This window comes from Chiloscyllium punctatum, chromosome 45, assembly GCF_047496795.1.
Source record: "Chiloscyllium punctatum isolate Juve2018m chromosome 45, sChiPun1.3, whole genome shotgun sequence".
NCBI lineage: Eukaryota > Metazoa > Chordata > Chondrichthyes > Orectolobiformes > Hemiscylliidae > Chiloscyllium > Chiloscyllium punctatum.
In genome coordinates, this window is record NC_092783.1 from 23,189,385 (window position 1) to 23,261,473 (window position 72,089).

General features: G+C 43.1%; 2 protein-coding genes across 2 annotated transcripts in view; both read left to right on the top strand.

Moving 5' to 3' along the window:
• Positions 1-29,341: 29,341 nt before the first annotated feature.
• Positions 29,342-34,644, top strand: LOC140467226 (uncharacterized methyltransferase YdaC-like). The gene is made up of 2 exons (XM_072563449.1): positions 29,342-29,819; positions 33,802-34,644. Exons 1-2 carry the CDS (start codon positions 29,384-29,386, stop codon positions 33,999-34,001), a joined length of 636 nt encoding a protein of 211 aa, XP_072419550.1. The 5' UTR covers positions 29,342-29,383; the 3' UTR covers positions 34,002-34,644.
• Positions 34,645-72,071: 37,427 nt separating this feature from the next.
• Positions 72,072-72,089, top strand: part of LOC140467090 (uncharacterized methyltransferase YdaC-like) — a 3,163-nt gene continuing 3,145 nt past the window's right edge. The window contains exon 1 of the mRNA XM_072563155.1: positions 72,072-72,089. This exon is cut by the window's right edge and continues 450 nt beyond it. The gene's annotated coding sequence lies outside the window, so the exon portion shown is untranslated.

Sequence of the window (72,089 nt, forward strand, 5' to 3'; positions counted from 1 at the left end):
GTTGTCTGAGCGTGGGTGTTGGTTTGTGTGCTGTTATGAGTCCTAGTGGTCGCAGTAGTCTGGCTGTCAGTTCGGAAATGCTCCTGATGTATGGTAGTGTGGCTAGTCCTTTGGGTTGCGGCATGTCCTCGTTCCGTTGTCTCTCCCTTAGGCATCTGTTGATGAAATTGCGAGGGTATCCGTTTTTGGCTAATACTTTGTATAGGTGTTCCTCTTCCTCTTTTTGTAGTTCTGGTGTGCTGCAGTGTGTTGTGGCCCTTTTGAATAGTGTCCTGATGCAACTTCGTTTGTGTGTGTTGGGGCGGTTGCTTTCATAGTTTAGGACTTGGTCTGTGTGTGTGGCTTTCCTGTAAACCTTTGTGGTGAATTCTCCGTTCGGTGTTCTCTGTACCATCACGTCTAGGAATGGGAGTTGGTTGTCCTTTTCTTCCTCTCTAGTGAATCGGATTCCTGTGAGTGTGGCGTTGATGATCTGGTGTGTGTTCTCTATTTCTGTGTTTTTAATTATTACAAAGGTGTCATCCACATATCTGACCCAGACTTTGGGTTGAATTTGTGGTAAGACTGTTTGTTCTAACCTTTGCATTACTGCTTCTGCTATGAGTCCAGAGATCGGTGAGCCCATGGGTGTTCCGTTGATTTGTTCGTATATTTGGTTGTTGAATGTGAAGTGTGTTGTGAGGCATAAGTCCAGTAGTTTAAGTATGCCGTCTTTGTTGATAGGTTCAACGTCCTGTTGTCTGTTATGTCTGTCCAGCAGGTTGGCGATTGTTTCTTTGGCTAGTGTTTTGTCGATGGAGGTGAACAGTGCCGTTACATCGAATGAGATCATAGTTTCTTCCTTGTCTATGTGTATATTTCTGATGATGTCCAAGAATTCCTGTGTCGATTGTATAGATTGTCTGGATCTGCTGATCAGGTGTTTCAGTTTCATATGCTCCACTTGCCACATTTTCAATGATAAATCCAGTTGCCTCTTTGAAATCCAGTTGGGCCTCAGCTGGTTTTTGCATGGTTACATCATTAATCCAACATCCCAAACGGCATCTCAGCATCTCATTAAGGGTGAAAACAAAGTCACGTGCCTCTGCCAGTTGTCTTATCCTTGTCAAAAACCCCGATGCAGGTTCCCCGGTTCTCTAATTGCTGAGTAAAACCAATACCATTTCAGAATTAGAAGAGGCTTGTCGTGTAATATTCCTTAATTAAATCCATCAATACTTGAAAGGTTTTAGTATCTGGTGCCTCAAGGAAAGTTAGAACATAGAACATTGCAACGCAGTACAGGCCCTTCAGCCCTCGATCTTGCATCACTCTGTGAAATCAAAGTTAGGCTCCTAATAACTGAAAAAGCTGGTGTCAGGAGAATTACACGTTGCGTTTCACCTGCCCCAATGTCTTTTTGCGCAGAAAAAATAAAGCATTCTTTCCACAAACTGGGCACAGTCTTTTACAGCAGAGTTGAATGAGTAAAGTTTCCCAAATAACAACGTGATGCGAGAAATGATTACCCCAATTCAAAAACGACTACACAAAAGGATTTAATCAGGACCATGCTCTTCTCTCATTGCCACTGAAATAATTCCACAGAGGCTGGTAGCCTGTCACTAAGTCACCCTTAATTTCCACGTGGACACTCCTTGACTTTGATCCAACTTCCTCAGTGCCAGCTCGCAGAGTGAACAGGATATCTGACACTCCAGGTAAAAACAATGACTGCAGATGCTGGAAACCAGATTCTGGATTAGTGGTGCTGGAAGAGCACAGCAGTTCAGGCAGCATCCGAGGAGCAGTAAAATCAACGTTTCGGGCAAGAGCCCTTCATCTGATAAAGGGCTTTTGCCCGAAACGTTGATTTTACTGCTCCTCAGATGCTGCCTGAACTGCTGTGCTCTTCCAGCACCACTAATCCAGTTTCTAACACTCCAGTTTATATCTGTCAGCCAGAGATCCCTGATTGTATGATTAAGAATCACAGTCAAGTAACTCATATTCCTTGAGGTCCACCTGGCTGAATTCATTGCAATCAATACAAGGGCAACATTCATTTGAACGAATGACCGAAAGGATAGGCCAACCAAAATGTAAATATGAACAACCTATAGTTCCTCTCTAATTGGTAAAAAAAATTTAAAATAACAGGGAGAAAATAAACTTTGAGCCTAAACTTGTAGGTCATATCAAAACAGAGAGCAATAGCTTCTTTAAATATATAAAAGCAACGAGAAAAGCCAAAGTGAACACAGACCGCTAAGAGAGTGAAGTAAGAGCAATAATAATGGGGAATCAGGAAATGGCAGAGGAGTTGAATAAATATACAAGTTTTCACATTAGAAGACAGTGTTGGAATTCCAAAATGTCTAAATAATTGAGGAGCGAAAGGAAGAGAAGAAACCATTATAATAACTATCCTTGGAGAAAACGTGCCTGGGTCTGATGGGATACATCCCAGGATATGAAAAGAAAAAGCTACAGAGTTAGTGAATAAATTGTTCGTGATTTTCCAGGAGCCCTTAGGTTCTGGGGAAATCCCAGAGGATTGGAAAATTGCCAGTTAAACACTTTTACTTCCAAATGGAAAGAGACCAAAAAGGGTAACAGTTGGACAGTTAGCTTAAAGTCTGTTATTGGGCGAACATTAAAGGCATTAAAACATATATTATGAAGGATGTAACAGAGCTTTTTGAAATACATATATGATCAAGCAGCATCAGCATGGCTTCACAAGGGGAAAACAGACCTGATAAATTTACTGAAATTCTTTGAGGAGGTAACAAAAGGGTAGATAAAAGGGAAACAGTGGATATAATGTACTTGTATTTGGATTTGGTATACATTAATACTGTGATGATACTGTCAACATAAGAGGTTATCTTCCCTGTTTTGTGTTTGAAGAGTGGTTGGAAGGTTGAGGCACTGAAGTGGCTACTGAAGATGACTTGAGTAAACAGTTTGTGAGGTCTTGTGTTCTTTTGCAGCCAGAATGAGGGTGGCCAGCTCTCACAGATCCAGATGTCTGAGTTGTGGTTTGTCCAGTAACCTCAGAAGCTCTTGGGGTCTGAAAAACATTGGAGGCTTCAGTGAATGTCTCCTGGCTGCTACACTCACTGAATCTTCTCGATACTTTGTCCCTCCTGGATTGGAGAACTGCATGTGAGAATCTGTGTCTGGCTTTCCTTTTAGCAAAGGGGTGGATTTATGGAATGTTACTATATTGAAACAGTTAATTAATAATGGTTACTGTATCTATTTTTCTGTTAAGTTTCCAATCTATTTTATTCTAAATTCTTCTTCCTTTGGTTGTATTTTATCTACAGTGTTTAAATAGATTGTGTTTTGCTTAACGTCCAGTAGCTTGACCAGTCATATTGCATCTGGGACACTTCAGATTTGCTTTGAAAATAAGAAAAAGTTAGGGTCTGGTCTACCTTCTTAATATATTTTTGAGGGAGTCGGATCTGGTTCATAACAATACTTAGTAAAATAAAAGCCCGTGGTATTGGACATATAATATTATAATGAATAGAGGATTTGCTAACGAACAGAATACAGAGAGTTGCGTTAATGGGAGCATTTTCAGGAATAAAGCTTGTATCTCATGGCCACAGGGGTCAGTGCCGAGGCCACATTTATTCACAATATTAAATTGGATGAGAAAAGTGAATGCACTATGGCCAAGTTTGCAGATGACACAAACTCTTGTGCGAATCCAAGTGGTGAAGGTGACACAAAGACTCTGCAGAGTGGGATTAAGAGTGACAAAAGCTTGGCAGATGGAATGTAATGTGGGGGAATGTGAGGTTATTGACTATGGCAAGAAAAATGAATATAATTTAAGTGAAGAAAGACTGCAGAAAGCGACAGAACACAGATATGGGAATCCTGCCCATGAACCACAAGAAGCCAGCGTCCAAGTTCAGTGACAATAGGAAAGGCAATTAGAATGTTGTCCTTTATTTCAAAGTAGAAAATCTGAAACTATATGAGACATTAAAGTCATAGAGATGTATAGAAGAGAATCAGAGCCTTTGGTCCAACCTGACCATGCTGACCAACTATCCTAAATTAATCTAGTCCCATTTGCCAGCACTTGGCCCATTTCCCTCTAAACCCTTCCTATTCATATACCCAATCAGATGCCTTTTAAATGTTGTAATTTGACCACTTTCTCTGGCAGCTCAATTCCATTATACACCGTCTTTAGCTTGAAAATGTTCCCCACTTAGGTCCCTTTTAAATCTTTAACTTATCACCTTAAAACTGTGCTGTCTAGTTTTGGAGTCCCTTCCCCTAGGAAAAAAAGATCTTGACTTATCTCCCAATCTGTGCTTCGCATGATTTTATAAACCTCTAGAAGGTCACCCCTCAGCCTCTGATGTTCCAGGGAAAATGGCCAGAGCGTATTCAGCTTCTCCCTGTAGCTCAAACCCTCCAACCCTGGCAACATCCTTGTCAATCTTTTCTGGACCTTTTCAAGTTTCACTCGTGACAGGCAATAAATACTGGCCAGCCAGGGATGCCCGTGTCCCACAGATGAATTGAAAAAAGGAATGATTTCTTCATCCCATTTTCTGTGTGCATAGATTTGAGCTAGAAGAATGTAAGATGATGGATTTTGAGTATGGTTTGAGGCATTTTCATTTAGAGTTGTAGGAGCAAATTACAGCTGATGCTGGAATCAGTTCTGAAAACAAAAAATGCTGGAGATCCCAGTAAGTTAGTAAGCATCTATAGGGAGCCAGCAAGCTAACATTTCAAGTCTAGATGACTGATGAAGAAGTAGCTTGCTCTCTCTCCGTGGATGCTGTGATCTCCAGCACTTTATGTTTTCATTTAGATGTTGTTGACAACGAAAGTTTGCACAACAAAGAAACTGCTAAAATGTACCATTTAAACATTATCTAATACACTTCTGTGGCTTTCTGGTGCAAATTCCAATTTGTCCAAACATTCATAGTCTGCCCCATATTAAGCCTGCCTCATCATTAACCTGAATCTTCCTTTAAATTAACGCCGAGGTTTTAGTCCTTGTCTTTAGAACCTTCCATCGCTTCAATTCACTCAAATTCTCCAACCTCCTGCCGATTTAATGAGTGCCCAACTTGCTTTAGTCTCTGAATTGCAAATCTACGTTAATGGCTAGGACTTTGCTGTGAGGACCTGGACAGAGCTTTAGCACTGATATTAACTTTTAAGCTTACCAGCTCATCAATGATTTGGAGATGCTGGCGTTGGACTAGGGTGTACAAAGTTAAAAATTGCACAACACTAGGCTATAGTCCAACAGGTTTAATTGGAAGCACACTAGCTTTCGGAGCGAATCAACCACACCACCCCGTGGCCCAACATTTCAACTCCCCCTCCCACTCTGCCGAGGACATGGAGGTCCTGGGCCTCCTTCACCGCTGCTCCCTCACCACCAGACGCCTGGAGGAAGAACGCCTCATCTTCCGCCTCGGAACACTTCAACACCAGGGCATCAATGTGGACTTCAACAGTTTCCTCATTTCCCCTTCCCCCACCTCACCCTCGTTCTAGACTTCCAGCTCAGCACTGTCCCCATGACTTGTCCGGACTTGTCCTACCTGCCTATCTCCTTTTCCACCTATCCACTCCACCCTCTCCTCCCTCACCTATCACCTTCACCCCAACCCCTCCCACCCATTGTACTCTATGCTACTTTCTCCCCACCCCCACCCTCCTCTAGCTTATCTCTCCACGCTTCAGGCTCACTGCCTTTATTCCTGATGAAGGGCTTTTGCCCGAAACGTCGATTTTGAAGCTCCTTGGATGCTGCCTGAACTGCTGTGCTCTTCCTGCACCACTAATCCAGAATCTGGTTTCCAGCATCTGCAGTCATTGTTTTTACCTCGTTGATTTTTAACTTAGCTCATCAATGGTGAGGAGAGCAGGCTTAAAGAATGACACATTATGGTCATAATTGTCATTTAGTTGGTTACCCATCTGCTGAAGTGACCTGCTTATATCCACAATATCATCAGCATTATCTGAGAGAAAATAAAGCAGTTAGAATACAGAAAATGATGGTAAATTCCCACAAAAATCCCCATTCCTTGTCAATTCCTACAAATCATTTCACTCGGGAGCTCGTAACATGTCATGTGTTGCGTTTTCTAACTTCTAGTCTGTTGTGACCATTTGAAGAGGGAGGGTGAACATCCAGTCTTCGTGGTGCACATTGATATCAAATACATAGGTTACAAAAAAGGAATGAGGTCCTAAAAGCAAAATAAAGGGAATGAGGAAATAAGCTGAAAAATAAGGATTTGAAAGGTGGTGATTTCAGGATTACAACCAGTCCCTTGTGCTAGTCAGAGTAATAATAGCAGAGTTTACTGAATGAATTAGTGTCTAAAAAGATGATGAGGGGGAGAGTTTCAGATTCCTGGGACGTTGTGGTTTCTGAGGGAAACTGGAAGAAACTGGACTGGTTACTCCTGGGCGGGACCATGACGAAGGCCTTTCAAGGAAGTACTTGCTCAATTAGTTGGGTTTAGGAGGGATCAAACTAAATTGGCAGGAGCATGGGAACCTATGCAAGTGTCAGAGGAAGGGAAATCAAAGACAATAACAAAAGATAGAAAGGGGAATACAAGAAGTGATAGGCAGAAGAATCGAAAGCCAGAATCAAAAAAGACCACAGTAAAAAGAAGTGGGAACGATGCAGAAAGTTAAAAAGACAAACCTTCAGGCTTTGTGCCTGAATGCACAGAGCATTTGAAATAAAGTGGATGAATAAATCACACAAACAGATGTAAAAGGCCATGATATAGTTGGGATTATGGGAGGCAGGGTAACCAGGGATGGGACCTGAACATCCAGGAGTATTCAGTATTTAGGAGGGACTGACATAAAGGAAAAGGCAGTGGGGTTGGATTACTGGTAAAAGAGGATATAAACACAATATTGAAAGATACTAACTTAATCTGTGTGGACAAAATTGAGAAATACCTAGGGGCAAAAAAACATGAGTAGTACTGAGAGGCCCAAATTGTAGTGGGAATATGAGGCATGGCATTAAACAAGAAATCAGAAAAACATTCAGGAAAGGAAAATCTGTAATTATGGATGCAAATCAATACCGTCGAGGAAGAATTCCTGCAGTGTGTATGGGATGGTTTTCTGGACCAATACGTGAAAGAACCAACTGGAAAACAGGCCAGCTTAGACTGGATGTTAATCACTGTTAAAGGTACAATTGGTAATATCATTGTGAGAGACTCCTTGAGGATATGTAACCATAATATGATTAAATCTTTCATGAGGATGGAGAGTGAACATAGCACATTACAAAGCAGTGCAGGCCTTTCAGCTCTTGATGTTGCGCCGACCTGCAAAAATAATCTGATACTCATCGAACCTGCACTGTTCCATTATTACCCATATGTATGTCCAATGCCCATTTAAAAGCCTTTAGTGTCGGCGAGTCTACTACTGATGCAGGCAGGCCGTTCCATGCAGCTACTACTCTCTGAGTAAAGAAACTACCCCTAATATCTGTCCTAAATCTATCACCCCTCAATTTAATGCTATGTCCACTCACTTTAGCCTTCACCATCCGAGGAAAAAGGCTCTCACTGTCCGCCCCAACTAATCCTCTGATTATCTTATACATTTCGATTAAGTCATGTCCCAACCTTCTTCTCTTCAACAAAAACAGCCTCAGTTGCCTCAGTCTTTCCTCATAAGATCTTCCTTCCATACCAGGCAACATCTTAGTAAATGTCTTCTGAAAATTTCCAAATCTTCCACATCCTTCCTATAATGCAGTGACGAGAACTGTGCAGCCATACCAGTATCTTGTACAGCTGAAGCATGACCTTGTGCCTCTAAACCCATTCCCCCTATCAATAAACGCCAACACACCAAATGCCTTCTGAACAACCCTATCAACCTGGGTGGCAACTTTCAGGGATTTATGCACCAGGACACCGAGATCTCTCTGTTCATCTACATTGCCAAGACTTTTACCATTAGCCCGGGACTCTGCATTCCTGTTAGTTCTTCCAAAGTGAATACCTCACACTTTTCCACATTAAACTCCATTTGCCACTTCTCAGCCCAGCTTTGCATGTTACCTATGTCCCTCTGTAACCCACAACCTCTTTCAACACTATCCACAACTCTGCCTACCATAGTGTCATCTACAAATTTTCAAACACATCCTTCTACGCCCACCTCCAGATCATTTATAAAAAACAAACAGTAATGGCCCCAAAACAGATCCTCAAGAACTCAATAAGGTTCGTGAGGCACGACCTACCCTTCACGAAACCGTGTTGACTATCCCTAATCAAATTATTCCTTTCCAGATGATTATAAATTTTATCTTTTATACCGTTTTCCAACACCTTTCCAAAGTAAGGTTCACTGGCCTATAATTACCACGGTTGTCCCTACTCCCCTTCTTAAACAAAGGAACTATCCTCCAGTCTTCTGGCACTACACCTGTCAACAATGATGACTTAAAGATCGAAGCCAAAGGCTCTTCAATCTCCTCCCTGGCTTCCCAGAGAATTTGAGGATGAAATTAATCCGGCCCAGGGGGCTTATCTATTTTCAGATCTTCCAAAATTACTAAAACCTCTTTGTTATCAACCTCAATCCCATCTAATCCTGTAGTCTGTATCTCCGTATTCTCACGAACATTTCCCTTTCCAAATATGATGAAAAGTATTCATTAAGCACTTCCTCTATGTTGTCAGATTCCACACACAACTTCCCAGTCCTGTCTTTGATTGGCCCGAATCTTACTCAAATCATTCTTTTATTCCTGATATACCTATAGAAGGCCTTAGGGTTTTCCTTCATCCTATCAGCCAACAACTTCTCATGTCCCCTCCTGGCTCTTCTTAGCTCTCTCTTTAGGTCTTTGTGGCCAACTTATCATCCTCAAGCTCCCTCAGTGAGCTTTCACGCCTCATCCTCACGTAAGCCTTCTTCTTTCTCTTGGCAAGAGCTTCAACTTCTTTCGTAAGCCATGGCTCCCTCTCTCGATAATTACCTTCCTGCCTGACAAGTATATACTTATCAAAGACCCGCAGTAGCTGTTATACAGTCATAGAGATGCACAGCACGGAAACAGACCCTTTGGTCCAACTCATCCATACCGACCAGATATCCCAAACTAATCTAGTCCCACCTACCAGCACCCTGCTCATATCCCTCCAAACCCTTTCTATTCATATACCCATCCAGATGCCTTTTTAATGCTGGGCTGAATATCTCTCATTAAGATGAATGTTCTTCCTCGTTTGCTATATCCCGTGCGTATGCTCCCTAAAATGTTTCCCAGGTCAACGCTACGGAAGCATTTGAGATGGTTTGGTTCCTTTGTCTGGTATTGTGGGCAGCCCCTCATCAAACTTACTAAATTGCAGTTGCCTCAAGGAGGGGGAGGAGTTGATCTCCCAGACATCAGGAGGTATCAATTGAGTTCCCTGCTGTCCTTTGTCTGTGATTGGGTAAGTAACAATCCAAACTCAATATGGCTGGATATTGAGGCCTCCCAGGCAAAGTGCTCTCTTATTAACCTGTTGTTCATGGATACGATGAGGACAGTTATGGATCACTGCTGGAACTGCATTGTCATTAGTACGGTCTAGGCTTGGAGGGTGATGTGTCAGAGTGAGGGTTCTTTATCCAAGACTTTGCCACTTAAGCCAGGGCTCTAACAAGGGATGATGGACTCAGGGTTCAAACTATGGGCAGTGAGAGGAGTTTCTAGTTTGGGAGACTTGTTTGAGGGGGAGGTTATAATGTCTTTTGAGCAACTGAGCCGCAAATACGGGTTACCCAGCAGAGATCTTTTCCGTTTTTTTCAGGTTAGGGATTTCATCCAGAAGAAGACTACGCTTCTCATAAGTCCTATAAGGCCGATACAGAGAGGTTGTTGCTACGTTCCACAAGCACCCTTTCAGTTAGTGCCCTCTATCGCCTACTGGATGGCAGGGCCTGGCAGGATATTAACCGGTTATGTGAGGTCTGGGAGCAAGAGCTAGGAATGGAGATCTCTTCTGAAACATGGGAGAACATATGAGAGAATATTCGAAAGATCTCAATCTGTAATAGGACATGTGCTGTGCAGTTAAAAGTTCTGCGCAGGGCTCATTTGGCACCAGACCATCTGGCGAAGTTTAAAAAAGGGGCATCTTCAGTGTGCCCCAAATGTAAAATAAGTGTAGGTACTCATACCCATTGCTCTGCACTTGCCACAGGCTCTGTGTTTATTGGAGCGCCGTGGAGGGAGAGATCGGGAGGGTATTGAGGACTGAAGTCAAAGAAGACCCAATATCTCTCCTCTTAGGTCTACCAAATTTACCATCTTTAGATGGGCATGGGAAGAAACTGTTTAATATTCTTGCATACTGTGCACAGAAGAATATTCTGATGAACTGGGTGCCTGAGAACTCACCAGGCTTGCTGGGATGGTAGAAATTTAATTATGGAGCCCATTCCCTTGGACCTTATCACAAACATGGTGTATCACACACAGACCATTTTTATAAGATATGGCAGCCCTACTTGAGTTATTTGGGGACAGATTTGTCAATTATCTTAACTGGGGCGTTTGTTTAACCAGGATGGTTAGATTTGTCAAGCCCTGGGCCCTCGAGGGGGTCTCCTGAGTTAAGACAGGTATATATACAATGCTCTCGTTCCTTTGTTTGGGAGCTTTGTGTCGAGCATAGCTGTTCTGTATTTTGTGGGCTTTTTGGTTTTTTTTGCTTTTCTTTCTTTATTTTGGTGTTGCTTTGCACAGTGTTAGGGGTTGTTTTGTATTAGAGAGTAGGTAGACAGTAATTGTATTGTAATTTGTGATTTTTTCTTTTTATTATATTGATAGTTGTTATTGATTGTATTTTTCAATAATTTATTATGTTTGTAAAGTTAAAAAAAAATTTGCAAATAAATATATTTACAAAAAAAAGGAAAGCATAGTAAATGTCTTCTTCACTATCCTAACTGCATGCGAATGTACTTTGAAGGAGCTATGAACCTGCACTCCAAGGTCTCTTTGTTCAGGAACATACTCTAGGACCTCACCATTAAGTGTATAAGTCCTGCTAAGATTTGCTTTCCCAAAATGCAGCACCTTGCATTTATCTAAATTAAACTCCATCTGCCATTCCTCAGCCCATTGGTCCATCTGATCAAGATCTCGTAATCTGAGGTAACCTTCTTCGCTGTACACTACACCTCCAATTTTGGTGTCATCTGTAAACTTTCTAACTCTACCTCCAATGCTCCGATCGAAATCATTTATATAAATGATGAAAAGTAGTGGACCCAGTACTGATCTTTGTGGCACACCACTGGTCACAGGGCCTCCAGTTTGAAAAACAGCCCTCCGCTACCACCCTCTGTCTTCTACCTTTGAGCCAGTTGTGTATCCAAGTGGCTATTTCTCCCTGTATTCCATGAGATCTAACATTGCTGAGCAGTCTCCCATGGGGTACCTTGTCGAATGCCTTACTGAAGTCCATATAGATCACATCTACCGCTCTGCCCTCATCAATCCTCTTTGTTACTTCTTCAAAAAACTCTATCAATTTTGTGAAATATGATTTCCCATACACAAAGCCATGTTGGCTATCTCTAATCAGTCCTTGCCTTTCCAAACACATGTACATCCTGTCCCTCAGGATTCCCTGCAACAAGTTGCCCACCACTGATGTTAGGCTCAATGGTCTATAGTTCCCTGGCTAGGCCTTACCACTTTTCTTAAATAGTGGCACCACATTAGCCAACCTCCAGTCTTCCAGCAGCTGACCTGTGACTATCAATGATGCAAATATCTCAGCAAGAGGCCGAGCAATCACTTCCCTAGCTTCCCACAGAGTTCCCGGGTACAGCTGATCAGATCGTGGGGATTTATCCACTTTTATTCATTTCAAGACATCCAGCACTTCCTCCTCTGTAATATTTCCCGACATTCTATATCTTCCATGTCCTTTGAAACTTGTTTCATATCTCCCCCATCTCCTGCAGCTGTACACAAAGGCTGCCCTGCTGGTCTTTGAGGGGCCCTATTCTTTCCCTAGTTATCCTTGTCTCCTTAATTTATTTGTAAAAAACCTTTGGATTCTCCTTAACCCTATTTGCCAAAGCTATCTCATGTCCCCTTTTTGCCCTTCTGATTTCCCTCTTAAGTATACTCCGAAGCTCCACATTTCAAGAGTGTCCACCCCCTGCAGTTTCCTTCCCCATCCTAAATCTTGCCTAATCACATCATAATTGCCTTTTCCCCAGTTATACCTTTTTCCCTGTAGTATATACCTATCCCTGCCCATTGCCTATGTAAACATAACCGAATTATGGTCACTATCGCCAAAGTGCTCACCTACTTTCAAGTCTAACACCTGGCTGGGTTCATTCCCCAGTAACATATCCAATATGGCATCTCCCCTTGTTGGTCTGTCTACATACTGTGTGAAAAACCCCTCCTGCACACATGGAACTACTTGAACTATAGTATTCCCAGTCAATATTGGCGAAGTTGAAGTCCCCCATAACAACTACACTGTTACTCTCATTCCTATCGAGAATCATCTTTGCTATCCTTTCCTCTACATCCCTGGAACAATTTGGAGGCCTGGAAAAACTCTCAACAGGTGACCTCTACTTTCCTGTTTCTAACCTCAGCCCAAACTTCCTCAGTGGATGAGTTCTCAAACGTTCTCTCAGCTGCTGTAATATTACCCTTGAACAACAATGCCACAGCACCCACCTCTTTTACCATCACCTTGGTTCTTACTGAAACATCTAAATCCCAGAATCTGCAACAACCATTCCTGTCCCTCCTCTAGCCATGTCTCTGAGAAGGCCACAGCATCAAAATCCCAGCTACCATCCCATGCTGCAAGTTCATCCACCTTATTCTGGATCCTCCAGGCATAGACGTACACACATTTCAAACCAACATTTGGATTGCTGGTGCCCTCTCACGACCTTGTAAACCTATCCCTGACCTCACTACCCTCAACCTCCTGTATACTGGAGATAATTAGTTCTGAGACTCGTGTCCTGAATCTTCATAAGGGAAGCTACGATGGTATAGTGGGTATGAGTTGGCTATGATGGTTTGGGAAATGTTCCTGAAAGGAACGACAGTGGATAGGCAGTGGCAAACACTCAGGAGTGAATGGGTGATAAACAACAAATGTTTAATCCGGTCTAGAACATAGAACATAGAACATAGAACAATACAGCACAGAACAGGCCCTTCGGCCCACGATGTTGTGCCGAACTTCTAACCTAGATTAAGCACCCATCCATGTACCTATCCAAATGCCGCTTAAAGGTCGCCAATGATTCTGACTCTACCACTCCCACGGGCAGTGCATTCCATGCCCCCACCACTCTCTGGGTAAAGAACCCACCCCTGACATCTCCCCTATACCTTCCACCCTTCACCTTAAATTTATGTCCCCTTGTAACACTCTGTTGTACCCGGGGAAAAAGTTTCTGACTGTCTACTCTATCTATTCCTCTGATCATCTTATAAACCTCTATCAAGTCACCCCTCATCCTTCGCCGTTCCAACGAGAAAAGGCCGAGAACTCTCAACCTATCCTCGTACGACCTACTCTCCATTCCAGGCAACATCCTGGTAAATCTTCTCTGCACCCTCTCCAAAGCTTCCACATCTTTCCTAAAGTGAGGCAACCAGAACTGCACACAGTACTCCAACTGTGGCCTAACCAAAGTCCTGTACAGCTGCAACATCACTTCACGACTCTTGAATTCAATCCCTCTGCTAATGAACGATAATACTCCATAGGCCTTCTTACAAACTCTATCCACCTGAGTGGCAACCTTCAAAGATCTATGTACATAGACCCTAAGATCCCTCTGTTCCTCCACCTGACTAAGAACCCTACCATTAACCCTGTATTCCGCATTCTTATTTGTTCTTCCAAAATGGACAACCTCACACTTGGCAGGGTTGAACTCCATCTGCCACTCCTCAGCCCAGCTCTGCATCATATCTAAGTCCCTCTGCAGCCGACAACAGCCCTCCTCACTGTCCACAACTCCACCTATCTTCGTATCGTCTGGCGCAAGAGTGCAAAGAGAGCAGTCATAAAATCATGGTTTACAAGGAAACTTAGAGATATGAAAAAGAGATACAAATTGGAATGGAAAAACAGTCAACCTGAGGATTGGGAATGGTTTACAAGCAAAGGAGGGCCAAGGGATTGAGTAAGAAGGAGAGAGGATGAGAGTAAGCTTGCAGAGAATGTAAGAACTGACTGTAAATGTGAATTAGATCAGTATTTGAAAAGAAACAGGTTGGTGAAAACTAATGTCAGTCCCTTACAACCAGAAAGAGGGTAATTTAGAATGGGGAAAAAGAAGTGGCTGACAAACTACAATCATAGTTTGTTTCTGTCTTCACAAAGGAGGGTATGAATAATGTACCAGAAATGATTGCAAACATAGGGACTTTTGCTAATGTAACCCCATTGTTTAAAAAGGGAGGTTGAGAGAAAACAGGGAATTATAGACCAGTGAGCCTGATGTTGTGAGCAGGAAGATGCGAGAGTCTATTTACAGGATTTTATAGCAGAGCACTTAGAAAACAATTTTAGAACCAGACACAGTCAGTATGGATTTATAGAAGGGAAGCCATGCTTGGCAAACTACTGGAATTCTTCAAGGATGTAACGAGTAGGAGGTGATTAGGGGGAGCCAGTGGATGTGTTTTATTTTGACTTTCAGAACAAGTCCCACATAAGAGATTAATGTGTAAAAGTAAGCACATGGGATTGGGGTAGTGGTTTGAGATGGATAGAAAATCAGATTTTCTCAGGGATTTCTGTTTCACAGGTCACGAATCAGTAAAGTACCTTTATGAGAGCTATTCTCTGGGCAGTCTGCAGATGCTGGTGGCTTGGTAGTTCTCCTATCACCTGTTCCCCTGTCTTATACCCCCAATAGCATTGGATTGTATCATTGGTTTTTAAGATTGTCAATATAGTAAACTCAAACTTGATTGGAGTTTGGAATTTTTCAGGGTATAATTTAAACTGATTGGCCTAATTTGAATCTGAACCTGGAATCATACAATACCCTGATATTTAAATTCCCATGTCTGGTCCATTTGAAAACACGCAAGAGAACAGAAGAAAATGTCCTTTTTGCTGAGCTAGTCACAACCAGTTGGACGTTATGAGGTGGGCTCAGTTATGGAAACATTTAGCTTCAAAAAAAGGATAGGTTTCAATTGCTGCTGATTCTAATATTTAATGAAAAATTCCAAAGACACGAGAACTGAATGCAGCAATTCAAACTAATACAGTTGATGCATCATTTCTGTACCTCACAAATACTCTGGGATCACAGAAACACTGTAAAGTTAAAAGCTTCAATAACTCCTGGTAATGTCCCTGTCTCATAATTTAAAAAGCAGATCAAAATTACAGCTAGTCCCAGTCTCAGGGATTTAATTATCCAGTTATTTCCAACCTGAACAACCAATGGCGACAGGTAATGTGTCTATTTAATTCAAGCCATATTAATATTTCTTTATTGAAGAGTGAAGATGATACAGTCATCAGTATTCAAAATCAATGCAAATATTTAACAACATTCATCGAGGATATAACCCACTCACAAGCAATTGGCAGAGCTATGAGGAAAGTGCACCACATAGAAGGAACACCGTGCACATGCAACACTGCAAAGAAACAACAGGTCATTTAGCTTCACAACCTCATTCCATCATTTAGTGATATCTTCGCAAATCTAAATACTCCTCTTTGTCCCAAATACTGGAACAGGAAGGGTTTAGAGAGTTATGGGCCAAATGATGACAAATGGTACCAGATTAATTTAGGCTATCTGATCGATATGAATGAGTTGGACTGTAGGGTCTGTTTCTCTGCTGTACATTTCTATGATTCTACCTTAATTCTTTTGGCTCACCGAAACTATCAATCCCTGCTTTAACACTGCTGTCATTTCCCCACGCAGAGAGGGATACTTTCAGTCTGCAGGCTCCTGATGTTTCTTCTACATTTGCTGACATTAGCTTAACTTTTTAACTTAGGATCAGAGAATCCCTACAGTATGGAAACAGGCCATTTGGCCCGACAGGTTCACACTGACCCTCCGAAGAGTATTCCACCCAGGCCCATTCCCCTATTCTACGTTTATCCCTGACTAATGCACCTAACCTACAGGCAATCCTACAGGCAACTCTGAACACTACAGGCAATCGAGTATGGCCAATTCACCTAACCTGCACATTGACTCATAGAGATGTACAGCATGGAAACAGACCCTTCGGTCCAACCTGCCCATGCTGACCAGATATCCCAACCCAAACTAGTCCCACCTGCCAGCACCCGGCCCATATCCCTCCAAACCCTTCCTGTACATATACCCATCCAAATGCGGAGGAAACCCACGCAGACTTGGGGAGAATATGAAAACTCCAGACAGACAATCATTCTAGGCTGGAATCAAACTCGGGTCCCTGGCGCTGTGAACATGTTGCATCTCAACCAATCAGAAGGCTGTTATCAGGTATAATTTCCTGAATTTAAACATGTAGCAACTTCCAGGGCACCTAGTGCAGACCTCTAAGATGTGGTCATGATGATCATAGATGACGTGGAACCTTTCCTTACTTTAATAAACTCACCTGCATTACAATATCATGCTCAACAATATGTAACATTTAATTTTCAAATTGCAAAAATCTCTTGTATTTCACTGTTTCAGTGTCTAACTTTCATTTCAGTTTATCGTTTCCAAGAAGTGAAAAATATGTGGTTGCTTATAGTATCTGTTGGACAATAATGCACTGCAATGTTTTTCATTGTGGGTATTTAGGTCAAAGTTCTTTGTCATCATAACTCCTGTAACGGCACTCAAGTTAGGCAGATGTGTTTTTTTTAAACTAACTAATTGTACTAGAATAATCTTTGAAGGGATAGGTGTCCCTTCGCTTCCAGTAGACATCATTATAAGATGCAATGCTAATTTTTATGTAATTAGCTGCCTCCAATTGATACCTCAATACACAAATGGATCATGACTGTTACAGATGCAGTTTTTACAAGATCACATTGTTTCATTATGTCTTCCTGTGATGAAATCAATGCTGCAGCCTCACAAATTTATTAAAATAGGAAAAGGTTCCAAAGCCAAATCATAATGCAGATGAATTTATTAGAATAGGAAAAGGTTCCACATCATCTATGATTGTCACAACTACATCTTAGAGGTCTGCGCTAGGTACCCTGGAAGTTGCCTGTATCATGGATAACACCTTGGCTCTTGTTTATTTTCAAGGGCTGGAAAGTCCATTCCACACAAGAATAGCTGCTGGGAGATGGTAGCAGTCCTCTCTGAACATGGCTGATGGTTGTGGGAAATAGAACTCATTCACTTCAATAATTTCAGTCCGAGACAAGATCTGAAGCAACAGTGTTGTTTATTATACGTTTGCAATTGTGGTGCCTAAAATAGACACGCAGAGTTTAGCAACTACATATCTTAGATAGGATTCGTTTCTCTTTCCCTCCTCCCACTACTCTAAACCCAGCACCCTTTACTATTGTTTATCTCTTCCTTATCCAGCCTTGTGCATAACAAAGTACAAGTTTTACTTGGCCATTTCACCACATCCTGCTGTGGTCCATTGTTAGGTATATCCTCCTTCACTACCATCTGTTTCCCTTACTTGTAACATTTCTTCCCATTCCTCATCCATACTGAGCCTTATGACCTTTTATTTGGAGTTTGTTTTTGTTTTTGCAGAAGTGGGAAACAGATGCTAATAACTACTGTTTGTACAGGCATATCTAGCTTAACCTACACCCCCTCCCCTCACAGCACCTTATCTATTTGTCTGTAACATCTACCATTGTTTGCAGGCACATTTCATTCTTGTATGCACATTTTAGCTAATACAAAAACAATTGTATATTTCCTTCACATAGTTTTCATTCTTGTTGACTCAGCTCTTGGTTGAAACAATTAAACACTGGTGTGAGTTCATTTACCTTGCATAAGTAATTATGATTGCAGAAGTAACGCTACTTTACCCATATTGCACATGTTGATTACACAATCCCCTGGTTGAGGCCGAGTGTAGATGCAGTGCAGTTTATACTTTCACCAGGGTTAGGCTGCTCCACCAAGCACAGATGCTAGTCCTCTCCAGATGAGGGCCTGATGTTTAGATTGCTCTGGCATGGGCTTTGTGGTACACGTCAGACAGAGTGTGCCACACAGTCTTTTCTCACTGTGCTCTGCACAACTGGAGAAGTGATGAATGCTGACAAGCTGGGAGGGTGGTATCAGCTTACGCTGGTAGACTGGAGCGACTGGGCTTGTATACCCTTGAGTTTAGAAGACTGAGAGGGGATCTGATTGAGACATATAAGATTATTAAAGGATTGGACACTCTGGAGGCAGGAAACATGTTTCCGCTGATGAGTGAGTGCCAAACCAGAGGAAACAGCTTAAAAATATGGGGTAGACCATTTAGGATAGAGATGAGGAGAAACTTCTTCACCCGAGAGTGGTGGGTGTGTGGAATGCTCTGCCCCAGAGGGCAGTGGAGGCCCAGTCTCTGGATTCATTTAAGAAAGAGTTGGATAGAGCTCTCAAGGATAGTGGAATCAAGGGTTATGGAGATAAGGCAGGAACAGGATACTGATTGAGGATGATCAGCCATGATCATATTGAATGGTGGTGCAGGCTCGAAGGGCAGAATGGCCTACTCCTGCACCTATTGTCTATTGTCTATAACAGTGTTTCAAGGAGGAAGGTAAGGACATGAAATGAGAGGAATGTATCTTCATCGTGATATCATCTTCATCATGGTAGTGTTACAGCAACACAACAGACAGAATTTAATTGACTCCCACTTCCAATGCATCTGAATTGAATGAAGGCATGATTCATGGACTTTAAATTAGTTGTTGCTCCAAAAACAGCCCATGTTTACTCTCAAAAGCAAATGCTGCTTTTTTTTTGTTCTTCACTTCTGCTAGGCAATAAAAGTTAAAATGTAAATGACTGTTTGAAAGCTTTGCAACTTCTACTGATCCAACATTCAACAATGACAGCATGTTATATAAATTGTAGTGAAGGAAAGAGTACTACTGCTTCAGTTGGGTCCTGTCATCAAAGAGGAACGGTAGCCACTATAGCTTCATTCTTGCAGCTGCATCTGAAATATCTGTTGATCAGATAAATGATAGTTCCATGTGCCAAAATATTGACAAATGTGAGATTCCATTTGTAAATAGCACCCGTGCTAGTGAAGGTCTTCTTTTCCTTGGAGTTCACAGCTCAGATGGTGGATGACTGTCCTATAGTGGTGCATGCTGGCCTTGAGGGTTTTGATGTTCCTGAGGAGTTTGTGGCTGGAGCAGCCAGACTTAGTAAGTTTGCAAATGACACCAAAATTGGAGGTGTAGTGGACAGCAAAGAGGGTTACCTCAGATTACAACAGGATCTGGACCAGATGGGCCAATGGGTTGAGAAGTGGCAGATGGAGTTTAATTCAGATAAATGCGAGGCGCTAAATTTTGGGAAAGCAAATCTTAGCAGGATTTATACACTTAATGGTAAGGTCCTAGGGAGTGTTGCTGAACAAAGAGACCTTGGAGTGCAGGTTCATAGCTCTTTGAAAGTGGAGTCACAGGTAGATAGAATAGTGAAGAAGGCGTTTAGTATACTTTTCTTTATTGGTCAGAGTACTGAGTACAGGAGTTGGGAGGTCATGTTGCGGCTGTACAGGACATTGGTTAGGCCACTGTTGGAATATTGCGTGCAATTCTGGTCTCCTTCCTATCGGAAAGATGTTGTGAGACTTGAAAGGGTTCAGAAAAGATTTACAAGGAAGTTGCTAGGGTTGGAGGATCTGAGCTACAGGGAGAGACTGAATAGGCTGGGGCTGTTTTCTCTGGAGCGTCAGAGGCTGAGGGGTGACCTTATAGAGGTTTACAAAATTATGAGGGCATGTACAGGATAAATAGACAAAGTCTTTTCCCTGGGGTCGGGGAGTCTAGAACTAGAGGGCATAGGTTTAGGGTGAGAGGGGAAAGATATAAAAGAGACTGAAGGGGCAACTTTTTCACGCAGAGGGTGGTACGTGTATGGAATGAGCTGCCAGAGGATGTGGTGGAGGCTGGTACAATTGCAACATTTAAGAAGCATTTGGATGGGTATATGAATAGAAGGGTTTGAAGGATATGGGCCGGGTGCTGGCAGGTGGGACTAGATTGGGTTGGGATATCTGGTCGGCATGGACAAGTTGGACCGAAGGGTCTGTCTCTATGACTCTGTTGGACTATAACCTGGTGTCGAATTTCAGTAAGACTGCAGTAATAGGTAAGGTTTTGGTCTCCATGTCATCTGATTAAATGGAGGAGCAGGTTTAATGGGTCAAATCCTTCTCCTGTACCCGATTATAGTGGTGTCTGCACACACAGCAATGGAAAACTACTCTGGAGCCAGTAACACTGAAAATGAAAGTTGCCTTAATCCCAGAGGACTATTGACTACACTATCACTGGGGAGAAATGATTGGTGGAGCCTTTCACCTGACAGTCATCATACCTCAGACGAATGGTGAAGTTGAGAAGGTGGGGCCTTCATAGTGATCTCAACTGGTACAGGAATTGAATCAATGCTGCTGGTGTCACTTTGCATTTTAAAACACCTGTACAGCAAACTGTAACACACAAACTGCTTCTTGGTGATGTTGTTCCACAATATCCTTGAAATTTCTCTCTCATCACTACTGACATGAATACTTCACACCGGGGTTATGCTGCTCAAAATGGTGTTTCACATACACCCCAATTGTCAACAGAAGCTTTGAAAAGTTGGCTGTTATTGTGTAGAGCTTTCAGACAAATACACCTCATTGCAATTTGAGTTCTAACAGTTGAAATTAATGAATTTAAAAACTTTCCTCTTGTCTTGCCTTCCCCTGTCTCTCTTGACTCCCTTCTATGTGGCAAAGAAACTATTTATTGTGGTAACGATTTATGGTTACTGCGTTCTGAAAGTTAGCCTTGTTATGCTGGGGCTGCATGTCCTGGATCACTGCAAAAATTCAAGAATCTAAATGCACTGGCATCTAAGGTTGGCTTTTAAAACTGTATGGTTACCTGTTTCACAACCCCGGAAGGAAAATGAAGGTTTTCAACTTCTAATTCCATTACATGTTTTTTATATGACGACTGATGCAGCCAAACTCTCTGAATAGAGAGAGAGGGAGGCGAAGCCTTGGAATGTTATGTCTTCAAACCACTGCCCTTCCAAAGGGGGAAGGATGCATTTCAAAACAGACTGGACTGTGGCATTTTGTGACGACAAAGATAACAGGATAGCGACTCCACCCACCCCACCCCCCCCCCACCCCCACGCTGCTAAACAGCACGCCAGCTCTCTGCAAATTATGCCCCAAACTGCAAACCCCAAATATATTTTTCCATTCGAAGAACACAGAAGGATAGGGATGAAAAAGCCAGTTTCAACTCAATTGTGGAAGTGGGAGTGAACAATCTGAAGTGGGCGTGAACAGCCATACCAGCCTGAATTTGAGTGCTCGCAGGCTGTAAAGATTACAGATGAAGAGCTGTTCTGTAGTTACCCCTGTCTTGAGGGTAAAGACAGTCTCTCTCTCTCTCTCTCTCCTGAGTGTAAGAGCTCAGCTAGCTAACAGCCAAACAAAAAGAAATAGGGCAACTAAAGGACTCCCTCTTAAACCTGACACCGAGAATTCAACCAAAGTTAAAGAAACAGGACAACAGAATCACAACCTGTAAAATTAAGGATCATGAAACCGACTGTTTGACTAACAATGTCAGTGCTATGGGTAACTTCCACTGCATTGGCCATAATGTTCACCTATTACTGTTTGTGAATAATTCAAAACTGACCCATTTATCTTTTTTCATAAATTTTCACCTGCCTCTAAGTTTAATCTGTGTGTATGTATGTTGCATTACTAATTCATCTCACGTTTTAATAAAGTCACTCATAAACTGCTAACTTAAGACAGTCTGGTTAAATTGGCTGCTTTTAGACTAAGTTCATTTGGAGCTGGGAAAATGGTATCCATAATGGAAGGAATTGTTAATAAATTAACTTTGTTGAGATAAAACAAGGGGATGGTGAATAATTAACAGTTTTAGTGTCCTGTCTGGAATTGGAAAAAATGCTATTTTTTTCTTTTATTCTTCTTCTTTTCTCGTATTTCTTTCTCTTTCTTCGCTTTTTTAAAGCTTACTTCCCAGGAAGGTGATGGAGTGAGACTTCAGCTCTCAGTAATGAGGTGGCTGGTAAACCAATCAGATCTCTAGCACTCAGGAGCATTGTAGCATTGTTGAGGTCCAGAGCAGTCAGTGGTGAGGGAGCTGGTGATCCCCAGGTGGCATTCAGCAGTGAAGCGGTGGTGAGTCTGGATGGGGGTCAGCAGTGGTGATCCCGGATGGCATTCGGTGGTGAGGAGGCTGGTGAACCCGGATGGTATTCGCTGGTGAGGTGGCTGATGATTGGGACTCTGGCAGTTGGCAGCGAGATGGCAGTGCAGAGGAGATCAAGTCCAGCACAGGGAGTGGAAGCCCTCCTGGGGAAAGCCCAGCAGGAGTGTCTGCAGGCCCATGGCTAAAGAAAGAATATTATGCTGAACATCTAACTTATTTCTTTGTTTTTCTACATTGTACCGAAGATTTTGTACCGAGGTATCTTTGTACCTAAGGTGGCACTGAGAATGGCGACTATGTACACTTCTCACTGTACTCCTGTTCTTGAGTACATGTGACAATGAAGACTAATTCTAATTCTGATAAATTGGGGAAATTTGCCAGGGGTCTGGGCATAACAACCAGCATTTCTAATATGCATACAGTACCAATATCTGATGAGATGTGCAGCAGATGCCAGATGGATAAAGAGATTTGTACAAATGCTACTTGTGTATCAGCAGCTGGTAGAGTGGGCAGATCAGTTCGTGTGCAATGCTGTAATGACACTAATGCTGCCATTTTCAGGAGCAGAGATCCAGCTTATCCTTTCTCTTAGTCTTACATAACAGAACATAATGTCAAACAACATAAAAGATGTCCATCAGCACAATTTTGCTGAATTAGGTATTTTTGCTGCTGGTGCATTTGCTTTTAAACATTCAATAGTCTTCAGGAGGTGGTTTGGCTAATGCTGCAGTATTTAGTTTCACTGATGGTTAGGCTCTTGTTTAATGAGCTGACTTCCCAATAATGGCATTGTCCTTGCAGGTCTTCCCTTTGGAATTGAGCACGAGTGGAAAATGAAGAGAAGATGCACAGAGCAGGCCAAGCTACTGGAAAAGCGAGAAGGAAGAATGGGATATGGTCTCATCATGCTACTCCGATGGTCTTTAAGACGGCAGTTCTCTTCTCAACTTCAGCAAGGTTCTGTACATGACACATCGTTATCTCACATACTTACCCCTTTACCTTATGAATGTGCTGGCTGTGCTGCTGAAAATGTAAATATCAGAGGTAAAGATAAAGTGACAACCATCCCAGAGGAGCACAGGGCTCTCTCATTAGAGGGAAAGTTGACTGATGGAAGTTTGACCTGAGGGTCACCACACCTCAGGGACGGGAAGGAGTGAGAAGGAGAATCCTTCATGGTGACCTCTGTCTGTAGGAATCAAACCCACACTCAGACCATAGCAACTGACTGCAGCAAAAAGGGGACATGGTTTGTATCTCCCTCAACTTCTCAGCAGCGGGAATCGAGAGAGTATGAGCCAGGGGGCAGCTGGCAAGATAAGGTTGAATGTAAAATACTTACCTCGTGAATCAGCAGAGCGAAGGCTGAACAGGAGGGGGAGTGAACACTGGGACTGCTGGGTAAGTGAACGAGTACATTCAGGCAATGGCTAAACCCAAAAGACTACACATGTAGTGTCCCCTACCCATCCTCCTCCTCTAACCAAGAAAAGGACTCTGTGTGGGAAGTTGGTAAGGTTTTTTTAAAAGTCTTTGGCGATTTCGAGCAGAGGGTATGGAAGCTAGGACAGTTACATGTTCCTCTTGCAGGATGTGGGAGGTAAGGGTCACCACTCATGTCCCTGTTAACTTCACCTGTGAAAAGTACACCCAACTCCAGGTCCTCACAGACTGCGTTAGGGAACTGGAGCTGGAGCTGGATGAACTTTGGATCATTCGGGAGGCTGAAGGGATGATAGAGAGGAGTTATAGGGAGGTAGTCACACCTAAGTTACAGGATAAATAAAGCTGGGTGACTGTCAGGAGAGGGAAAGGAATTAGGCAGACAGTGCAGGGATCCACTATGGCCGTTACCCACAATAATAAGATAAAGCTTTGGATACTGTTGTGAGAGGGACCTACCAGGGGAAAGCCACGGGATTGGTGGGGGAATAAGAGAGTGATCGTGAAAGGAGATTCAACGGTTACAGTAACAGACAGGCGACTCTGTGGTCGCGAATGAGACTCCCAGATGGTCTGTGCCTCCCGGGTGCCAGCGTCAGGGATGGCTTGGATCAAGTCTACAGGATTCTGGGGAGCGTGAGCAGCAGAAGTTGTGGTACACATCGGTACCAATGGCGTAGCTAGGAAAAGGGATGAGGACCTGGAAAGTGAATATAGGGAGTTAGGTTGGAAGCTAAAGGCAGGATGAGAGGAGTAGTGATCTCAGGATTGCTTCCGATACCACAGACTAGTGAGGTTAGGAATGGAGAGCAAGTGCAGCTGAACACGTGGCTGCAGAGTCAGTGTAGAACGGAGGGCTTCAAATATGTGCATCGTTGGGATATCTTCTGGAGAAGGGGGAACTGTACAAGGAGGAAGGGTTGCACCTGAGCCGGAGGGGTACCAATATCCTGAGAGGGAGGTTTGTCAGATCTCTCCGTGAGGATTTAAACTAGATTGTCAGAGGGTTAGGAACCGGACCTACGGATCAGAGGATGTGTTATCTGGTGAACAGGCAGAGACGATGTGCAGAGAGTCTGTAAGGAAGGATAGACAGTTGATAGGGCAATGTTGCAGTCAATGTGAGGCGTTGAAATGTGTCTATGTTAATACAAGAAGTGTCACGAATAAGGATGATGAACTTAGAGTGTGGATCAGTACTTGGAGCTACGATGTTCACAGGGGCAAGAATGGTTGTTGCATGTTCTATTCATTTCAAAATGAATAGGGAGGGAGGTAAAAGAGGTGGGGGAGTGGCATTGCTAATCAGGGCTAGTATTACAGCTGCAGAAAGGAAGGTCATCGAGGAGGGTTTGTCTACTGAGCCAGTATGGGTGGAAGTCAGAAACAGGAAAGGAGCAGTCACTTTATTGGGAGTTTTCTACACAACCCCAAATAGCAATTGAGGAGGATCTCAATAAGGAAAATCCTAAGGCATTGTACACTGATGTAAGGAACAACAGGATGGCCAGAGTGAGGGTAGGGCTGATCAGGGATGGTAGAGGGAACTTATGCCTGGAGTCAGAGGAGGTAGGGGTGGCCCTTAATGAATACTTTTCTTCAATATTCACTTTTGAGAAGGGCATTGTCGTTTGTGAGGACAGCATGAAACAGGCTGATCTGCTCGAACAGGTTGATGTTAAGGAGGAGGATGTTCTGGAAATTTTGAAAAACATGAGGATAAATAAATTCCCTGGGCCAGATAGGATATACCCAAGGTTACTACAGGAAGCGATGGAAGAGATTGCTATGCTTTTGGCAGTGATCTTTGCATCCAGAGGGTGGCAAATGTTATTCCCTTGTTCAAGAAAGGGAATAGGAATAACCCTGGGAATGACAAACCAGTTAGTCTTAAGTCTGTGGTGAGCAAATTATTGGAGAGGAGCTTGAGATACAGCACATATGATTACTTGGAAAATCATAGTTTGATTAGACATAGTCAGCATGGCTTTGTGAGGGGCAGGTCATGCCTTCAAGTCTTATTGAATTCTTTGAGGATGTGACAAATCACATTGATGAAGGTAGAACATTGGATGTGGTGTATATGGATTTCATACACCAGTTGATAAGGTTCCCCATGGTATGCCCATTCAGAAAGTAAGGAGACATGGGATACAGGGAAATCTGGCTGTCTGGATACAGATTTGGCTGACCGAAAGAAGACAGAGGGTGTTAGTAGATGGAAAGTATTCAGCCTGTAGCTTGGTGACCAGTAGTGTTCTGGAGGGATCTGTCCTGGGACCTCTGCTCTTTGTGATTTGTGTAATTGACCTGGATGTGGAAGTGGAAGGGTGGGTTAGTAAGTTTGCCAATGACACGAATGTCGGTGGAGTGGTGGATAGAGTGGAGGGCTGTTGTAGGTCATTGACAGAATGTAGAGCTGATCTGAGAAGTGGCAGATGGAGTTCAACCTGGAAAAGTGTGAAGTGATTCATTTTGCAAGGTTGAAGTTGAACGCAGATTGCAGTGTTAAAAGCAGGATTCTTGGCAGCGTGGAGGAACAGAGTGATCTTAGGGTCCACATCCATAAATCCCTCAAAGTTGCCACCCAAGTTGATAGGGTTGTTAAGAAGGCATATGGTGTATTGGCTTTCATTAGTGGGGGATTGAGTTTAAGAGCTGTGAGGTTATGCTGCTATAAATTCCTGGTTAGACCACACTTAGAATATTGTGTTCTGTTCTGGTCACCTCATTATAGGAAGGATTTGGAATCTTTAGAAAAGGAGCAGAGGAGATTTACCAAGATGCTGCCTGGATTGGAGGGCCTGTCTTATGAAGAGAGGTTGAGGGAGCTAGGGCTTTTCTCATTGAAGCGAAAAAGGATGAGAGGTGTGATTTGGAAGAGGTTTACAAGATGATGAGGTATAGATAGAGTGGATAGTCAGAGAGTTTTTCCCAGGGTAGAAATGACTATCAGGAGGGGACATACTTTTAAGGTGATTGGAGGAAGGTTTTAGGTGAGATGTCAGAGGTAAGTTCTTTACACAGAGAGTGGTGGGTACGTGGAATGCCCTGCCAGCAGTGGGAGTAGAGTCAGATACATTAGGGACATTTAAGCGACTCTTGGATAGGCACATGGATGATAGTAAAATGTAAGGTATGTACCTTCGTTTGACCATAGAGTAGGATATAATGTCAGCACAACATTGAGGACTGAAGGGCCTGTACTGTGTAATACTGTTCTATGTTAACTGTTCTGCCCCATAGGGAGCTGGGTTCATTTCAGCTTTGTCCTGAATGTCTGAAGGAGCTGGGATCAGAATTTCCAGCTAGAAATGTAGAGCACAGTGTTAATGGAAAGGAAAATCCCGACAGTGGGTGCCACTCTCGGGAATATCCAGACCAATGTGCTGTAAACTGTGGAATCCTGGCAGCACTCTCTGCAGCTTTCTTGTTTTTGAATGGCATGTTGCCAAAACAACCTGTTCAGGTGATTTCCTGGATAAAGCAAATTTTGAAGCCTCCTAGAAAATTACTATAGCACAACAGGAGGCCATTCGGCCATGGCACTGGCCTTCCTACTGTACATGTTACTTTCTTTTCCTCAGTTGCCATCCCCATCCAGCCCTGCACACTCGAACCTTTCTGGACACTATCTCAATTTCCTTTCAAAAGCCTTGGTCGAACCTGCCCACACCACACTCTCAGACACTGTGACCAGACCCTAACCACTTGCTGCATGGAAAGTTTCTCCTTATCATTTATTTTTCTTTTGCCAACTGCTTTCAATCGGTGCTGTTTAGTTTTTGGTCTATCCCCGGGTGAGGAATGTCCGTTCTAAGGGTACATTGGAGAGGTTGGAACTGGTTTCCTTGGGGAACACAAACTTGAGAAGAGATTTGATTGAAATGTTCAAAATAATCATGTTTGGACAGAGTGGATGGGCTGAAAATGTGTTGCTGGAAAAGCGCAGCAGGTCAGGCAGCATCCAAGGGGCAGGAGAATCGACGTTTTGGGCATGAGCCCTTCTTTAGCCCTTCCTGAAGAAGGGCTGATGCCCGAAACATCGATTCTCCTGCTCCTTGGATGCTGCCTGACCTGCTGCGCTTTTCCAGCAACACATTTTCAGCTCTGATCTCCAGCATCTGCAGTCCGCACTTTCTTCCAGAGTGGATGGGACAAAACCGTGCCCATTCCCAATGTGGAATCAAGGTGCATAGAACCCAGATAGCAAGTATTCTGTGAAAGAAATGATGGCGACATGAGGAGAATCTTTATCCTCAGAAAGTGGTCAGGATCTGGAAAGCATTGCCCAAGTGTGGGGTTGGGACAGGGCCAACCAAGTCCTTCAATAAGAAATTACATCATGATGTGAAATTAGCCGAATAACGGGAGAAAGGCACTGGCTGAAGTGAATCTTCAGAGATTCAGAACAGATACAGTGGCCGAGTCACTACCTCCTGTGTTTTACTCAATGATTCCATTATATACTTCCGAGTGCCCATTGCGCTATCTGGGAATGTGATGATAAAGGCCTATCACTGGAGTATTAATCCAGAAACTCAGCTCATGTTCTGGGGATGTGAGTTTGAATCTTGGCACGGCATATGGTGGAATTTGAATTCAATTTTTAAAATCTGGAATTATGAATGACCTGATGATTATGAAACCACTGTTGATTGTCAAAAGAAACTAATCTGGATTACTAATGTCCTTCAGGGAGAGAATTCTGCTGTTTGTACCTGGTCTGGCCTACCTGTGACTCCAGAGTGACAGCAATGTGGTTGCCCCCTGACCTGCAATCAGATCAAGGCCAGCCAGTGATGCCCACATCCCACTGATGAATTTAAAGAGTATGGTCTGCACCCTCCCACCCCTTTACAATCTGTTGAGGTTTAGTATCCTTCCTGTCCCTACAGGGCATGTTGGAAGTATTTATTTTACTTGTTGCCTTGTAAGAGGCCCTTTTGGTATGGAAACCAGACTGGGTTCTGCTGCTGTGAGCTGCAGTGAGAACAATGCAAATCAAGAGTATGGTGCTTTTGCCCGAAACATCGACTTTCCTGCTCCTCGGATGCTGCCTGACCTGCTGTGCTTTTCCAGCACCACACTCTTGACTCTAATCTCCAGCATCTGCAGTACTCACTTTCGCCAATTGAGAGCAATGTGTCTAACAGAGATGTTGAGCTGCCCAGGAGTTGGAGCAGAACTGTTCAGAACATTCTCCCCCTTTCTCTGAGTCTCGCTATGCTCTGGCTGCTTTCAGTCTGTTTGCTCAGCACTGTCACTGAACAACAACAGCTTAACGTACACACTCTCAGCCCAGCTGACTGGCTCAGTCTGTTTGTAAACTGATGCTGGGATAACAGTGTATCGTCATCCAAGCTGTCAATCATCCAGCAAGGCTGAGGTTCCACGTTGTGTAACAGGAAGGGGAACTTTTCGCAGCTCTGTGAGCAGCAGCAATGCTGTTCGATCACCTCACCAAACAACTGAGCAAACCAACGCAGGGCCCCTGGGGATGGATGGTGAAAAAGTTCTTAGAGGGGAAGGGTAAATTGGTGGAAGTGAATGCTGTCAAACTGTGTGACATTCAGCCTGAGAGTGTGGTGCTGGAACTAGGCTTTGGACCAGGGCTCGGTCTGCAGGAAGCTGCTAAACGCCTTACACTGCCGAAGGGTAAACTCTATGGGCTGGATTACTCTGAATACATGTACCGTGTAGCCAGCAGGAGGTTGCAGCCTGATATTCAGACCGGGAAGGTGACATTGTTTCATGGCAGTGTGGAACATATCCCTCTGGAAGACAACGTGGTGGACAGAGTATTTCACTGCAACTGTTATTACTTCTGGCCTGATCTGCAATCTGGATGCAGAGACATTTACCGAGTTATGAAACCAGGTAGAGTATTGAGCTGGTTAATTCTGAAAAATCCTAAACCTCAAGGGAAATGCTGCAGTCAGGATGAAATGGTGGGGTCACATATCAACTCATCTCCCTGATTGACATGTCACTGATTAGCCTGGTAGTCAACACTGATTTACTTAAAGAGAGACTACAATAGCTAAACATGGCCCTGACCACTTGTGTGCTTTGAGTAGAACAATCAGGGACAGAAGGATTATTTATAGTGACTCTTCTACAACACCCCTCTTTCCATCGAGATCACCCCCTCACCACTTTGACCAGCAGCCAGATTTTCCGAGAGAGGCTGAAGATGTTTTAAAAGTCCAAGACAAGTCCAATAATTATAGAATCAGTCAATAGTACAGTATCAACAATACTTAGAGAAGGAAGACCTCAGCCTGTAATGCCTGTGCCCATTGTCATGACTGACCGGGGTAGTTTGCTGGAAATCAAACCCCACTATTCCTGGAATTTGTCCTTTCACTGTTTTTGAAGATATTTTATTCCTTCTTTAACAGGGGATTCACACATAAAGGTATATGGAAGCCGCTAGCTATTATTCGGAACTTTCTATTACCTTCACGCAGGTGAGAGAGACCGTGTGATTTTTTTGATGATTTCTCTTTGCTGGCCAGGTGGTTCTGTTCCCCACACACGGCATGGTTACCTGGTTGGGAGCCAATCAGAGTATCGTTGTCAAGAAAGTTTGCTTTTGTTCAGAACTCATTTGCTCTGTGATGTCTGCTTTAGCTCTCAATGTTCCAACATCATGTGGAATACACAGTGTATTCCAGAAAACTGGATTTTTTAAACCATCTCTTTGTACCGTGTTCTGGACTAGGCCGGACCCCCTCAAAATATTTCAAGAAAGTAGCCTGGACCCGAAATTTGCGAGTTGTTTTAAGCAGGTGTAAAATGGATATTCCAGGAGTGATGCAACTGGCCCAACCACTTAGTTTTAAACAAAATAATTTATTTGCAAGATTACCAAATGAAACACAAACAAAAGAGACTGAATACAGAAGAACTTAGTCTATCCGAAAACTCAACAGATTATCCCAACTTAATGACGCAATTTCAAATACTCCAAGCAATCCCTATAAACACTCGTGGGCAAAAAATGTAAAATCAAACACTGCCTTATAGGAGAGAGAGATTCAGCTTGGAACACCTTCCATGTAGTTATTACTTGGACCAGCAGCTGCAAAACTGACTGACTGCTTTCAGTGAACAGCCAGGCTGCTAAAACCAAATCAAAGCAGAGAAAAGCTGAGCTGGGAGAACTGACCACTTCCCTTTCATTGGAGATAAGTTTATTTTCAAAAGATTGAAAGCATTCTCAAGTAGTTAAAACCAGACCTTTTGGAATTGCTGCTTTTACGGCTTCTCTGGGGAAAAAAAAAGCCAGCGACAGCATAACCTTGTGAAAGGATCAGCTTTGTCACAACTGTCTTCTTTAAAGTAGGATCTTCCTTTTTAGTCTAGAGTCCAAAATTAAAGGAAATAATAGGATAGGGTCTTTGCGCAATTTAATTTCCCCCCTGTTTAGGTCTCTCTATCTGTATTCTTTTCCAATTCCTCCCTGACTCTTCCATATTAAAGTTAATTGTAGAGTCCTGGCTGTACTTATTACAGCTTTCTTGTTTTTGAGGTACATGCTGCACAGACAACCTTCATTTTTAGTCCAGTGTCCAAAACTAAAGGAAATAAGAAGATGTAGCCTTTACACTTTCTCCTTTTTCTGTTTCTCTGAGTGTTCTTTTCCAATTCTTTCTTGAATCTTCCATAGTTGCCAATTGTATTATCTACTCAACATCTTTTGTATACAGCTGTTATTTTTGCCTAATCTGTCGCAGCTGCATGTTTTGGTAGGAAGATTGGTGAATTTACTGCATAGCTCTTTGTATTGGATTCACAAATCTCAACTGCCAACCTCACCTTCAATTCATCTCACATACTTAACCCTTTAACAGCAGCTCTCAAAGCTGGATACTTAATTCTCAGAAGTTACTCTAGTCCAAGATAGCTGATGGTAATTTAACCTAAGGGTCACTATGCCTCGGGGAGGATAGGGAATGAGAGGAGTATCCTTCGTGGTATCCTCAGACTTTGCAGGGATTAAACCCAGACTCAGACCATAGCAACTGACTGCAGAAAAATGGGACATGGAGTGACTATCCTTCCTTGACTATCCCGCCCTATAGGGTGGGGGGGACTGTGTTCATTTCAGCTACGCCTTACCTGTCTGTGCAGCTGGGATCAGAATTCCCAGCTAGAAATCCAGAGCACAGTATTAATGGAAGAGAAAATCCTGACAGTGGGTGCCACTCTCGGGAATATTCAGACCAATGTGCTGTAAACTATGCAGCCCTGGCAGCACTCCCTGCAGCTTTCTTGTTTTTTGAACAACATGCTTCCAAGACAACCTGTTCAGGTGATACCTGGTTAAAGCAAATGTCGGGACTTCTCAGAATTATTACAGCACAATAGGAGGCTATTCAGCCCATTCCACTCACCCTCCAAATGAACATTTTATTTTGTGCTCCTCTCTTGCCTTGTCCCTTTAACCCTGCACACTCTACCTTTCCAGTGACTGTCTCATTTTTGTTTTGAACGCCTTGGTATAAGTCCACTGCACTCTCAGACTCTGACCCAGACCCTAACTCCTTGTTGTATGGAAAATGTTTACACTAGTGTCATTTTTGCTTCTTTTGCCAACTGCTTTCAATTGTTGCCCTATCATTCTCGATCTTTTCACAAATGGAAACCTTTTTCTCCCTGTTTACTCTGACCAGACCCATTGTGATTTTGAATACTTTGAATCTACTCTCACTCGATTTTTCATAACTTCTTCATAACACATGCAGCTGGAAGTTGGTGTAATTAGTAGGAATTATTTCCAAGTCTGCCTGACTGAGGAGATAACATTTAGTTACTGGGTGGCAATGTGCCAAAAAGCTCAAGGGTCTCCTTTTTTGGTGGTAATTGGAATCTCCTACCCAGAGATCTTCCAATTTCTGAATGCAGATTGCCAGAAGCTGACCCATGATCGTCATTTAAAACTGTGAGCTGAAATACCGCGTTCCACTGAAGGAACGTCTCAGGTTTCTGAACCAGTAGCAATCTGTTGAAAGCTGCTTGACTTATTGAAATCTCCTGAATTCTGAGGTGTCAGCGTGCACATGTATAGGGAACTTATTCCAATGAGCTGGTAGGGAGGGACAACAGGTGGCACATACCCAAAGGCCAGTACTTCCCCACCCCCAACATCCCACACCCTTCTGATCACAATCCTGATTCTTCCAGAGTTTAATAATCAAGCCAGAGGGCAGAATATTTGCTCCCCACCCCACCACCCCAGAGGGAATGAGGGCAATAGCTATAAAGTATCTTACTGGCTGACATGCCAATTCAGCCTCTGGGCCACTCTTTCACATGTGGGTAGCTCATTAACAGTAGCCAGTTCAAGGAAGCAACTTTCTAGCAGGAGTCAGTTTAGGTGCCTGGAGGTGGTCATCCGATGGGTCAGCAATCCAGGATGGTCTCTCCCAGAAACTTCCCCCTACTCCCTGAGTACAGGAGCAGCCATGAGCCATCTTGGAAGGAGACTCCAACCTCCCCCATCTTCTACTCATTACTGGTGGCCTGTTTGCTGAATCTTTTTTTCATCAGATTTTGACCCATTTGCAGAGTGGAATCTCCATATTGAATCCCTCTCTCTTTTGCTTACCTTCCCTTACAACCTGCTGCACCTCCCTTGCTGGAAGCCTTCTGATTGGCCCTCCTTGTTTCAGGGCGCATCCACTTTTGATGGTCAGGGAACAAAAGCCCAGGTGAGTTCGGAAAATCCACAGCATTTTGATTCCACTGGTGTGGTTGCTTTTTCACTAGAAGGTCTTGATATTGAGATTCTTCTTCACCTAAATTCCAAGAAACAACCTATCAGAAAATTGAGTATTTATCCTTTATTTGACAGGGGGACTGATGGTCACCACCTTAAGCCTGGAAGTTCTAAGGAAGATTGTTGCTGCTGGATTGTTGAAGAATACAAAATGGCCACCTGAACCATACATGGCTACTCTCCGTGACACGGGATTTGTTGACGTGTGTATGGAGCACAAAAAAGATCAAGGGAAACCCTTTCAGGCTATCTTTGCTAGAGCAAATAAGCCGTGAATGTGCTGTCATCTCTGATGCCTCACTAGCTCAATAATTTGGGTTTACTGAGCTATTATATAACCCATTTGTAATATTTGTAGATAAATTGGAAGACACCACTTCATTGAACGTAGAAGAGTACAGCACAGTAGAGATCCTTCGGCCTTTGATATTGTGCCAGCATTTTATCCTATTCTAAAGTCAGACTAACCTGCATTCCCTTCATTGTATTAACTTCCATGTGTCTATCCATGAGACACTTAAACATCCACAATGTATTTGAATCTAGTTCCAGTGCATTTAACCGCCCCACCAATTGGAGTAAAGAACCTTCCTCTGACATCTCCACTAAATCTTTCTCCAGTTGCCTTAAAATTATGTCCCTTCATCATTGAAAAAGTCCCTGGCTATCCACTCTACCTATGCCTTTAACAACTTGTACACCTCTATCAAGTCACCTCTCATCCTTCTTCGCTCCAATGAGAAAAACCCTCGCTTCCTCAACCTTTCTTCGTAAGAGATGTTGTCCAGTCTAAGCAGCATCCTGGTATATCTTCTGTACACTCTGTCTAAAGCTTTCTCATGTTTTCTATGATGAGGCAACTAGAACTGAATACAATATTCCATGTGTGGTCAAACCAGGACTCTGTAGAGCTGCAGCATAACCTCGCGGCTCTTAAACTTAATCCTACTGCTAATGAAAGCCAACACACCATGCGCCCTCTTAACAACCCTATCAACCTGGGTGCCAACCTTCAGGGATCTATGGAGATGGCCTCCCAGATTCCTTTGTTCCTGTACCCTGCCAAGAGTTCTGCCTTTAACCTTGTATTCTGCATTCAAATTCAATCTTCCAAAGCGAATCACTTCCCACTTTTACAGGTTGAACTCCATCTGCCACTTCTCAGCACAGTTCTGCATCCTGTCAATTTCCCATTGCAACCTACAACAGCTCTCCACACTATCCACAACTCTCCCAACCTTCGTGTCATCGGCAAACTTACTAACCCACCCTTACACTTGCTCATTCAAATCATTTCTAAAAATCACAAAGAGCAGAGGTCCCAGAATTGATCCTTGCAGAACACTACTGGTCACCGAGCTTCAGGCTGAATACTTTCTACCACCACCCTCTGTCTTCTATGGGCCAGCCAATTTTGTATCCAGACAGACAGATTTCTGTATATTCCATGTTTCCTTACTTTCTGTATGAGCCTACCATGGGGAGCATTATCAAATGCCTTGCTAAAATCTACGTACATCACATCCACTGCTCTACCTTCATCAACACATTTTGTCACATCCTCAAGGAATTCAATAAGGTTTGTGAGGCATGACCTGCCCCTTACAAAGCCACGCTGACTATCTCTAATCAAACCATGATTTTCCTAGTAATCATAAATCCTGTCTCTCTGAAACTTCTCCAATATTAAAGTTCCCTTTCATTAACTAATCAAAACAGTCAAGGTCTGTGAAGTCAAGAGAATATTTGGCAGAATGGATTACTGGCTGACCTCATGAGTAGAACAGAGAATGAAAGTAATGGTGGCTATTCAGAGTGGCAGAAGGTAGTAAGTGGCATTCCACAAAGGTTAGTGTTGAGAGCATTGATGTTCAAAATGTATATTATTGATTTGGACATTGGGATAAAATAAAACACAATTTCCAAATGTTTGGATGACAAATTTATGGGTGAGGGGGGAGTCATGGTCAATATGAAGCGATGTCTGCAACAAAATACAGGAGGACATTAATCAACTTGCATTGTGGGCAAATAATCATGAAATAAAGTTCAACGCAGGTAAATGTGAGATTGTCCATTTGGCAGGAAGAGGGTTTAATTCATTTGTCACTCAGAACATCAAAATCTTGGAGTGCAACTAAATAAATCATTAAAGGTTGTGTTGTAGGTGAGGAAGGGCATCAAAGATAGCAAATTTAGCAATAGGTTTTAATTGTAGAAGAATAGAATCAAAAAGTAGGGAGATTGTAATCTTAGTTAGGCCATACTTATAGTTCCGGTCATTATGTCATCAAAAGGTGGTAGAGCGAAAGGCAAGGGTTCAGGAAAGATGTTGCAAGGGTGATACCAGGAATGCACACATTTCAAGGTCTCTATTTTCTTGAAAACTAGAAGAGACTTTTAAAATTGTGAAAGGATTTGACAGAGTGAATCCAACTGGAACATATCCAATTGTGGAGAAAAGCATAACTAGAGGCCATGAGGGAATTCAGAAGTAACTTTCCACAGGTTGGTCAGAACATGAAACTCACTACCTGAGACCGATTGAAATTTATAGTAAAGATGCATTTTCGAAGAAGTGAGACAGGATTGTGGGGAGAAGGAAATAAACAGTAACAATAACATGTTCAGATAATATAAAGTGGGAGAAGGCTCGAGTGGATAGCAACTGGTTGGGACACGTGTTTTTCTGTGCTGTAACATGTTATAATTTTAGCCACCTTATTAATAATTACAATAAATGGATTTTTGTAAATGTTGTTTTGAGATTTTTTTTGAATACATACTAATTCTTTTATTTTAATGGTTATGTTGTATCCAGTTGGTGGTCAGCAATTGTGTTAGATGGCAATGAGACTTATCAAATTTGTTTATTGAGAACACTCGTCCAATCTCTCTGGATGTGAGTCGTGTGATTCGAACAAAGGATGAGGGGTTTTGAGACATTTTGAGTTCCATTCTCTGAATGGAATCCTCAGTAATGAAAAGCAAAAGATTGGCCATTCCTCGAACTGTGAGAAATGTTGCTTTTCAGGTGAGATGTTAAACTGAGGCATTGTCTGCCCTTGTGGGTAGACACGTGAATTAAGTGTAGGCTATAACGCCATTTGAATTTGCTACGCTATTCTGTAAGGTTACACCTGATTTAATTTTAATCTCAATTCCACTTTGCCACCTATGCCGATAAATTTTTATTCCATAAAAATAATAAAAGAACTTCAGATGCTGGAAGTCTGAAACAAAGAAAAACCATAAGTTACTGGCAAAACCCAGCAAGTCTGGCAGTATCTAGGCAGAGGAAGCAAAATTAACATTTTAGGTCCAGTGACTCTTCTTCAGAACTAATGGAAGCTAGGAAAAGGTTTTTATATAAATGGAGGGTATGGGCTAAGTATTGAAGAGTTGGTGGAGATGGAGCCCAAGGAGAGAGAAAAGCAGTTGGACAGACAAAGGAATAGATAACAGTCAACCAAGGAGAGTTGTTAATAGCTGTTAATGGGGACTATTAGTGACAGAAATGGATAATGTGTAATAGCAGACAATGTGATTAAAAGGCCTGATATGTGGGGTTTGGGGAAGTGTGCTCAACCCTTATAATTGTTGAACTCAATATAGAGTCCAAAAGGCTGTAGAATTCCCAAGCAAAAAATGAGGTGCTGCTCTTCCAGCTTGTGCTGACCTTCAGTGGAGCACAGCAGCAAACCTGAGGCAGAGGGTGGCCAGGGATGTGTTGAAACGGCAGGCAACTGGAAAATCAGGCTCTCTTTTGCTGACAGAATGTAGGTGTTCTGCAAAGCAGTCCCACAGTCTACTCTTCATTTCCCCAATGTAGAGGAGACCACGTTGTGAGCAGGAAATACAGTAGACTAGATTGAAGTGCAGGTAAAGTGCTGCTTCATCAGGAAAGTGTGTTTGGACCCTTGGATACTGAGGAGGGTGAAAATAAGTTGGCAGTTGTTACACCATCTGTGGTTGCAGAAGAAGGTGCACTGGGACTGTTGGGAGGTCTTGGGAGTGAAGGAGGAGTGGGTCAAGATGTCCTGGAGGGAACAGTCCTTGTGGAAAGCTGATAAGGGAGAGGAGGGCAGGGGAATAGTTGTCTGGTGGTGGCATCCTGCTGGAAATGGCAGCTAATGATACTTTCCTTATCAAGGCTATCGAGCTCTGCCTTCAAAGTATTTCAAAATAATACCTCCACCACCATTTGAAGAAGAGAGTTCCAAAGTTTCACAACTCTGTGAGAGATGAAAAATTCTCCCTCTCTGCCTGAAATGGAGAAACTTTTTTATTTTCGAACATTAACCCCTAGTTCTAGATTCTCTCGCCAGAGAGTTTGACAGGGCTTCGAAGAACACACATAATCTGTCTAGAGTCTCCGCTAACATTTATCCCATAAGCATTTTAACTAAAACAGATAACCTGATCATCATCACAACTTGACTTGTGGAACTTATGAAAGTTTCAGGCACAACATCTCATTTTCTGCTCAGGCAATTTACAGCATCACGGTCTCAATATTGAATTCAATACAAACCACATTATGTTTCTTATCCATTTTTCTTGCATTCTCTTCCCATCCTGACAGCCTTGCTTGTACCTTACTTATTTTGCTCTTAATAGAAAGAACCCCTTCTCTCCCCCTTTTACATTTTCATTTACGCCCATTTGACATTTCTTTCTCTTTCTCCACCATTAACAACCCCTTATTCTTTTGCACTGGGCCTTTTCCTCTGTCAGATGCATGTGTAAAATAATTCCCACAGCTTTCAGTTCTGAAGAAGAGTCAGACTGCACCGAAACATTTTTATTCTCTCCACAGATGCTGCCTGACCTGATGAGTTCCTCCAGCACTTTTTGTTTGCTGTACGCATATTGACTGCTGTGTCCACCACATTACAACAATGATGACACTTCAAGTGTGTTTAATTCAAAAGCATTTGGGTGTTTAGGTCACAAAAGGCACTATATAAATGCAAGTGCTTTCTTATCTCAGTATAGCAATTGAAGAGAACATCATGATTGCTGAACAGAGAAAGAATTCATAAGTGTTATGTTGTTGCCAGTTCAGAAGAATTCCATGAAATTGTAAGGACGGAAGAACAGTTTCAGTGTCTTCAATGGGGTGATGTCTGTGCCCACCCAGATATTTAGGGAACAAAAAGTCCACAACACAACAGGAATCACTTTACAATATTTGACAAATTTATCAAACCCAATTGCAGCTCCATTTTGGCTCCCTCTTCAGAAATACACAGCATTTATATTTTATTTGGACTTTCTGTATTTCACCGAAATAGAGAAAGAATATGCATAATTTATCTGGTAGACTGTTGTCTTCTGGACACTAAAAACCTTTGAATATTTTGTAGCTGTACCTATCCATTCAAGTGGAGTTTTCTATCAGATTAGCTGGTGTCTTGTTGGTGACAGAAGGGCTTTGAGGTGTCAGGGTTAGCCACTCATCACAGAATAGTACGCACTTGCAAAACTCAGAGCATAATGTTCAACATTACATGTAACTCCACAATTGGACAAAATTTATTGCATGAGTGTGCAGTGAATTGTACTGGCAAGTTTAGGATTGTCAGGTTTTCAGAGTGGTGCACCTTTGTGTACTGATAGCTACAAATATTAATGCATAGGACCCCATGGTCACAGACAGAACATGCACACCCACTGCACCTGTTTCCGTGCGGCAAAATAGGCAACAGCCATTGTCTGGTACATTTCTCAGGTCAATGCCTTGAGTAGTTAGATTCAACCTGCCTTGCTTGAAATTTAAACAAAGTTTGACAATGAGCAGTCATTCCTTAACTGTAGTATCCTACATGACAACCCCTCGACCAATCAGAATCCAGTTGCCAACCAATCAGCACCCTTTTCTCATACAGGATAAATGTTGCTGTCCCTTTAACATTGCATGTGTACTGTGAGGAGTGCAACTGAAAAGCTTCGGCAAAGTATATCCTTTTCAGCAGTGCTCACATTGTGTGCTACCAAATGATTATTTTATATGTTTCATTTTTATACTGTATTTAATGGTTGTCTATAAACATGTAATGACTTCTGGTTACCTATTGTATTTGTATCACCATGTGTACCATTATTCAGGATGGTCACACCTACCTGAACCTTATATGTCACTGGACCAGACCTCATGTCGATCGTGCCATTTATAAATGCATAACTAATTCCATGGTTCCTCCACCAAACTTTGTCACAGTGGCTCAGTGGTTAGAACTGCTACCTCACAGTGCCAGGGACCTGAGTTACATTTCCGCCTTAGGCAACTGTCTGTGTGGAGTTTGCACATTCTCCCCGTGTCTGCGTGGGTTTCCTCTGGGTGCTGTGGTTTCCTCCCACAGTCCAAAGATGTGGAGGTTAGATGAATTGACCTGGTAAATTGCCCGTAGTGTTAGATGTACTAGTGAGGGAAATGGATCTGCGTAGGTTGCTCTTCAGAGTGTCGGTGTGGACTTGTTGGTCCGAAGGGCCTGTTTCCTTGCTGTAGGGAATCTAATCTAAAAAAAACTGTCTCCCTTGCATAACAGAGTTTTCTGTGTAGCAGTGCCGTTGCTGATGCAGCTTAGCCCTCCCTTCCAGGAATGTCATATTTAACCTGCTGTGGAGTTCTCCCCCAGTTAGGAACTTTGCTGGAGCGATCCCTATAGTTGCATGAGGGGTGATCATCTAATCAAATAGGAACCAGGACAGTTTGGTATCAAATGAAGCTGTAGGCTGTTTCTTATGGCTGCCTTCAAAGTTTGGACTGCTCTTTCCGGCACACCATTCACTGATGGTTGGTATGGAGCTGTCCTTATAAAACGAATACCACTTGACTTTAGAAAATGCTCAAATTCTATGCTGTCAAACAATGGCCTATTATCTGTGACCAATATCTCTGAGGGTGTATGTATAGTAAAAGATATGCTCAGTTTTTGTATTGTTGACCCCGTGTTTGGTTAATGAACTTTATGCACGTCCAGCGACTTGGAGTAGGCATCTACAATGACAAAGAAGATTGAGCCCATGAAATTGCCTACATAGTCAAAGCATGATCAAGTCCAGGACTTACCCAACCATTATACAAATGTGGGGAAATGCTGGTGATAAGCTTTGTCCTTGTTGGCACTTTGGACACTGCCTCAAAACACAGCTAAGTCTGCGTCCAACTCTGGCTACCTGACGTTACATCTTGGCAACATTTTAGAAACCCCTGGATGACCTTAGTGGAGTTCAGCAAGTATCTGGTGGTGACCTTTGCTTGGGTCAATCACTCCTACTCCCCATAAGAATATGCCGTCCTCTACTTTGATCTGGGCTCGGCAGATCCAGAAAGGTTTCAATTCATGTTGTATCGACCTTTTGTTTCCCCCATCACCACCAGCTGTTTCACTTTTGCAGGACTGGATCTTTCTGCAAGCAAAGACTAATGTTGGCAGCTGTGACTGGAAGTTTGTCCAAAACATTTGGAACTATTACAGACTCTTCCACTGGTACTACCATCACTGGTGTAACTGCTAGTGGGAGATGGCTCAGACAGTGTTCGAACTTGAAATTATACACACTTAGTAATAGAACCCAACACTGAATTTGACCTGAAACTAAGGGCAGCACTGCTTTGTCCTTTCTAAGTAGATCTAGCAGGTGTTGGTGGAACTTCCTGACTCCAAATATGACTACCAAACTTTCCTTCTGTATGTGGGTGTATTTACGCTCTGCATCAGCCAAAGGGCTGCATGCATATCCTATTTGGCATCCCTCTCTATTGGCCACCTATGAGCTAACACTTCCCAATGCTGTATGGGGAGGCATTGTATGTCAAGACCAGATCCTGCTTGGGAGCATAGTGCGCCAAACCATAGAGAATGATAACTCTTTCTACACTTCCCTGAAGGTTTCCACGACTGACCATTTTTGAAGAGTCGATGCAAAAGTGTCAGAATGGAGGTCAAGTCATGTATGAACTTTCCATGGTAATTCACCAGTCAGGGCACCTTTGAGCACCCTCACTTCATCTTCGAACAGGTGTAACCCGACCTTGTCAACTCTATAGCCTAAGTAGGTCACATGGGGTGCCTGGAACACACATTGTTTCCCTTCTAAGGCATATGCCTGCTTGGGAGAAACTTCTAAGGACTATGTCTAAGTTCTGTAAGTGCTCCATATTGGTCTTCTCTCAAATTAGGATGTCATCTCGATAAATGGCGACCTGGAGCAGACCATGTGCAATGTTCTTCATCATCCATTGAAAAATTGCAAAGGCTCATCTAACCGCAATTGTAACTTAGCATAGCTCATGTTCAGCTTTGTGAAGGACAGTGCCCCCTGCCTGCTTTGCATACAAGTTCTTTATGTGAGGGATTGGGTATTTATCCAGCTATGAAAAGATGGGCTTGGCTCCTTTGATCGTCCTTGGACCTTCCTGAAAAACTTCCAGGTATTTAATTCAGACTTCACTCAGTCAGCCAATTTCTAAATGAAAAATGTTGAGCCAATCAAGGTGAATCTTTCTCAGCCAGCTTTGCCCCCATCAAGCTTGGGCACAAGTCTTTTACTACAATCCATGGTCCCTGAACCAGCTGCTTCACATATGAGATTGGAACCAAAGTCATATTCTCAATTTGTGAAGATTCCCCAGAATAGATTCTCAGTCAAACTCAGGTCTTACACAAACCTCAGAGTTGGAGTCCAGAGCAAAGGCTGGTTCTGCAATCACTGAAATGGCCACTCAGGTATTGCCCTCTATTAGAACCAGGTGACCATTTAACCAGATGTTTATTCTGATTGGTTCTGATTTGGATGTTGCTGAGCAATTCTCCAACCCAAAGAGAGGTGGACTTTCCAGGGTGTGCACCTTATGGATACTGGATTATGAGTTTAATTATTCCATTTCGGTCTAGTGGGACTCTTTTGCTGTTTCAAGACGGCATGCCAGCAGCAACTACAATAGCCTGCTGCTCTGGATCCTGAAGAAAATGTTAACTGTTTGACAGAGGCTTGGCTTTGTTTTTGGGTGTTGCTGTGGGTTGAGCTAGAGACCTTCAGTTCAGGATATGTCCTGAGTGAAGGCAATTGCCTTCACTCAAATGCTGTTCACCAAGTGGCGTCAGACTTCACTTCCCTAGAAATAGCCTGCAATTCCTATGCTCCACTTGCCACATTTTCAATGATAAATCCAGTTGCCTCTTTGAAATCCAGTTGGGCCTCAGCTGGTTTTTGCATGGTTACATCATTAATCCAACATCCCAAAAGGCATCTCAGCATCTCATTAAGGGTTAAAACAAAGTCACGTGCCTCTGCCAGTTGTCTTAACCTTGTCAAAAACCCCGATGCAGGTTCCCCGGTTCTCTAATTGCTGAGTAAAACCAATACCATTTCAGAGTTAGAAGAGGCTTGTCGTGTAATATTCCTTAACTAAATCCATCAATACTTGAAAGGTTTTAGTATCTGGTGCCTCAAGGAAAGTTAGAACATAGAACATTACAATGCAGTACAGGCCCTTCAGCCCTCGATCTTGCATCTCTCTGTGAAATCAAAGTTAGGCTCCTAATAACTGAAAAAGCTGGTGTCAGGAGAATTACACGTTGCGTTTCACCTGCCCCAATGTCTTTTTGCGCAGAAAAAATAAAGCATTCTTTCCACAAACTGGGCACAGTCTTTTACAGCAGGGTTGAATGAGCAAAGCTTCCTAAATAACAATGTGATGCTAGAAATGATTACCCCAATTCAAAAACGACTACGCAAAAGGATTTAATCAGGACCATGCTCTTCTCTCATTGCCACTGAAATAATTCCACAGAGGCTGGTAGCCTGTCACTAAGTCACCCTTAATTTCCACTTGGACACTCCTTGACTTTGATCCAACTTCCTCAGTGCCAGCTCGCAGAGTCAACAGGATATCTGACACTCCAGGTAAAAACAATGACTGCAGATGCTGGAAACCAGATTCTGGATTAGTGGTGCTGGAAGAGCACAGCAGTTCAGGCAGCATCCAAGGAGCAGTAAAATCAATGTTTCGGGCAAGCGCCCTTCATCTGATAAAGGGCTTTTGCCCGAAACGGCGATTTTACTGCTCCTCAGATGCTGCCTGAACTGCTGTGCTCTTCCAGCACAACTAATCCAGTTTCTGACACTCGAGTTTATATCTGTCAGCCAGAGATCCCTGATTGTATGATTAAGAATCACAGTCAAGTAACTCATATTCCTTGAGGTCCACCTGGCTGAATTCATTGCAATCAATACAAGGGCAACATTCATTTGAACGAATGACCGAAAGGATAGGCCAACCAAGTGGGCGGCACGGTGGCACAGTGGTTAGCACTGCTGCCTCACAGCGCCTGAGACCCGGGTTCAATTCCTGCCTCAGGCGACTGACTGTGTGGAGTTTGCACGTTCTCCCCGTGTCTGCGTGGGTTTCCTCCGGGTGCTCCGGTTTCCTCCCACAGTCCAAAGATGTGCAGGTCAGGGTGGATTGGCCATGCTAAATTGCCCATAGTGTTAGGTAAGGGGTAAAATGTAGATGTAGGGGTATGGGTGGGTTACGCTTCGGCGGGGCGGTGTGGACTTGTTGGGCCGAAGGGCCTGTTTCCACACTGTAAGTAATCTAATCTAATCTAATCTAATCTAATCTAACCAAAATGTAAATATGAACAACCTATAGTTCGTCTCTAATTGGTAAAAAAAATTAAAAGTAACAAAAGGGTAGATAAAAGGGAAACAGTGGATATAATATATTTGGATTGGGATTTGGTATACATGAATACTGTGATGATACTGTCAACATAAGAGGTTATTCTTCCCTGTTTTGTGTTTGAAGAGTGATTGGAAGGTTGAGGCACTGAAGTGGCTACTGAAGATGACTTGAGTAAACAGTTTGTCAGGTCTTGTGTTCTTTAGCAGCCAGAATGAGTGTGGCCAGCTCTCACAGATCCAGATGTCTGAGTTGTGGTTTGTCCAGTAACCTCAGAAGCTCTTGGAGTCTGAAAAACATTGGAGGCTTCAGTGAATGTCTCCTGGCTGCTACACTCACTGAATCTTCTCGATGCTTTGTCCCTCCTGGATTGGAGAACTGCATGTGAGAATCTGTGTCTGGCTTTCCTTTTAGCAAAGGGGTGGATTTATGGAATGTTACTATATTGAAACAGTTAATTAATAATGGTTACTGTATCTATTTTTCTGTTAAGTTTCCAATCTATTTTATTCTAAATTCTTCTTTCTTTGGTTGTATTTTATCTACAGTGTTTAAATAGATTGTGTTTTGCTTAATGTCCAGTAGCTTGGCCAGTCATATTGCATCTGAGACACTTCAGATTTGCCTTGAAAACAAGAAAAAGTTAGGGTCTGGTCTACCTTCTTAATATATTTTTGAGGGAGTCGGATCTGGTTCATAACAATACTTAGTAAAATAAAAGCCCGTGGTATTGGACATATTATAATGAATAGAGGATTTGCTAACTAACACAATACAGAGTGTTGTGTTAATGGGGGCATTTTCAGGAATAAAACTTATATCTCATTGCCACAGGGGTCAGTGCCGAGGCCACATTTATTCACAATATTAGAAACTTGGATGAGAAAAGTGAATGCACTATGGCCAAGTTTGCAGATGACACAAACTCTTGTATGAATGCAAGTGGTGAAGATGACACAAAGACTCTGCAGAGTGGGATTAAGAGTGACAAAACCATGGCAGATGGAATGTAATGTGGGGGAAAGTGAGGTTATTGACTATGGCAAGAAAAATGAATATAATTTAAGTGAAGAAAGACTGCAGAAAGCGACAGAACACAGATATGGGAAACCTGTCCATGAACCACAAGAAGCCAGCGTCCAAGTTCAGTGACAATAGGAAAGGCAATTGGAATGTTGTCCTTTATTTCAAAGTAGAAAATCTGAAACTATATGAGACATTAAAGTCATAGAGATGTACAGAAGAGAATCAGAGCCTTTGGTCCAACCTGACCATGCTGACCAACTATCCTAAATTAATCTAGTCCCATTTGCCAGCACTTGGCCCATTTCCCTCTAAACCCTTCCTATTCATAGACCCAATCAGATGCCTTTTAAATGTTGTAATTGGACCACTTTCTCTGGCAGCTCAATTCCATTCTACACCGTCTTCAGCTTGAAAATGTTCCCCACTTAGGAACATTTGTGATAGGCAATAAATACTGGCCAGCCAGGGATGCCCGTGTCCCACAGATGAATTGAAAAAAGGAATGATTTCTTCATCCCATTTTCTGTGTGCATAGATTTGAGCTAGAAGAATGTAAGATGATGGATTTTGAGTATGGTTTGAGGCATTTTCATTTAGAGTTGTAGGAGCAAATTACAGCTGATGCTGGAATCAGTTCTGAAAACAAAAAATGCTGGAGATCCCAGTAAGTTAGTAAGCATCTATAGGGAGCCAGCAAGCTAACATTTCAAGTCTAGATGACTGATGAAGAAGTAGCTTGCTCTCTCTCCGTGGATGCTGTGATCTCCAGCACTTTATGTTTTCATTTAGATGTTGTTGACAACGAAAGTTTGCACAACAAAGAAACTGCTAAAATGTACCATTTAAACATTATCTAATGCACTTCTGTGGCTTTCCGGTGCAAATTCCAATTTGTCCAAACATTCATAGTCTGCCCCATATTAAGCCTGCCTCATCATTAACCTGAATCTTCCTTTAAATTAACGCCGAGGTTTTAGTCCTTGTCTTTAGAACCTTCCATCGCTTCAATTCACTCAAATTCTCCAACTTCCTGCCGATTTAATGAGTGCCCAACTTGCTTTAGTCTCTGAATTGCAAATCTACGTTAATGGCTAGGACTTTGGTGTGAGGACCTGGACAGAGCTTTAGCACTGATATTAACTTTTAAGCTTACCAGCTCATCAATGATTTGGAGATGCTGGCGTTGGACTAGGGTGTACAAAGTTAAAAATTGCATAACACCAGGCTATAGTCCAACAGGTTTAATTGGAAGCACACTAGCTTTCGGAGCGTCGCTCTGAAACCTAGTGTGCTTCCAATTAAACCTGTTGGACTAAAACCTGGTGTTGTGTGAATCAACCACATCGCCCCGTGGCCCAAAATTTCAACTCCCCCTCCCACTCTGCCGAGGACATGGAGGTCCTGGGCCTCCTTCACTGCCGCTCCCTCACCACCAGACGCCTGGAGGAAGAATGCATAGTCTTCCGCCTCGGAACACTTCAACCCTAGGGCATCAATGTGGACTTCAACAGTTTCTTCATTTCCCCTTCCCCCACCTCACCCTAGTTCTAGACTTCCAGCTCAGCACTGTCCCCATGACTTGTCCGGACTTGTCCTACCTGCCTATCTCCTTTTCCACCTATCCACTCCACCCTCTCCTCCCTCACCTATCACCTTCACCCCAACCCCACCCACCCATTGTACTCTATGCTACTTTCTCCCCACCCCCACCCTCCTCTAGCTTATCTCTCCACGCTTCAGGCTCACTGCCTTTATTCCTGATGAAGGGCTTTTGCCCAAAACGTCGATTTTGAAGCTCCTTGGATGCTGCCTGAACTGCTGTGCTCTTCCTGCACCACTAAGCCAGAATCTGGTTTCCAGCATCTGCAGTCATTATTTTTACCTCGTTGATTTTTAACTTAGCTCATCAATGGTGAGGAGAGCAGGCTTAATGAATGACACATTATGGTCATAATTGTCATTTAGTTGGTTACCCATCTGCTGAAGTGACCTGCTTATATCCACAATATCATCAGCATTATCTGAGAGAAAATAAAGCAGTTAGAATACAGAAAATGATGGTAAATTCCCACAAAAATCCCCATTCCTTGTCAATTCCTACAAATCATTTCACTCGGGAGCTCGTAACATGTCATGTGTTGCGTTTTCTAACTTCTAGTCTGTTGTGACCATTTGAAGGGGGAGGGTGAACATCCAGTCTTCGTGGTGCACATTGATATCAAATACATAGGTTACAAAAAAGGAATGAGGTCCTAAAAGCAAAATAAAGGGAATGAGGAAATAAGCTGAAAAATAAGGATTTGAAACGGGTGATTTCAGGATTACAACCAGTCCCTTGTGCTAGTCAGAGTAATAACAGCAGGGTTTACTGAATGAATTAGTGTCTAAAAAGATGATGAGGGGGAGGGTTTCAGATTCCTGGGACGTTGTGGTTTCTGAGGGAAACTGGAAGAAACTGGACTGGTTACTCCTGGGTGGGACCATGACGAAGGCCTTTCAAGGAAGTACTTGCTCGATTAGTTGGGTTTAGGAGGGATCAAACTAAATTGGCAGGAGCATGGGAACCTATGCAAGTGTCAGAGGAAGGGAAATCAAAGACAATAACAAAAGATAGAAAGGGGAATACAAGAAGTGATAGGCAGAAGAATCGAAAGCCAGAATCAAAAAAGACCACAGTAAAAAGAAGTGGGAACGATGCAGAAAGTTAAAAAGACAAACCTTCAGGCTTTGTGCCTGAATGCACAGAGCATTTGAAATAAAGTGGATGAATAAATCACACAAACAGATGTAAAAGGCCATGATATAGTTGGGATTATGGGAGGCAGGGTAACCAGGGATGGGACCTGAACATCCAGGAGTATTCAGTATTTAGGAGGGACTGACATAAAGGAAAAGGCAGTGGGGTTGGATTACTGGTAAAAGAGGATATAAACACAATATTGAAAGATACTAACTTAATCTGTGTGGACAAAATTGAGAAATACCTGGGGGCAAAAAAAACATGAGTAGTACTGAGAGGCCCAAATTGTCGTGGGAATATGAGGCATGGCATTAAACAAGAAATCAGAAAAACATTCAGGAAAGGAAAATCTGTAATTATGGATGCAAATCAATACCGTCGAGGAAGAATTCCTGCAGTGTGTATGGGATGGTTTTCTGGACCAATACGTTAAAGAACCAACTGGAAAACAGGCCAGCTTAGACTGGATGTTAATCACTGTTAAAGGTACAATTGGTCATATCATTGTGAGAGACTCCTTGAGGATATGTAACCATAATATGATTAAATCTTTCATGAGGATGGAGAGTGAACATAGCACATTACAAAGCAGTGCAGGCCTTTCAGCTCTTGATGTTGCGCCGACCTGCGAAAATAATCTGATGCCCATCGAACCTGCACTGTTCCATTATTACCCATATGTATGTCCAATGCCCATTTAAATGCCTTTAGTGTCGGCGAGTCTACTACTGATGAAGGCAGACCGTTCCATGCAGCTACTACTCTCTGAGTAAAGAAACTACCCCTAATATCTGTCCTAAATCTATCACCCCTCAATTTAATGCTATGTCCACTCACTTTAGCCTTCACCATCCGAGGAAAAAGGCTCTCACTGTCCGCCCCATCTAATCCTCTGATTATCTTATACATTTCGATTAAGTCATGTCCCAACCTTCTTCTCTTCAACAAACACAGGCTCAGTTCCCTCAGTCTTTCCTCATAAGATCTTCCTTCCATACCAGGCAACATCCTAGTAAATCTCTTCTGAACCTTTTCAAATCTTCCACATCCTTCCTATAATGCAGTGACGAGAACTGTGCGGCCATACCAGTATCTTGTACAGCTGAAGCATGACCTTGTGCCTCTAAACCCATTCCCCCTATCAATAAACACCAACACACCAAATGCCTTCTGAACAACCCTATCAACCTGGGTGGTAACTTTCAGGGATTTATGCACCAGGACACCGAGATCTCTCTGTTCATCTACATTGCCAAGACTTTTACCATTAGCCCGGGACTCTGCATTCCTGTTAGTTCTTCCAAAGTGAATACCTCACACTTTTCCACATTAAACTCCATTTGCCACTTCTCAGCCCAGCTTTGCATGTTACCTATGTCCCTCTGTAACCCACAACCTCTTTCAACACTATCCACAACTCTGCCTACCATAGTGTCATCTACAAATTTTCAAACAAATCCTTCTACGCCCACCTCCAGATCATTTATAAAAAACAAACAATAATGGCCCCAAAACAGGTCCTCAAGAACTCAATAAGGTTCGTGAGGCACGACCTACCCTTCACGAAACCGTGTTGACTATCCCTAATCAAATTATTCCTTTCCAGATGATTATAAATTTTATCTTTTATACCGTTTTCCAACACCTTTCCAAAGTAAGGTTCACTGGCCTATAATTATCAGGGTTGTCCCTACTCCCCTTCTTAAACAAAGGAACTATCCTCCAGTCTTCTGGCACTACACCTGTCAACAATGATGACTTAAAGATCGAAGCCAAAGGCTCTTCAATCTCCTCCCTGGCTTCCCAGAGAATTTGAGGATGAATCCAATCCGGCCCAGGGGGCTTATCTATTTTCAGATCTTCCAAAATTACTAAAACCTCTTTGTTATCAACCTCAATCCCATCTAATCCTGTAGTCTGTATCTCCGTATTCTCACGAACATTTCCCTTTCCAAATATGATGAAAAGTATTCATTAAGCACTTCCCCTATGTTGTCAGATTCCACACAAAACTTCCCAGTCCTGTCTTTGATTGGCCCGAATCTTACTCAAATCATTCTTTTATTCCTGATATACCTATAGGGGGCCTTAGGGTTTTCCTTCATCCTATCAGCCAACAACTTCTCATGTCCCCTCCTGGCTCTTCCTAGCTCTCTCTTTAGGTCTTTGTGGCCAACCTATAATTCCCAAGCTCCCTCAGTGAGCTTTCACGCCTCATCCTCATGTAAGCCTTCTTCTTTCTCTTGGCAAGAGCTTCAACTTCTTTCGTAAGCCATGGCTCCCTCTCTCGACAATTACCTTCCTGCCTGATAAGTATATACTTATCAAAGACCCGCAGTAGCTGTTATAGAGTCATAGAGATGCACAGCACGGAAACAGACCCTTTGGTCCAACTCATCCATACCGACCAGATATCCCAATCTAATCTAGTCCCACCTACCAGCACCCTGCTCATATCCCTCCAAACCCTTTCTATTCATATACCCATCCAGATGCCTTTTTAATGCTGGGCTGAATATCTCTCATTAAGATGAATGTTCTTCCTCGTTTGCTTTATCCCGTGCGTATGCTCCCTAAAATGTTTCCCAGGTCAACGCTACGGAAGCATTTGAGATGGTTTGGTTCCTTTGTCTGGTATTGTGGGCAGCCCCTCATCAAACTTACTAAATTGCAGTTGCCTCAAGGAGGGGGAGGAGTTGATCTCCCAGACATCAGGAGGTATCAATTGAGTTCCCTGCTGTCCTTTGTCTGTGATTGGGTAAGTAACAATCCAAATTCAATATGGCTGGATATTGAGGCCTCCCAGGCAAAGTGCTCTCTTATTAGATTAGATTACTTACAGTGTGGAAACAGGCCCTTCGGCCCAACAAGTCCACACCGCCCCGCCGAAGCGTAACCCACCCATACCCCTCCATGTACATCTACCCCTTACCTAACACTATGGGCAATTTAGCATGGCCAATTCACCTAACCTGCACATCTTTGGACTGTGGGAGGAAACCGGAGCACCCGGAGGAAACCCACGCAGACACGGGGAGAACGTGCAAACTCCACACAGTCAGTCGCCTGAGGCGGGAATTGAACCCGGGTCTCCGGTGCTGTGAGGCAGCAGTGCTAACCACTGTGCCACCGTGCCCTGTTGTTCATGGATAAGATGAGGACAGTTATGGATCACTGCCAGAACTGCATTGTCATTAGTACGGTCAAGGCATGGAGGGGAATGTATCAGAGTGAGGGTTCTTTATCCAAGACTTTGCCACTTAAGCCAGGGCTCTAACCAGGGATGATGGACTCAGGGTTCAAACTATGGGCAGTGAGAGGAGTTTCTAGATTGGGAGACTTGTTTGAGGGGGAGGTTATAATGTCTTTTGAGCAACTGAGCCGCAAATACGGGTTCCCCAGCAGAGATCTTTTCCGTTTTTTTCAGGTTAGGGATTTCATCCAGAAGAAGACTACGTTTCTCACTAAGTCCTATAAGGCCGATACAGAGAGGTTGTTGCTACCTTCCACAAGCACCCTTTCAGTTAGTGCCCACTATCGCCTGCTGGGTGGCAGGGCCTGGCAGGATATTAACCGGTTATGTGAGGTCTGGGAGCAAGAGCTAGGAATGGAGAACATGGGAGAACATATGAGAGAATATTCGAAAGATCTCAATCTGTAATAGGACATGTGCTGTGCAGTTAAAAGTTCTGCACAGGGCTCATCATGCACCAGACCATCTGGTGAAGTTTAAAAAAGGGGCATCTTCAGTGTGCCCAAAATGTAAAATAAGTGTAGGTACTCATACCCATTGCTCTGGACATGCCCCAGGCTCTGTGTTTATTGCAGCGCCGTGGAGGGAGAGATCGGGAAGTCAAAGTAGACCCGATATCTCTCCTCTTAGGTCTACCGAATTTACCATCTTTAGACGGGCATGGGAAGAAACTGTTTAATATTCTTGCATACTGTGCACAGAAGAATATTCTGATGAACTGGGTGTCTGAGAACCCACCGGGTTTGCTGGGATGGTAGAAATTTAATTATGGAGCCCATTCCCTTGGACCTTATCACAAACATGGTGTATCACACACAGACCATTTTTATAAGATATGGCAGCCCTACTTGAGTTATTTGGGGACAGATTTGTCAATTATCTTAACTGGGGCGTTTGTTTAACCAGGATGGTTAGATTTGTCAAGCCCTGGGCCCTCGAGGGGGTCTCCTGAGTTAAGACAGGTATATATACAATGCTCTCGTTCCTTTGTTTGGGAGCTTTGTGTCGAGCATAGCTGTTCTGTATTTTGTGGGCTTTTTGGTTTTTTTTGCTTTTCTTTCTTTATTTTGGTGTTGCTTTGCACAGTGTTAGGGGTTGTTTTGTATTAGAGAGTAGGTAGACAGTAATTGTATTGTAATTTGTGATTTTTTCTTTTTATTATATTGATAGTTGTTATTGATTGTATTTTTCAATAATTTATTATGTTTGTAAAGTTAAAAAAAAATTTGCAAATAAATATATTTACAAAAAAAAGGAAAGCATAGTAAATGTCTTCTTCACTATCCTAACTGCATGCGAATGTACTTTGAAGGAGCTATGAACCTGCACTCCAAGGTCTCTTTGTTCAGGAACATACTCTAGGACCTCACCATTAAGTGTATAAGTCCTGCTAAGATTTGCTTTCCCAAAATGCAGCACCTTGCATTTATCTAAATTAAACTCCATCTGCCATTCCTCAGCCCATTGGTCCATCTGATCAAGATCTCGTAATCTGAGGTAACCTTCTTCGCTGTACACTACACCTCCAATTTTGGTGTCATCTGTAAACTTTCTAACTCTACCTCCAATGCTCCGATCGAAATCATTTATATAAATGATGAAAAGTAGTGGACCCAGTACTGATCTTTGTGGCACACCACTGGTCACAGGGCCTCCAGTTTGAAAAACAGCCCTCCGCTACCACCCTCTGTCTTCTACCTTTGAGCCAGTTGTGTATCCAAGTGGCTATTTCTCCCTGTATTCCATGAGATCTAACATTGCTGAGCAGTCTCCCATGGGGTACCTTGTCGAATGCCTTACTGAAGTCCATATAGATCACATCTACCGCTCTGCCCTCATCAATCCTCTTTGTTACTTCTTCAAAAAACTCTATCAATTTTGTGAAATATGATTTCCCATACACAAAGCCATGTTGGCTATCTCTAATCAGTCCTTGCCTTTCCAAACACATGTACATCCTGTCCCTCAGGATTCCCTGCAACAAGTTGCCCACCACTGATGTTAGGCTCAATGGTCTATAGTTCCCTGGCTAGGCCTTACCACTTTTCTTAAATAGTGGCACCACATTAGCCAACCTCCAGTCTTCCAGCAGCTGACCTGTGACTATCAATGATGCAAATATCTCAGCAAGAGGCCGAGCAATCACTTCCCTAGCTTCCCACAGAGTTCCCGGGTACAGCTGATCAGATCGTGGGGATTTATCCACTTTTATTCATTTCAAGACATCCAGCACTTCCTCCTCTGTAATATTTCCCGACATTCTATATCTTCCATGTCCTTTGAAACTTGTTTCATATCTCCCCCATCTCCTGCAGCTGTACACAAAGGCTGCCCTGCTGGTCTTTGAGGGGCCCTATTCTTTCCCTAGTTATCCTTGTCTCCTTAATTTATTTGTAAAAAACCTTTGGATTCTCCTTAACCCTATTTGCCAAAGCTATCTCATGTCCCCTTTTTGCCCTTCTGATTTCCCTCTTAAGTATACTCCGAAGCTCCACATTTCAAGAGTGTCCACCCCCTGCAGTTTCCTTCCCCATCCTAAATCTTGCCTAATCACATCATAATTGCCTTTTCCCCAGTTATACCTTTTTCCCTGTAGTATATACCTATCCCTGCCCATTGCCTATGTAAACATAACCGAATTATGGTCACTATCGCCAAAGTGCTCACCTACTTTCAAGTCTAACACCTGGCCGGGTTCATTCCCCAGTAACATATCCAATATGGCATCTCCCCTTGTTGGTCTGTCTACATACTGTGTGAAAAACCCCTCCTGCACACATGGAACTACTTGAACTATAGTATTCCCAGTCAATATTGGCGAAGTTGAAGTCCCCCATAACAACTACACTGTTACTCTCATTCCTATCGAGAATCATCTTTGCTATCCTTTCCTCTACATCCCTGGAACAATTTGGAGGCCTGGAAAAACTCTCAACAGGTGACCTCTACTTTCCTGTTTCTAACCTCAGCCCAAACTTCCTCAGTGGATGAGTTCTCAAACGTTCTCTCAGCTGCTGTAATATTACCCTTGAACAACAATGCCACAGCACCCACCTCTTTTACCATCACCTTGGTTCTTACTGAAACATCTAAATCCCAGAATCTGCAACAACCATTCCTGTCCCTCCTCTAGCCATGTCTCTGAGAAGGCCACAGCATCAAAATCCCAGGTACCATCCCATGCTGCAAGTTCACCCACCTTATTCTGGATCCTCCAGGCATAGACGTACACACATTTCAAACCAACATTTGGATTGCTGGTGCCCTCTCACGACCTTGTAAACCTATCCCTGACCTCACTACCCTCAACCTCCTGTATACTGGAGATAATTAGTTCTGAGACTCGTGTCCTGAATCTTCATAAGGGAAGCTACGATGGTATAGTGGGTATGAGTTGGCTATGATGGTTTGGGAAATGTTCCTGAAAGGAACGACAGTGGATAGGCAGTGGCAAACACTCAGGAGTGAATGGGTGATAAACAACAAATGTTTAATCCGGTCTAGAACATAGAACATAGAACATAGAACAATACAGCACAGAACAGGCCCTTCGGCCCACGATGTTGTGCCGAACTTCTAACCTAGATTAAGCACCCATCCATGTACCTATCCAAATGCCGCTTAAAGGTCGCCAATGATTCTGACTCTACCACTCCCACGGGCAGTGCATTCCATGCCCCCACCACTCTCTGGGTAAAGAACCCACCCCTGACATCTCCCCTATACCTTCCACCCTTCACCTTAAATTTATGTCCCCTTGTAACACTCTGTTGTACCCGGGGAAAAAGTTTCTGACTGTCTACTCTATCTATTCCTCTGATCATCTTATAAACCTCTATCAAGTCACCCCTCATCCTTCGCCGTTCCAACGAGAAAAGGCCGAGAACTCTCAACCTATCCTCGTACGACCTACTCTCCATTCCAGGCAACATCCTGGTAAATCTTCTCTGCACCCTCTCCAAAGCTTCCACATCTTTCCTAAAGTGAGGCAACCAGAACTGCACACAGTACTCCAACTGTGGCCTAACCAAAGTCCTGTACAGCTGCAACATCACTTCACGACTCTTGAATTCAATCCCTCTGCTAATGAACGATAATACTCCATAGGCCTTCTTACAAACTCTATCCACCTGAGTGGCAACCTTCAAAGATCTATGTACATAGACCCCAAGATCCCTCTGTTCCTCCACCTGACTAAGAACCCTACCATTAACCCTGTATTCCGCATTCTTATTTGTTCTTCCAAAATGGACAACCTCACACTTGGCAGGGTTGAACTCCATCTGCCACTCCTCAGCCCAGCTCTGCATCATATCTAAGTCCCTCTGCAGCCGACAACAGCCCTCCTCACTGTCCACAACTCCACCTATCTTCGTATCGTCTGGCGCAAGAGTGCAAAGAGAGCAGTCATAAAATCATGGTTTACAAGGAAACTTAGAGATATGAAAAAGAGATACAAATTGGAAAGGAAAAACAGTCAACCTGAGGATTGGGAATGGTTTACAAGCAAAGGAGGGCCAAGGGATTGAGTAAGAAGGAGAGAGGATGAGAGTAAGCTTGCAGAGAATGTAAGAACTGACTGTAAATGTGAATTAGATCAGTATTTGAAAAGAAACAGGTTGGTGAAAACTAATGTCAGTCCCTTACAACCAGAAAGAGGGTAATTTAGAATGGGGAAAAAGAAGTGGCTGACAAACTACAATCATAGTTTGTTTCTGTCTTCACAAAGGAGGGTATGAATAATGTACCAGAAATGATTGCAAACATAGGGACTTTTGCTAATGTAACCCTATTGTTTAAAAAGGGAGGTTGAGAGAAAACAGGGAATTATAGACCAGTGAGCCTGATGTTGTGAGCAGGAAGATGCGAGAGTCTATTTACAGGATTTTATAGCAGAGCACTTAGAAAACAATTTTAGAACCAGACACAGTCAGTATGGATTTATAGAAGGGAAGCCATGCTTGGCAAACTACTGGAATTCTTCAAGGATGTAACGAGTAGGAGGTGATTAGGGGGAGCCAGTGGATGTGTTTTATTTTGACTTTCAGAACAAGTCCCACATAAGAGATTAATGTGTAAAAGTAAGCACATGGGATTGGGGTAGTGGTTTGAGATGGATAGAAAATCAGATTTTCTCAGGGATTTCTGTTTCACAGGTCACGAATCAGTAAAGTACCTTTATGAGAGCTATTCTCTGGGCAGTCTGCAGATGCTGGTGGCTTGGTAGTTCTCCTATCACCTGTTCCCCTGTCTTATACCCCCAATAGCATTGGATTGTATCATTGGTTTTTAAGATTGTCAATATAGTAAACTCAAACTTGATTGGAGTTTGGAATTTTTCAGGGTATAATTTAAACGGATTGGCCTAATTTGAATCTGAACCTGGAATCATACAATACCCTGATATTTAAATTCCCATGTCTGGTCCATTTGAAAACACGCAAGAGAACAGAAGAAAATGTCCTTTTTGCTGAGCTAGTCACAACCAGTTGGACGTTATGAGGTGGGCTCAGTTATGGAAACATTTAGCTTCAAAAAAAGGATAGGTTTCAATTGCTGCTGATTCTAGTATTTAATGAAAAATTCCAAAGACACGAGAACTGAATGCAGCAATTCAAACTAATACAGTTGATGCATCATTTCTGTACCTCACAAATACTCTGGGATCACAGAAACACTGTAAAGTTAAAAGCTTCAATAACTCCTGGTAATGTCCCTGTATCATAATTTAAAAAGCAGATCAAAATTACAGCTAGTCCCAGTCTCAGGGATTTAATTATCCAGTTATTTCCAACCTGAACAACCAATTAAGACTATGGCGACAGGTAATGTGTCTATTTAATTCAAGGCATATTAATATTTCTTTATTGAAGAGTGAAGATGATACAGTCATCAGTATTCAAAATCAATGCAAATATTTAACAACATTCATCGAGGATATAACCCACTCACAAGCAATTGGCAGAGCTATGAGGAAAGTGCATTACATAGAAGGAACACCGTGCACATGCAACACTGCAAAGAAACAACAGGTCATTTAGCTTCACAACCTCATTCCATCATTTAGTGATATCTTCGCAAATCTAAATACTCCTCTTTGTCCCAAATACTGGAACAGGAAGGGTTTAGAGAGTTATGGGCCAAATGATGACAAATGGTACCAGATTAATTTAGGCTATCTGATCGATATGAATGAGTTGGACTGTAGGGTCTGTTTCTCTGCTGTACATTTCTATGATTCTACCTTAATTCTTTTGGCTCACCGAAACTATCAATCCCTGCTTTAACACTGCTGTCATTTCCCCACGCAGAGAGGGATACTTTCAGTCTGCAGGCTCCTGATGTTTCTTCTACATTTGCTGACATTAGCTTAACTTTTTAACTTAGGATCAGAGAATCCCTACAGTATGGAAACAGGCCATTTGGCCCGACAGGTTCACACTGACCCTCCGAAGAGTATTCCACCCAGGCCCATTCCCCTATTCTACGTTTATCCCTGACTAATGCACCTAACCTACAGGCAATCCTACAGGCAACTCTGAACACTACAGGCAATCGAGTATGGCCAATTCACCTAACCTGCACATAGAGTCATAGAGATGTACAGCATGGAAACAGACCCTTCGGTCCAACCTGCCCATGCTGACCAGATATCCCAACCCAAACTAGTCCCACCTGCCAGCACCCGGCCCATATCCCTCCAAACCCTTCCTGTTCATATACCCATCCAAATGCGGAGGAAACCCACGCAGACTTGGGGAGAATATGAAAACTCCAGACAGACAATCATTCTAGGCTGGAATCAAACTCGGGTCCCTGGCGCTGTGAACATGTTGCATCTCAACCAATCAGAAGGCTGTTATCAGGTATAATTTCCTGAATTTAAACATGTAGCAACTTCCAGGGCACCTAGTGCAGACCTCTAAGATGTGGTCATGATGATCATAGATGACGTGGAACCTTTCCTTACTTTAATAAACTCACCTGCATTACAATATCATGCTCAACAATATGTAATATTTAATTTTCAAATTGCAAAAATCTCTTGTATTTCACTGTTTCAGTGTCTAACTTTCATTTCAGTTTATCGTTTCCAAGAAGTGAAAAATATGTGGTTGCTTATAGTATCTGTTGGACAATAATGCACTGCAATGTTTTTCATTGTGGGTATTTAGGTCAAAGTTCTTTGTCATCATAACTCCTGTAACGGCACTCAAGTTAGGCAGATGTGTTTTTTTTAAACTAACTAATTGTACTAGAATAATCTTTGAAGGGATAGGTGTCCCTTCGCTTCCAGTAGACATCATTATAAGATGCAATGCTAATTTTTATGTAATTAGCTGCCTCCAATTGATACCTCAATACACAAATGGATCATGACTGTTACAGATGCAGTTTTTACAAGATCACATTGTTTCATTATGTCTTCCTGTGATGAAATCAATGCTGCAGCCTCACAAATTTATTAAAATAGGAAAAGGTTCCAAAGCCAAATCATAATGCAGATGAATTTATTAGAATAGGAAAAGGTTCCACATCATCTATGATTGTCACAACTACATCTTAGAGGTCTGCGCTAGGTACCCTGGAAGTTGCCTGTATCATGGATAACACCTTGGCTCTTGTTTATTTTCAAGGGCTGGAAAGTCCATTCCACACAAGAATAGCTGCTGGGAGATGGTAGCAGTCCTCTCTGAACATGGCTGATGGTTGTGGGAAATAGAACTCATTCACTTCAATAATTTCAGTCCGAGACAAGATCTGAAGCAACAGTGTTGTTTATTATACGTTTGCAATTGTGGTGCCTAAAATAGACACGCAGAGTTTAGCAACTACATATCTTAGATAGGATTCGTTTCTCTTTCCCTCCTCCCACTACTCTAAACCCAGCACCCTTTACTATTGTTTATCTCTTCCTTATCCAGCCTTGTGCATAACAAAGTACAAGTTTTACTTGGCCATTTCACCACATCCTGCTGTGGTCTATTGTTAGGTATATCCTCCTTCACTACCATCTGTTTCCCTTACTTGTAACATTTCTTCCCATTCCTCATCCATACTGAGCCTTATGACCTTTTATTTGGAGTTTGTTTTTGTTTTTGCAGAAGTGGGAAACAGATGCTAATAACTACTGTTTGTACAGGCATATCTAGCTTAACCTACACCCCCTCCCCTCACAGCACCTTATCTATTTGTCTGTAACATCTACCATTGTTTGCAGGCACATTTCATTCTTGTATGCACATTTTAGCTAATACAAAAACAATTGTATATTTCCTTCACATAGTTTTCATTCTTGTTGACTCAGCTCTTGGTTGAAACAATTAAACACTGGTGTGAGTTCATTTACCTTGCATAAGTAATTATGATTGCAGAAGTAACGCTACTTTACCCATATTGCACATGTTGATTACACAATCCCCTGGTTGAGGCCGAGTGTAGATGCAGTGCAGTTTATACTTTCACCAGGGTTAGGCTGCTCCACCAAGCACAGATGCTAGTCCTCTCCAGATGAGGGCCTGATGTTTAGATTGCTCTGGCATGGGCTTTGTGGTACACGTCAGACAGAGTGTGCCACACAGTCTTTTCTCACTGTGCTCTGCACAACTGGAGAAGTGATGAATGCTGACAAGCTGGGAGGGTGGTATCAGCTTACGCTGGTAGACTGGAGCGACTGGGCTTGTATACTCTTGAGTTTAGAAGACTGAGAGGGGATCTGATTGAGACATATAAGATTATTAAAGGATTGGACACTCTGGAGGCAGGAAACATGTTTCCGCTGATGAGTGAGTGCCAAACCAGAGGACACAGCTTAAAAATATGGGGTAGACCATTTAGGATAGAGATGAGGAGAAACTTCTTCACCCGAGAGTGGTGGGTGTGTGGAATGCTCTGCCCCAGAGGGCAGTGGAGGCCCAGTCTCTGGATTCATTTAAGAAAGAGTTGGATAGAGCTCTCAAGGATAGTGGAATCAAGGGTTATGGAGATAAGGCAGGAACAGGATACTGATTGAGGATGATCAGCCATGATCATATTGAATGGTGGTGCAGGCTCGAAGGGCAGAATGGCCTACTCCTGCACCTATTGTCTATTGTCTATAACAGTGTTTCAAGGAGGAAGGTAAGGACATGAAATGAGAGGAATGTATCTTCATCGTGATATCATCTTCATCATGGTAGTGTTACAGCAACACAACAGACAGAATTTAATTGACTCCCACTTCCAATGCATCTGAATTGAATGAAGGCATGATTCATGGACTTTAAATTAGTTGTTGCTCCAAAAACAGCCCATGTTTACTCTCAAAAGCAAATGCTGCTTTTTTTTTGTTCTTCACTTCTGCTAGGCAAAAAAGTTAAAATGTAAATGACTGTTTGAAAGCTTTGCAACTTCTACTGATCCAACATTCAACAATGACAGCATGTTATATAAATTGTAGTGAAGGAAAGAGTACTACTGCTTCAGTTGGGTCCTGTCATCAAAGAGGAACGGTAGCCACTATAGCTTCATTCTTGCAGCTGCATCTGAAATATCTGTTGATCAGATAAATGATAGTTCCATGTGCCAAAATATTGACAAATGTGAGATTCCATTTGTAAATAGCACCCGTGCTAGTGAAGGTCTTCTTTTCCTTGGAGTTCACAGCTCAGATGGTGGATGACTGTCCTATAGTGGTGCATGCTGGCCTTGAGGGTTTTGATGTTCCTGAGGAGTTTGTGGCTGGAGCAGCCAGACTTAGTAAGTTTGCAAATGACACCAAAATTGGAGGTGTAGTGGACAGCGAAGAGGGTTACCTCAGATTACAACAGGATCTGGACCAGATGGGCCAATGGGTTGAGAAGTGGCAGATGGAGTTTAATTCAGATAAATGCGAGGCGCTAAATTTTGGGAAAGCAAATCTTAGCAGGATTTATACACTTAATGGTAAGGTCCTAGGGAGTGTTGCTGAACAAAGAGACCTTGGAGTGCAGGTTCATAGCTCTTTGAAAGTGGAGTCACAGGTAGATAGAATAGTGAAGAAGGCGTTTAGTATACTTTTCTTTATTGGTCAGAGTACTGAGTACAGGAGTTGGGAGGTCATGTTGCGGCTGTACAGGACATTGGTTAGGCCACTGTTGGAATATTGCGTGCAATTCTGGTCTCCTTCCTATCGGAAAGATGTTGTGAGACTTGAAAGGGTTCAGAAAAGATTTACAAGGAAGTTGCTAGGGTTGGAGGATCTGAGCTACAGGGAGAGACTGAATAGGCTGGGGCTGTTTTCTCTGGAGCGTCAGAGGCTGAGGGGTGACCTTATAGAGGTTTACAAAATTATGAGGGCATGTACAGGATAAATAGACAAAGTCTTTTCCCTGGGGTCGGGGAGTCTAGAACTAGAGGGCATAGGTTTAGGGTGAGAGGGGAAAGATATAAAAGAGACTGAAGGGGCAACTTTTTCACGCAGAGGGTGGTACGTGTATGGAATGAGCTGCCAGAGGATGTGGTGGAGGCTGGTACAATTGCAACATTTAAGAAGCATTTGGATGGGTATATGAATAGAAGGGTTTGAAGGATATGGGCCGGGTGCTGGCAGGTGGGACTAGATTGGGTTGGGATATCTGGTCGGCATGGACAAGTTGGACCGAAGGGTCTGTCTCTATGACTCTGTTGGACTATAACCTGGTGTCGAATTTCAGTAAGACTGCAGTAATAGGTAAAGTTTTGGTCTCCATGTCATCTGATTAAATGGAGGAGCAGGTTTAATGGGTCAAATCCTTCTCCTGTACCCGATTATAGTGGTGTCTGCACACACAGCAATGGAAAACTACTCTGGAGCCAGTAACACTGAAAATGAAAGTTGCCTTAATCCCAGAGGACTATTGACTACACTATCACTGGGGAGAAATGATTGGTGGAGCCTTTCACCTGACAGTCATCATACCTCAGACGAATGGTGAAGTTGAGAAGGTGGGGCCTTCATAGTGATCTCAACTGGTACAGGAATTGAATCAATGCTGCTGGTCTCACTTTGCATTTTAAAACACCTGTACAGCAAACTGTAACACACAAACTGCTTCTTGGTGATGTTGTTCCACAATATCCTTGAAAATTCTCTCTCATCACGACTGACATGAATACTTCACACCGGGGTTATGCTGCTCAAAATGGTGTTTCACATACACCCCAATTGTCAACAGAAGCTTTGAAAAGTTGGCTGTTATTGTGTAGAGCTTTCAGACAAATTTACCTCATTGCAATTTGAGTTCTAACAGTTGAAATTAATGAATTTAAAAACTTTCCTCTTGTCTTGCCTTCCCCTGTCTCTCTTGACTCCCTTCTATGTGGCAAAGAAACTATTTATTGTGGTAACGATTTATGGTTACTGCGTTCTGAAAGTTAGCCTTGTTATGCTGGGGCTGCATGTCCTGGATCACTGCAAAAATTCAAGAATCTAAATGCACTGGCATCTAAGGTTGGCTTTTAAAACTGTATGGTTACCTGTTTCACAACCCCAGAAGGAAAATGAAGGTTTTCAACTTCTAATTCCATTACATGTTTTTTATATGACGACTGATGCAGCCAAACTCTCTGAATAGAGAGAGAGGGAGGCGAAGCCTTGGAATGTTATGTCTTCAAACCACTGCCCTTCCAAAGGGGGAAGGATGCATTTCAAAACAGACTGGACTGTGGCATTATGTGACGACAAAGATAACAGGATAGCGACCCCACCCACCCCACCCCCCCCCCCACCCCCACGCTGCTAAACAGCACGCCAGCTCTCTGCAAATTATGCCCCAAACTGCAAACCCCAAATATATTTTTCCATTCGAAGAACACAGAAGGATAGGGATGAAAAAGCCAGTTTCAACTCAATTGTGGAAGTGGGAGTGAACAATCTGAAGTGGGCGTGAACTTCAGCCTGAATTTGAGTGCTCGCAGGCTGTAAAGATTACAGATGAAGAGCTGTTCTGTAGTTACCCCTGTCTTGAGGGTAAAGACAGTCTCTCTCTCTCTCTCTCCTGAGTGTAAGAGCTCAGCTAGCTAACAGCCAAACAAAAAGAAATAGGGCAACTAAAGGACTCCCTCTTAAACCTGACACCGAGAATTCAACCAAAGTTAAAGAAACAGGACAACAGAATCACAACCTGTAAAATTAAGGATCATGAAACCGACTGTTTGACTAACAATGTCAGTGCTATGGATAACTTCCACTGCATTGGCCATAATGTTCACCTATTACTGTTTGTGAATAATTCAAAACTGACCCATTTATCTTTTTTCATAAATTTTGCATTTGCCTCTAAGTTTAATCTGTGTGTATGTATGTTGCATTACTAATTCATCTCACGTTTTAATAAAGTCACTCATAAACTGCTAACTTAAGACAGTCTGGTTAAATTGGCTGCTTTTAGACTAAGTTCATTTGGAGCTGGGAAAATGGTATCCATAATGGAAGGAATTGTTAATAAATTAACTTTGTTGAGATAAAACAAGGGGATGGTGAATAATTTACAGTTTTAGTGTTCTGTCTGGAATTGGAAAAAATGCTATTTTTTTCTTTTATTCTTCTTCTTTTCTCGTATTTCTTTCTCTTTCTTCGCTTTTTTAAAGCTTACTTCCCAGGAAGGTGATGGAGTGAGACTTCAGCTCTCAGTAATGAGGTGGCTGGTAAACCAATCAGATCTCTAGCACTCAGGAGCATTGTAGCATTGTTGAGGTCCAGAGCAGTCAGTGGTGAGGTAGCTGGTGATCCCCAGGTGGCATTCAGCAGTGAAGCGGTGGTGAGTCTGGATGGGGGTCAGCAGTGGTGATCCCGGATGGCATTCGGTGGTGAGGAGGCTGGTGAACCCGGATGGTATTAGCTGGTGAGGTGGCTGATGATTGGGACTCTGACAATTGGCAGCGAGATGGCAGTGCAGAGGAGATCAAGTCCAGCACAGGGAGTGGAAGCCCTCCTGGGGAAAGCCCAGCAGGAGTGTCTGCAGGCCCATGGCTAAAGAAAGAATATTATGCTGAACATCTAACTTATTTCTTTGTTTTTCTACATTGTACCGAAGATTTTGTACCGAGGTATCTTTGTACCTAAGGTGGCACTGAGAATGGCGACTATGTACACTTCTCACTGTACTCCTGTTCTTGAGTACATGTGACAATGAAGACTAATTCTAATTCTGATAAATTGGGGAAATTTGCCAGGGGTCTGGGCATAACAACCAGCATTTCTAATATGCATACAGTACCAATATCTGATGAGATGTGCAGCAGATGCCAGATGGATAAAGAGATTTGTACAAATGCTACTTGTGTATCAGCAGCTGGTAGAGTGGGCAGATCAGTTCGTGTGCAATGCTGTAATGACACTAATGCTGCCATTTTCAGGAGCAGAGATCCAGCTTATCCTTTCTCTTAGTCTTACATAACAGAACATAATGTCAAACAACATAAAAGATGTCCATCAGCACAATTTTGCTGAATTAGGTATTTTTGCTGCTGGTGCATTTGCTTTTAAACATTCAATAGTCTTCAGGAGGTGGTTTGGCTAATGCTGCAGTATTTAGTTTCACTGATGGTTAGGCTCTTGTTTAATGAGCTGACTTCCCAATAATGGCATTGTCCTTGCAGGTCTTCCCTTTGGAATTGAGCACGAGTGGAAAATGAAGAGAAGATGCACAGAGCAGGCCAAGCTACTGGAAAAGCGAGAAGGAAGAATGGGATATGGTCTCATCATGCTACTCCGATGGTCTTTAAGACGGCAGTTCTCTTCTCAACTTCAGCAAGGTTCTGTACATGACTCATCGTTATCTCACATACTTACCCCTTTACCTTATGAATGTGCTGGCTGTGCTGCTGAAAATGTAAATATCAGAGGTAAAGATAAAGTGACAACCATCCCAGAGGAGCACAGGGCTCTCTCATTAGAGGGAAAGTTGACTGATGGAAGTTTGACCTGAGGGTCACCACACCTCAGGGACGGGAAGGAGTGAGAAGGAGAATCCTTCATGGTGACCTCTGTCTGTAGGAATCAAACCCACACTCAGACCATAGCAACTGACTGCAGCAAAAAGGGGACATGGTTTGTATCTCCCTCAACTTCTCAGCAGCGGGAATCGAGAGAGTATGAGCCAGGGGGCAGCTGGCAAGATAAGGTTGAATGTAAAATACTTACCTCGTGAATCAGCAGAGCGAAGGCTGAACAGGAGGGGGAGTGAACACTGGGACTGCTGGGTAAGTGAACGAGTACATTCAGGCAATGGCTAAACCCAAAAGACTACACATGTAGTGTCCCCTACCCATCCTCCTCCTCTAACCAAGAAAAGGACTCTGTGTGGGAAGTTGGTAAGGTTTTTTTAAAAGTCTTTGGCGATTTCGAGCAGAGGGTATGGAAGCTAGGACAGTTACATGTTCCTCTTGCAGGATGTGGGAGGTAAGGGTCACCACTCATGTCCCTGTTAACTTCACCTGTGAAAAGTACACCCAACTCCAGGTCCTCACAGACTGCGTTAGAGAACTGGAGCTGGAGCTGGATGAACTTTGGATCATTCGGGAGGCTGAAGGGATGATAGAGAGGAGTTATAGGGAGGTAGTCACACCTAAGTTACAGGATAAATAAAGCTGGGTGACTGTCAGGAGAGGGAAAGGAATTAGGCAGACAGTGCAGGGATCCACTATGGCCGTTCCCAACAATAATAAGATAAAGCTTTGGATACTGTTGTGAGAGGGACCTACCAGGGGAAAGCCACGGGATTGGTGGGGGAATAAGAGAGTGATCGTGAAAGGAGATTCAACGGTTACAGTAACAGACAGGCGACTCTGTGGTCGCGAATGAGACTCCCAGATGGTCTGTGCCTCCCGGGTGCCAGCGTCAGGGATGGCTTGGATCAAGTCTACAGGATTCTGGGGAGCGTGAGCAGCAGAAGTTGTGGTACACATCGGTACCAATGGCGTAGCTAGGAAAAGGGATGAGGACCTGGAAAGTGAATATAGGGAGTTAGGTTGGAAGCTAAAGGCAGGATGAGAGGAGTAGTGATCTCAGGATTGCTTCCGATACCACAGGCTAGTGAGGTTAGGAATGGAGAGCAAGTGCAGCTGAACACGTGGCTGCAGAGTCAGTGTAGAACGGAGGGCTTCAAATATGTGCATCGTTGGGATATCTTCTGGAGAAGGCGGAACTGTACAAGGAGGAAGGTTTGCACCTGAGCCGGAGGGGTACCAATATCCTGAGAGGGAGGTTTGCCAGATCTCTTTGTGAGGATTTAAACTAGATTGTCAGAGGGTTAGGAACCGGACCTACGGATCAGAGGATGTGTTATCTGGTGAACAGGCAGAGACGATGTGCAGAGAGTCTGAAAGGAAGGATAGACAGTTGATAGGGCAATGTTGCAGTCAATGTGAGGCGTTGAAATGTGTCTATGTTAATACAAGAAGTGTCACGAATAAGGATGATGAACTTAGAGTGTGGATCAGTACTTGGAGCTACGATGTTCACAGGGGCAAGAATGGTTGTTGCATGTCCTATTCATTTCAAAATGAATAGGCAGGGAGGTAAAAGAGGTGGGGGAGTGGCATTGCTAATCAGGGCTAGTATTACAGCTGCAGAAAGGAAGGTCATCGAGGAGGGTTTGTCTACTGAGCCAGTATGGGTGGAAGTCAGAAACAGGAAAGGAGCAGTCACTTTATTGGGAGTTTTCTACAGAACCCCCAAATAGCAATTGAGGAGGAGCAGATTGGGAGGCAGATTTTGGAAAGATGCAGAAGTAACAGGGTTGTTGGCATGTGTGACTTCAACTTGCCTAATATTGATTGGAATCTTCTTTGTTAAATAATTTGAATGGAGCAGATTTTGTCAGGTATATCCAGGAAGGGTTCCTGACTCAATATGTAGATCGGCTAACTAGAGGGGAGGCCACATTGGATTTGGTGCTTGGAAATGAACTTGGTCAGGTGTCAGATCTCTCAGTGGGAGAGCATTTTGATGGTAGTGATCACACCTCCCTGACCTTTACCATAGTCATGGAGAGGGATAGGAGCAGATGGTATGGGAAAGTATTGCATTGAGAGAGGGGAATCACAGTGCTATTAGGCAGGAACTGTGCAGCAGAAATTGGGAACCAGAGCTACAGATCAGAGGATGGGATAGCTGGTGAACAGACAGATATGGCGTGCAGAGAATTTATGAGAAAGGATAGACAGCTGATAGGGTAAAGTTGCAGACAGTGTGATTGTTGCTGTGTTTTTACTTTACTGCAAGAAGTGTCAGGAATAAGGGTGATGAACTAAGATGATGGATCAGTTAGAGAACAGATAATCTCAGAGAAATGCACGACCGAAATGTGGAGGCTCTTTAGGGAGCACTTGGTGTGAGTGTTGGGCAGGTTTGTCCCACTGAGGTGAGGAAGGGATGGTCGGGTGAAGGGACCTTGAATGACAAGAGATGTAGAACATCCAGTCAAGAGGAAGAAGGAAGCTTACATACGATTGGGGCAACAAGGATCAACAGGGCTCTAGAGGGTTACAAGGTAGCCAGGAATGAACTAAAGAATGAACATAGGAGAGCAAGAGGGGGGCATGAAACAGTCTTGATGGGTAGGAATAAGGAAAATCCTAAGGCATTCTACACTGATGTGAGGAACAACAGGATGGCCAGAGTGAGGGTAGAGTGAGTGTAGGGCTAGTCAGAGGAGGTAGGGGAGGCCCTTAATGAATACTTTTCTTCAATATTCACTTTTGAGAAGGGCATTGTCGTTTGTGAGGACAGCATGAAACAGGCTGATACGCTCGAATAGGTTGATGTTAAGGAGGAGGATGTTCTGGAAATTTTGAAAAACATGAGGATAAATAAATTCCCTGGGCCAGATAGGATATACCCAAGGTTACTACAGGAAGCAATGGAAGAGATTGCTATGCTTTTGGCAGTGATCTTTGCATCCAGAGGGTGGCAAATGTTATTCCCTTGTTCAAGAAAGGGAATAGGAATAACCCTGGGAATGACAAACCAGTTAGTCTTACGTCTGTGGTGGGCAAATTATTGGAGAGGAGCTTGAGATACAGCACATATGATTCCTTGGAAAATCATAGTTTGATTAGACGTAGTCAGCATGGCTTTGTGAGGGGCAGGTCATGCCTTCAAGTCTTATTGAATTCTTTGAGGATGTGACAAATCACATTGATGAAGGTAGAACATTGGATGTGGTGTATATGGATTTCATACACCAGTTGATAAGGTTCCCCATGGTATGCTCATTCAGAAAGTAAGGAGACATGGGATACAGGGAAATCTGGCTGTCTGGATACAGATTTGGCTGACCGAAAGAAGACAGAGGGTGTTAGTAGATGGAAAGTATTCAGCCTGTAGCTTGGTGACCAGTAGTGTTCTGGAGGGATCTGTCCTGGGACCTCTGCTCTTTGTGATTTGTGTAATTGACCTGGATGTGGAAGTGGAAGGGTGGGTTAGTAAGTTTGCCAATGACACGAAGGTTGGTGGAGTGGTGGATAGAGTGGAGGGCTGTTGTAGGTCATTGACAGAATGTAGAGCTGATCTGAGAAGTGGCAGATGGAGTTCAACCTGGAAAAGTGTGAAGTGATTCATTTTGCAAGGTTGAAGTTGAATGCAGATTACAGTGTTAAAAGCAGGATTCTTGGCAGCGTGGAGGAACAGAGTGATCTTAGGGTCCACATCCATAAATCCCTCAAAGTTGCCACCCAAGTTGATAGAGTTGTTAAGAAGGCATATGGTGTATTGGCTTTCATTAGTGGGGGATTGAGTTTAAGAGCTGTGAGGTTATGCTGCTATAAATTCCTGGTTAGACCACACTTAGAATATTGTGTTCAGTTCTGGTCACCTCATTATAGGAAGGATTTGGAATCTTTAGAAAAGGAGCAGGGGAGATTTACCAAAATGCTGCGTGGATTGGAGGGCCTGTCTTATGAAGAGAGGTTGAGGGAGCTAGGGCTTTTCTCATTGAAGCGAAAAAGGATGAGAGGTGTGATTTGGAAGAGGTTTACAAGATGATGAGGTATAGATAGAGTGGATAGTCAGAGACTTTTTCCCAGGGTGGAAATGGCTATCAGGAGGGGACATACTTTTAAGGTGACTGGAGGAAGGTTTTAGGTGAGATGTCAGAGGTAAGTTCTTTACACAGAGAGTGGTGGGTACGTGGAATGCCCTGCCAGCAGTGGGAGTAGAGTCAGATACATTAGGGACATTTAAGCGACTCTTGGATAGGCACATGGATGATAGTAAAATGTAAGGTATGTAGCTTCGTTTGACCATAGAGTAGGATATAATGTCGGCACAACATTGAGGACCGAAGGGCCTGTACTGTGTAATACTGTTCTATGTTAACTATTCTGCCCCATAGGGAGCTGTGTTCATTTCAGCTTTGTCCTGAATGTCTGAAGGAGCTGGGATCAGAATTTCCAGCTAGAAATGTAGAGCACAGTGTTAATGGAAAGGAAAATCCCGACAGTGGGTGCCACTCTCGGGAATATCCAGACCAATGTGCTGTAAACTGTGGAATCCTGGCAGCACTCTCTGCAGCTTTCTTGTTTTTGAATGGCATGTTGACAAGACAACCTGTTCAGGTGATTTCCTGGATAAAGCAAATTTTGAAGCCTCCTAGAAAATTACTATAGCACAACAGGAGGCCATTCGGCCATGGCACTGGCCTTCCTACTGTACATGTTACTTTCTTTTCCTCAGTTGCCATCCCCATCCAGCCCTGCACACTCGAACCTTTCTGGACACTATCTCAATTTCCTTTCAAAAGCCTTGGTCGAACCTGCCCACACCACACTCTCAGACACTGTGACCAGACCCTAACCACTTGCTGCATGGAAAGTTTCTCCTTATCATTTATTTTTCTTTTGCCAACCGCTTTCAATCGGTGCTGTTTAGTTTTTGGTCTATCCCCGGGTGAGGAATGTCCGTTCTAAGGGTACATTGGAGAGGTTGGAACTGGTTTCCTTGGGGAACACAAACTTGAGAAGAGATTTGATTGAAATGTTCAAAATAATCATGTTTGGACAGAGTGGATGGGCTGAAAATGTGTTGCTGGAAAAGCACAGCAGGTCAGGCAGCATCCAAGGGGCAGGAGAATCGACGTTTTGGGCATGAGCCCTTCTTTAGCCCTTCCTGAAGAAGGGCTGATGCCCGAAACATCGATTCTCCTGCTCCTTGGATGCTGCCTGACCTGCTGCGCTTTTCCAGCAACACATTTTCAGCTCTGATCTCCAGCATCTGCAGTCCGCACTTTCTTCCAGAGTGGATGGGACAAAACCGTGCCCATTCCCAATGTGGAATCAAGGTGCATAGAACCCAGATAGCAAGTATTCTGTGAAAGAAATGATGGCGACATGAGGAGAATCTTTATCCTCAGAAAGTGGTCAGGATCTGGAAAGCATTGCCCAAGTGTGGGGTTGGGACAGGGCCAACCAAGTCCTTCAATAAGAAATTACATCATGATGTGAAATTAGCCGAATAACGGGAGAAAGGCACTGGCTGAATTGAATCTTCAGAGATTCAGAACAGATACAGTGGCCGAGTCACTACCTCCTGTGTTTTACTCAATGATTCCATTATATAATTCCGAGTGCCCATTGCGCCATCTGGGAATGTGATGATAAAGGCCTATCACTGGAGTATTAATCCAGAAACTCAGCTCATGTTCTGGGGATGTGAGTTTGAATCTTGGCACGGCATATGGTGGAATTTGAATTCAATTTTTAAAATCTGGAATTATGAATGACCTGATGATTATGAAACCACTGTTGATTGTCAAAAGAAACCAATCTGGTTTACTAATGTCCTTCAGGGAGAGAATTCTGCTGTTTGTACCTGGTCTGGCCTACCTGTAACTCCAGAGTGACAGCAATGTGGTTGCCCTCTGAACTGCAATCAGATCAAGGCCAGCCAGTGATGCCCACATCCCACTGGTGAATTTAAAGAGTATGGGCTGCACCCTCCCACCCCTTTGCAATCTGTTGAGGTTTAGTATCCTTCCTGTCCCTACAGGGCATGTTGGAAGTATTTATTTTACTTGTTGCCTTGTAAGAGGCCCTTTTGGTATGGAAACCAGTCTGGGTTCTGCTGCTGTGAGCTGCAGTGAGAACAATGTGAATCAAGAGTATGGTGCTTTTGCCCGAAACATCGACTTTCCTGCTCCTCGGATGCTGCCTGACCTGCTCTGCATTTCCGGCACCACACTCTTGACTCTAATCTCCAGCATCTGTAGTACTCACTTTCGCTAATTGAGAGCAATGTGTCTAACAGAGATGTTGAGCTGCCCAGGAGTTGGAGCAGAACTGTTCAGAACATTCCCCCTCTTTCTCTGAGTCTCGCTGTGGTCTGGCTGCTTTCAGTCTGTTTGGTCAGCACTGTCACTGAACAACAACAGCTTAACGTACACAATCTCAGCCCAGCTGACTGGCTCAATCTGTATGTAAACTGATGCTGGGATAACAGTGTATCGTCATCCAAGCTGTCAATCATCCATGATTTGGAGATGCTGGTGTTGGACTGGGGTGTACAAAGTTAAAAATCAAACAAGACCAGGTTATAGTCCAACAGGTCTAGTGTGCTTCCAATTAAACCTGTTGACTAACCTGGTGTTGTGTCAATCATCCAGCAAGGCTGAGGTTCCACGTTGTGCAACAGGAAGGGGAACTTTTCGCAGCTC

Coding starts and splice junctions, on each gene's coding strand:
- LOC140467226 (XM_072563449.1), top strand. CDS start 29,384: ATGCTGTTCGATCACCTCACCAAACAACTGAGCAAACCAACGCAGGGC. Junction 29,820..33,801: donor TTACCGAGTTATGAAACCAG/GTAGAGTATTGA, acceptor TTTATTTGACAG/GGGGACTGATGGTCACCACC.